The sequence below is a fragment of the Perca flavescens genome, chromosome 11, assembly GCF_004354835.1.
Source record: "Perca flavescens isolate YP-PL-M2 chromosome 11, PFLA_1.0, whole genome shotgun sequence".
NCBI classification, from domain to species: Eukaryota; Metazoa; Chordata; class Actinopteri; order Perciformes; family Percidae; genus Perca; species Perca flavescens.
The window spans coordinates 2,484,892-2,556,980 of record NC_041341.1 but is presented as its reverse complement, the minus strand read 5'-3'; the positions used below and the strand labels follow the sequence as shown (position 1 = coordinate 2,556,980).

The window sequence follows — 72,089 nt, the reverse complement described above, 5'->3', positions numbered from 1 at the left end:
CTTCGGACTGATTATGAATAAACGCCATGATTGATTCTGTAAAATTAAAATATGTCTTTTGTCAGGGCCAGAGGCGTCCCTAGGTTCGGAGCTCTGCGCCTACTGACAGATGCTTTTTTGAGAATTCTTCGTTTTTGGTGGTGTTTTTATGCTTTTTGTTCACAGTCCGGCTACGCCCACATCCTGGAGGCTTCTTTTAATGCTTTATGCCTGTACACCATGAGCCCATTGCCCTGTTGTCTGGATGCTACGGCGTTCCTGACATTAGTCACAACATCGCCAATAAAACCACTTGCTGCTGTTTTCAGATGGGGTTGGGCTATATTAAACCCCTTTTTAAAAGTGGAACAGCCATTCGAAATAAATTTCTGAATATCCCCCTAATCCATGACCGTGTTGTGCTGGAGCCTATGAACCCTGGCAGCTCTCCACCAGCTTGATTCATGTAATAGTGCATATATCTTCCATCGGCTGTGTACGCTTTCCTCATCATTTTAATGATGTTTCACAGGTCTAAAATGTAGTTTGACAATTACTTTTCCGTATGAGAAAGGGATGTGTTGGTTCTGATCGTCTCGTAGTTCTATCTGAATATCAGTAATAGTCGAGCGTGACAACGATGTGTAGTGAGGACTGTCGTAAACTTAGAGTGGGCATGCGCTTGCTCTCATCAGAGATATTTATACAACGGAGCAGGGTACATGACTATCACCGACTAGCTGGTAGTCCACAATGTCACTGTAAATAAATATATTATAACGACCCCCATGAATGTCGGCCGGGTGTGGAGCTGAACATTTTAAATGAGGGCCAATGTGAATTTCGAACACGAAACGAGACGTCCCCTAAACACAATATTCCAGCCGTCTCCTCCCGTGAAAAGAATCTTATTAGTGATAGGGTTGTGGCTCATAGTTATGTGGGCTAGGGCTGTGTTAGCAGGACATTTCATATTATATTCATTAACAATGCTGGCGATTGTATTATAAGAACCAACTGTTAGCCTTAGCTTGTTGAACATTTTCGTTTTCGTGTCGATGAAATCAATCTTGGCATCGTTCTCAGTGAAACTATTCCAGATCCTGGGGTATTGAATTTCAATAAGACCAACTTCATACGGTGTTTGTAATATGATCGGTTTAGGAAGTTTTGTTCTGAATTGCCAAATCTTATTATTTGGATAAACTAATTGTGAGGCATTACTAGGTAGCGTAACAAAACATCCGTTCTTATTCATAGCTCCAACACCTTTCACTAACAAACCACAATGACTAATATTACAAGACTGACCCCTCTCTTTTATCTTACATCAACCATGTCTTTTCAGAGATCCATGAATTGAATTTATCAGGCCATCCTAGCCATTTCACAAGTACAAGCTTTTACGGCCTGTTTTCTTCGAGCCAGCACTTTCTCAATTTTAAACACTTTGTTTTTTTTGTCTACAATTACAGCCTGTAACTCTGCTTCGTAAAGGTACCTGTCACTGGCTCCCCACTATTGTCTTTCAGTATATAAACAGGAGGAGTTCTACCTATACGTTTTGATATTGTAAAAAACTCATCTGTAAAGGTCTGTTGGTAACCTTTACGAAAAATGTCTGAAAAAATCTGAAATTTAAACAGCACTGTTCCATGTGGTTTCAGTTTGTACAGTGTTAAAGACAGTTTTCTCATTGTCTTTACATACGGAGGACGGGGCCATTTTTATTGACCTATGGTATGCCGAGTTGTAAGCTGCAACCATATCTCGTACTACCTCAATATATCGGCGTGAGTTAACAGCCGTTAAATATCTCCACATTCTGGTTTTGAAAGTCCTATTGAAACGTTCAACCACACTTACTTTTATTTCGTTCGATGTGGAAAAATGGTGAATTTTATACTGTGTCATCAATTTTTGAAAAACCTTATTATAAAATTCTTTTCCAGCATCTGTTTGGAGCTTCTGGGGTATGCGTCCTTCTTCCAATATTTCCTTAAAGGCACTTGTCACAATAGGACCCGATTTGTTTTTAAGACATATTACCCAGGCATATTTAGAAAACACATCAATACATGTCAATAAATAGTGCACATTATCGTTTTCCGATGAATATTCAGACATATCGACCAAATCAGCTTGGAATTGCTTGTCGATACCATTAACAATCACTCTGTTTCTTGGGAAGTGTTTCAATGCAGGGGCGTGCAGTGTATACGCATCCTGCCTCAGCAGAAACTTTTTAACCGTGGGGATAGTTGGAGACAAGCCAGTACATTCTTTGACGGAATCACGAAGCCTGTGTACACCTCCTAACCCTCCTGGGTGGGACGGATCATAGTATATTTTGTGCATAACCTTCTCCATGATTCATTTAAAACACAAGTGAACACAGAGTTATGTCATTCTTTTTATTTTTTTACAAAACACACACACAGTCATACATAGGACAGTTATGAAGACAGTGAAACCCGTTCTATCATAGATAGCATATTGGCTAATACGGATACATTGCTTTTACTGATTATGAATATATTTAGTTTTTGCAAATCCTGCAAGACATCAGTATACTGTTTTTCTTGCACATACAAACTCACTGTATCTACAAGCATTGTATACATAGTAAGTAGGTGATAAACTTTCAGCATCTTAAAATTGCGTGTAATGTTGGCTATAACGTCACAAAATGTTTCCACTATACTCTCACGTGTCATTAACATTGATAATAACATCTGCAACAGATCCTCCCAAGGAGGGGTGTTATGTTGTCTTCTTACAATCACCATCAGTTTTTCTAACCTACTCACAACTGTACGATCTACATCAGCACTCTTACATTGGTATTTTTCAACGTCGTTCACATTATTAGCAATGGCTTGATCTAAAATACCAGATAAATGCGATACGTGATATGGTTATACATTACACATAAACAATTCCCCATCTTTTCACAGTTAGTTTTTTCTTGCATATAAATCGCGCCAATAGTCCCCAATCTCTCTAATTTCGGCTATTTTGACAAGGTCGTCCCCTATCATAGAGTCATACATAGCACTGATCTTAGTCGTAACATCTTCAGCCGTTTTCAACTCGTACAAAACTGTTTCGGATACTCCCCTGATTTTACCCTCATCAGCCATGAGATGTTTCAAGGACAGAAAACGTTGCACTACACCAATGAATTTATCAGTAAGGAGTCTTTTTATAAGCTGTTCAAAGTGGACAGTGTAGAAGTGTTCTGGTAGCCCCTCTAAACAGGCATGCAGTTTCTGGCTTGGATGATTGATCTGACAGCCCAAACAAAGCTCTTCCAAATACTTGTAAAGAACAATGTTAAGAAGATGTAGAGACGCTGTTTTAATGCTATCTATAAACAAAGATGACACCACCCCATCCGTCTGATCAGTCGCCTCTGTGTCCGAACAATCAGCAACACCTCCTGTTGTAATGCAGCATATGTTGAGGGGTTGTTTGATATGCACATGTCTGAGGGGAAGTGCCCCAAACAATAGAGATGGTGGCAGGGGAGGTGTAGGTGGGGATGGTAGGAAGTGTTCGCGATAGAGGTGGCGATGATGACGATGATGAAAGGGATTGAGGAGATCCGATGCCTTTAGGGGTGCAAATAGACCAGGGGTGTTAGGAGGCGTACCTGTGGGGGGTCGAATGAAACCACTCCAGATCCTCTGGGAAGAAAACAAATAACACATTACAATCACAGTAGCAAAAAATAAAAATAAAATCATTTTAACTATTTGGGGCAAATAATTAGCACATTAAAAATAGACCCACCATTTTGCTAGTCTTTGTGTCTGATGATTTTAGGTCTATAGAGGCTCCGTGGCAGGGATAGAGACTGCTGGTCAGCGTCCCCAAATATCAATCTTTTTCTTATGTTCTCATAAGAACTCCTTATTTTGTCTCTTCTGATGACATAGTCGATGGTGTCAAACGGTTTCTTCAAAATCTCCCAGTCACACCATTGTATAAAGAACACATTTTTAAACCATTTGTTGTATTCCTCGTTAGATACAGGATACGGTTTTAACTTCCATTCTTCATGACCACGGGCAGCAACGAACTTCTCCCTTTCACTGCAGGCGCTAAGGAAAATAAAATCCTCTGTAGGTCTAGTGAAACGGTCTGCTTCCACACGATAGATACTGGAGCCATTGCGACTATCCCATTGAGACACATACACCAGCTCAGGTAAGCCAGGATTGTTGAGGTCCGGACAGACAACCTCGCGGAAAAGGCCCCGGTCTTTTACAGAGATTGTACAGGCTGTTTTGGCTTGGCTAGATAGTTCTACAGCAACACTAGTGTAAACAGCTAATGTCACGTATCCAGCATTGTAGCGAATTGAATAACTGTATCCATTGACACCGACATATTCCAGATCAGATGTACACGATTCGGTCATGCTTGTAGGAAAGATCTCCGAACGGAATCGCTTCTTTCTGGGAGCCTGACTCAAACTGCCTGTTGTTCCAGTATTAGTCTCACAGCATCCCCATAACTCTTCTCGGGGGGCAAGGCTCAAACCAAATGTAGTGGCTACTGTTCTAGATGTCTCACCTTCTTCAACAAAAGATGATCCAGATTGTTGTCCAAATGTGGGGAAAGCCATGGCTGAAAAACGATTCCTCTTTGCTTTTCCCGAAAAAGAATTAAAAAGTGAAAACTCCAGAGTGCTTTTTGATGTGGAAAACGTGGTAGCAAGCTAGCTACCAGAACAGCTAAAAATGGTGGATAAAAAAGTGAGCAGTCAGCTTTGAAACAAGGGGTTTTAAACACCACAAACCACACCCTGTAGGGCGTTTTTAAAATCAACCAATAGCAAACCCATTCTTAACAGCTAACCATTGGTCTAACAGACGTATTAACACCTTTTTTTTTTTTACAAAAATGTAAATGATGCCTCACCCCCACATAACCCATATTCGGCCACTAGATGGCGCTCGCGGGGCTGCCGACGTTCGCCCGCGGCGTCATCACATCCGCTAGATGCGCGCGCAGCTTCGACGACGAGATGCACTACCATATTCGGCCGCTAGATGGCGATCGCGAGTACCAACGGGCACCCGCGACGTCACACGCACGCTCATATGACCAGATTAGGTGGGTTTGCGCGTGCGTGTGATGACGTCACACATGCACGCGCGAACCCACCACTCTAATACTACTGCTGCCTCTACACTAAGAACCTAGTCACTTAATCCCCCATCATCTCACAACACCCCTTCTAATTCCCTAATTCTAATTTGTAAAAAATTACCTTAATGACTAACACACTCAATACAGTAAGAGGTTAAAAAAACGGAGGATCAGTCACTCAGCAATGTAAATTATGTTTCCCTGCTGAATCGGACAATAGCCTGTATTTTTTCTTCCTTTCAGCAGCAGTTGCATCCAGATTGCCAGTGAAAGTGTGTAACGTAACATAGAGTGTAGGCAGCGTTGGAAACTCTCCGCTAACGTCACAGTCAGATACCGCCCAACAGTCTATGGCTCCTCCCTCACTCCTCCCTCTTTCCTCCCTCACTCCTCCCTCACTCCTCCCTCACTCCTCCCTCACTCCTCCTTGCCCCTTGCCGTAGCTCATCAGATCTACGCTCCCCCTGCTGGAGCCCTCAGGTAACTAGCCTACTACTCTTACAGGTATTGTGGATGACTTTAGGAGTATTAAACATAAAAAACATGAAAATACTACGATTGTTGCAGTAAACATTTGAACCATAAAATATGATATAAACTAAATATGCTCAAATGTTACAATATGAAAATGCTAAATAGGCCATTCAACTTGACTTGCTGGTACAGTAAGCCCATTATTCCATCTGTCAATTAATTTCAATTCAATTCAATTTTATTTATAGTGTCAAATCATAACAGGAATTATCTCAGGACACTTTACAGAAAGAGTAGGTCTAGACCACACTCTAATTTACAAGGACCCAACAATTCCAGTGATTTGGGGAATTTAGTGATGCACTGTTGTGCTCTTTCTCAAAATAACTCCTGATTTGGAGTATTTATGACTGCATTATATGGCAGAAAAAAAGCACTGTTGTGATCTTTAAAGATTTACTATTGTAACCTTTTAATTATTGGGTTTTAACCTGCAGTGGGTTATTGAAAACACTTTTGCGCTCTAAATATAGGAATAGGAAATTTATTTTGAAGGACCAAATAGCGGAAGAAGTTGCTTCCTACCTGCCTGCTTAGCACGTTGCTAGCTTGCCCATGCCACTTGCTGCCTGAGAGATGTAGACACGCTCTGAGTATTTGTACGGACTTGATAAAGGCCCATTGAGGTTGAAACGTACGTCGTCAGAAATAAATACTCCTCAAGATCATCACGTTTGCTCTTTTAGAGTTTATTCATATTTTTGAAGGTGTTTTTACACTTTTTTGGCTCTTCTCGAGGTGTTTGTAAACCAAATGAACCTTACTGGATATTGCTGGAATTGAGAACTTATCACTGATGTGTGCCGGCCCGTGCCCTTGCCTTTGATTCCCCATCGAACTGCTCAGTCGTCGGACGAAGCGGGGGGTTTATTCGTGATAAATTTACCATTCCTAACCCTAATTACACCAATAATTAAAGATTGATTTTAAAAATGTTCTTTCTTGTTGACCCCTTTGATAAATTATGATTTAGCAAACAAGTCAAATTAGGAAATGATGCTATTTCATAATGCATTGCCTATTAAACACAGGTGTGTTCACTTTTACCTCTGGGAGATCATCTGTGGTTAAAACATGATATCAGTCACATCTGTTTGTCTCTGTGTGTGCATAATCTGGCCCCTATTGATCAGGCTAAACCACTGAGCATGCAAAACAGACACTGCTCTCTGTCAGCTCCGCATCAGCACGGTTTACTGATGGACTGACTTCACAACCAGAGCTTGCTGCACTGTGCGCTAAGTGACGGAATAGCTCCTTGCAGTCGATTGCGTGATGGGGTTAAAAAAAAAGTCCATACCCCTTCAATTTGTTACAGGAGTAATGCTGCATGCGCCATACTTGTTAATAGTTCAATCTTGTGTTTCAGCTGTTGACTTATTTCTCCACATGTTTGATGTTTGCCTTTACATTGCACACACAGAAAATGACACAAAAAACAGTGCCCGGATTGCAAGGGCCAATACACCAACTTGTCTGGTCACTTGAGAAGTGTGCATGGTGTCACGGACTAGGAGGAGAGGAGGCTGATGCTAGGCCTGGCATCAGGAAGGTCAGTGTATCCCACACACACACACACACAAACACACACACACACACACACACAGCTGATTACTGGTGCTGACGATGTCCTGGCAATGTGTAACAATATTGTGTGTGACAATATGGTGTGTGTGCAGATATGGAGGCCGACTGAGCTGCCCAGACATGAAGTGCCACGGTTTCACATTCTCGCGGTTGGACTGCCACCTGGTCAACGTGCACAACATGGCAGTAGGCTTTTGCTCTTTTTATAATGAACATATGGTATTTCTTTGCTTTCATTTCGGTGACCTGGTATACATTGACATTTGAGTGAGTGGTCCTTAATTTATATTTGTCAGTCAGCTGTGGATCAGCGTCTCAGCTTATGTTCTGTGTTCACAGAAGGAGGCGAGGACGGCGGTTTTGCTGAGCCAGCGAAAGGTTGCAGTGAATGAAAGGCTTCTAAAAATCAAAAATGAAAAAGAAATACAGCTGATTCAGCAATCGCTGCTGTCCATCGGTGAGGAATTCCATGGTGAGTTTGAACTTCAAAATCTTTGCTGTAATGTTTGCTGTCACACTAATTCATACCTATTAATGAATACTTACCAGAGCGGATCTGCCTCTCATTCCAGTAGTGGCTCTAATAGCTGATTGTCTACTTACAGCTTCACAAGCTCAGTGTAACTTTGTCCGTACTGATTGGGTAACAGAGGTACATCTTTCCGGATCTGTGTCGTGCATCGCGGTGAAAAGATGCATATGTTTATACACAGTGTTGCCACAGTTACTTTGAAAAAGTAACTTCGTTACTTCACAGATTACTTGATTTTAAAAGTAGTTTAGTTACTTTACAGATTACTTGATTTTCAAAGTAATAAAGTTAGATTACAAGTTACTTTATTAGTTACATGCAGCAGCTGCCGACAACACCCCTACAGCCTCAACATAAAAATGGTTTACTGTGAGGCAGCTCAGCGTTGCCAGTAGTAGGGATCTGGTTTATTATGGCACGAAAGAGAGCGAGTCAACCCTGTTTAAGGGCAGCATTTCCGCTACAACATAGGCCTACTACCCGATCAACCTCTTCAACTCTCCCCCACTTACTGGTTTTGCACCGAAGTCCAGCTTTTGTTGTTTGGGTGGTGGGGGACCTGCTTCGCACCACCTGCTGGGACTTGCTCTGTAAGTTGGACTGCAGCGCTGCGACTCCAAATGGTTCTTCAGATTTGACGTTGTACACTCTGTGCGCCACCAGCACAGAGTGTACAACCAACCTTAATGTTGCCGTCTTTAGCTGACACAAACTCTAAATAGTGACTGTATTTCCAGCTAGAAAACGCACATCTCACTCCTCCCTCCATTGTTGTTTACGTTTTTGTGTCGCTGCGTGGTACACGTGAACTGTCCACATGCTGAAAATGTGACTTGTCGCATACGTGACTTCACTCCCCAAGAGCAAGAAGAAAGCAAAAATATATATTTTACTAAGGAAAATGACAAATAGTAACGCACAGTGACTTTAATCCGATTACTGGTTTGGAAGTAGTAACGCGTTAGATTACTCGTTACTGAAAAAAGTGGTCAGATTAGAGTAACTGTATACACACCTCCGTCTCTCAGAAGCTGGGAAAGAGGAGGCAGGTCCTTCTGTCCGTGGAGAAGCTGCCTCTGTAGCTACACCACAAACCACCTCAGCCTCAGGTAGCCGGGTCACCACCGACTGCTGGCTCTCCCTCACCTGCTGGCTGTCCGCCACCATACCCGAGTGAGGGCTGCAGCAGTCGGTTGGCTCAGGTTTACCCCCAGGATGATCTGGAACTGGTGAGCACAGGTGCACAGCAAAACTAACATCTCACAGTATGGGGATCAACGTCTCTTAGCTTTTTATTTCTTCCTTGCAGCTGTTGTCATCTGACATCCAGTGGGATGATGACAGCATTCCAGATTTTTCCTGGCTGATTTGATATTGTGTCCTTTGTTTATATGTATATATGTATATATTTGTTTATATCTTTTTTTCATATTTTATTTGTATAGTTGTGTATGTAGCTAATTTAAAATATTGAATAAATGGTTTGTTTGTATCAAATGTATTGGTTCCTTTTTCCGTTTTCAAGTAGTAAAACACAGTTGTTGTAAACATACCGTAAATTTGCAGGGATTTGATGCTTCTGAACGCCGAGTCCATGGCGTCTTGGTAAGGACGTCTGAATCAGTCTGGTTACATCCTTTCCAAAGCATGCTCATCAAACCGTCTTCCCAATATGCTGCTTCAAGACGTATTCACAACATGTAGGCGGGCCTTCCAAAGTGGGATGTGCCCTCCATTTTCATAGGCTGCCTGTGTCTTCACATAAATGGCCCTGCAACTCAACAACTACAGTCCCGGAGGAGATTGGATGCTGAAGAGAGGAGTAGACGCGGCAAACAACTTGTTCTCATTAAACTTTGGATTGCTGGTGAGTGTCTTTTATTATACACTCGTCATACTAATACAGAGTTGTAAAATTATTGCAAAGAAATACAGACTTTGAATGTGTTTGAATTACTTTTGCTGTTATTTAATGGCATATTATTCAATCTACTTGCCTTTACTATTTTATGTATGTTATGTTCTCCTGCTGTTACAAGTCAATTTCCCCATGGTGGGATGAATAAAGTGTTATCTAATCTAATCTCTACTTGTTATAGTTTCTATCATGAGCTTCACCTATTGACTTATTTCTCCACAGAAAACAAAAGAAAACAATGAAACCTTGCCCATTGTGCAGAGACAGCTACGCCAATAGACCGCAGCATCTCGGGGATTTTCACTGTGTGACTGATGGCACAGAACGCAGGCTCCTGCTGGGAATGGCTTCTGGAAGGTAAGTTAAATGGCACTCACACACAAACACAGGCTGCTGATTATTGTGCTTAAAATGTACGACTGTTTATTTAGATATGCAGTCCCACTAGGCTGCCCAGTGACACCATGCCATGGACAAAAATACATCCGTCTCGACCGGCATTTAAAAGCTCTTCACGATATGACGGTATGCATCTTGCACTTTTGTAAAAACAACTGTTATTGTTTTGCTGTCATTTCAGAGCGGTGGGGTCCAGACCTGGTATCAATGAATTGAGTGGTCAATAATATCTTGTGTAATAATGATTACTGTCCCAACTAATGTTCTGTCTCCACAGAAAGAGGACATCAAATTGATCCTGGAGGAGTCGAGAAGGAAAGAAATAGCTTCACAACTGTCTGCCATAAGGGAAACAAAACAACAAGCAGGTTCAGCCAGCCAGCGCCCCGCCCCAAAGAAGCACAAAAAAGACTTTGGTTTGTTGAGTAGTAATGCATTATTATTCATTACTCAGCCTGCATGGCCCCGACATTTCTGTAACATGCTGCTCTTTCTTCTTCTCTTGTTTACAGAGTACCTGATAGCGATGTTCGAAAAACGTAACCTCAAGAGGGATAAACTCCAATTTAGGAGGACTGTGAAACGCTTCAGGCGTTTTGTACGATACATGTGGGGTGTGGGGAGCACCCCACCATCACACCTCATGTTTCTATCGAAGACAAGGCGGGTCATCAGGTAACTTTTGTTATTTAGATGTGGGCGTTATGGTTCGGTAACTGCCTAAATCAGTGGGTCACTCATTCCTACACTTTTCTTTCTATTTTTTTTTAGGTGGATAGCGAAGCAGAAAATGAAGCGGCTGGCTCAAACGAGGGGGTACCTGGTGGACATCTTGAGATTCTTGGTGTTCCTGAGGAGGGAGGGCTTCTCACAGGTAACGGTGCACAGTCACACTGAAAAAAATAAGCACCGTACGACGGTTCAGTCTACGACGTGTGTTCCAGTTCCTCAGTGTATGACTGCATTTCTTCCACAGGTCTGTCTGTCTGCCGCAAAAATGAGGTCACTGGAAAGGTTGCTGAAACAGGAGCTCTCCACCCTTCCACAGCAGACCGGGACACACCACTTGGCGGATGGACCCCCACCCCACTCGCAGCCACCCCCCACTACTTCAGAGTCGCCAACACCACCCCTTCCTTCTGGGTCACCTGTGCCACCTCCGCAACCCCAGACACACCTGCCAGTCCTGACTGAGGTCAGCCAAGTGGAGCATACACCAGTTCCTGATGACCAGCTCTCCACCATCCCAAAGCAGACCGGGACACACCACTTGGCGGAGGTTCAATCAAATGAGTTTGCCAGCGGACCCTCCACCACACCGGCCTCAGAGGATAGCAGAGACGACAACTCTGACGACAGCGCGTCGGGGACGCCGGAGGGTGATGACCAGTCAGACTACAGAGTGTGTGAGACGTCCGATACCAATGAACAGTCCGAGGAAAGCACGTCTGAGTACCGCAGCAGTTCAGCTGAGGAGGAATCAGATCACAACGCCCGACAAGCGGTAAGGACAGCATAACTTTGCATTTCAAAGTACTTGTCCTACCTTATATCCTACCTATGCCTACATATATTTCTGATCTGTCGTTGTGTTGTGTTTTATCTGAAGCACTTTGAGTTTCCCTGTGCTGAAATGTGCTATATCAATAAAATTGCCCTGCCTTGCCTTATCCAATCCTCCTTTCTTGCAGCTTCAGAGTCGCGTTGCCATGGATTCTACAGAGACTGCTTCACCTCCTGACACACTCATCCCATCAGAGGACAGGCCATTCTTACCACCTGTAGTCATTCAGCGTATTATTGAAGAGATGCCGAGTATGGAAATGGCGATGCTTGGCGTGTTCAACAGAGTTACGAAAACGTTCCAGGAACTCGCCAAGCCATTCTGCCCCTCCATTTATATTAACGATAGTTTGGCAGGGGACCTCAACCTTCAGAAAGACAGTCTGATACATACAAGTGTTGGAAAAATATATAAGACTGCAGGCAGTTCCAGTGGCCTTGCACTACGCCTCAAATCCCTTTCCAACAGAAGCAATTGGCTGAGCGCACGCCTGGTGATGAGGCACGTGGCTCATAGCAGGTATCTCATTGAAGAGGTCTCCCTAGCCTAGTGTTGTTAAGATCTGACAGACCGTAACCAAACTAAACACTCCTGATTGTTTGTGTGCTGTGTTTGATTTTTAATGAATGGATTTTTCTTTTTATGGAGCGTGTTTTTGAAGCTGTGATTTTTACTGTGTACTTCTTTATGTATGCATATATAACTGCTTTATAAATGCATGTGTTTTCCTTTTTCATGTTAATACTATGTATATTTGATATTGATTGAATTTTAGTGTGACTAGTCAAATATGTGTGTTGAATTGAAAATAAATGTTCTATTATGTTTGAATTCAAGATTGCTTCCTTTTGTCTTTTTACTAGATATGGTTTATGTATTATTCTTAACATTGTGCCTATTGCTGAATTTAGCTCATGTGCTGCAGAATACTTTGTGAGCTTAGAATTATAAGGTTCTATCTCCACTTTTGGCCGAAATTGAGTTTTTGACATAATCTGATCCCTTTATTAATGCCTGTGTGGTGTTATTTAAAAAAAATATTTTCTTATTTAGTTAATAAAATAAAAAGGTTCCATCTCACAAAATAGCTGGGATGTGAAGACTGTGATGCTCAATATCTCAGAACTACCCTAAACGGAGAGAGAAACTTATAACTCTAAGCTCACGACTTTTGGTCACTAGGTGGAGCCAAATGACCATCTTACAACAACACTCCTTTTTATGTGCACCACCACACTAAATCTAGACACACGTTAATAGCCCTAACCTGCATATTCAGCTCTTTTTCATTATTTAATGACTGTAATTGAGGTGCTGAGACAAGGATATTTTGTATTCCTGTTGCTTTGTTTATTTGATAACGTTCACTGTGTTCGCTTGTCAATGTTTGCACCAACAGCCATTCCTTGTGACGTAGCTTACGTTGGCAGTATTGTCTGATTAAAAAGCAGGTAGACTTGAATGGAGTTGGAGCGTTGCTCTGACATCACGCACGCGTAGGCAACGACAATCTCGCGAGAGCCAAGCGGCCGCAGGTTTGGGACGCAGGTAGCGCATTATTAATTAATTTATTTACACATACATACAGAACAATACCGACAGATACAGTTCAAAATACAAAGAACGAATGACATGCAACATTACATCAGTGTACAGGGGTGCAGCCGCAGTCACAAGGCCTGAGTGGACAAGCTGGTAGGCAGAGAAATAAATACGTAGAATAATAAAACCTTATTAATAAGTATTTGAAGTCACACACAACTCATATAGATCCAGAGATCTCAAGGCCTTAGTGTTTTTGAGTAGGAATTCGTGTCATTTCTAAACTCAGTCATAAAACCAGAAAAGAATGCTGATCTAACAGCTGATGGGTTCCAACACGGTGACGTTATATATGAACTTTTTTTTTGTTATTGATGTTGAATCGGAGGGATCTTAACCGCTACGTGTCTGATGCATTGTTTACAGGACACGTCTTGGTATTATTATTATTATTATTATTATTATTATTATTATTATTATAATATGTATGTATATATTAGTGCTGTCCGTTAAACGCGTTGTTAATGGCGTCAAGTTTTTTATCGCGAGATTAACGTTCTTTTTGGCCTAGCAAACTTTGTGGCTGGTAACGTTAGAAAAACTACAACACCACGCCGGATCTAGCTAGACCGGAAACAAAACAACAGACACGCCTGCATAGTCTGTGCCATACCAGCCGGCCAAGACTAACTAGCGTTACGTTACAAATGGACGACGGAGTGCGGGTCGCAGAAATGGATGCCAATAAGATTGTGAATGGAAAGTTTACTTTTAAAGAGTTGTGGAGGGGCGGGGACGGTAGTTTCACGCATGACACAGCCTGTACTCCACGGAGAAGGCAGCCCAGCTGGAAGTCCTGCAGAGTGTTTTAAACGCTGTGTCTCATAACCTGTGATCACTGGACACCGGTGAGTAGGACGCTATTGAGGACTTACTGCACACTATATTGACTGTTTGTCATCATGCGGTTTTAGGACTGTGTTGTGTGACTGTTTTTGTCATTTGGGACGTACTGCACCCCCATTTTCCGTCCAGGAGAATTGTTACATTACTTTTTCGGAAAAACAGGGGTTACGAATGTCCTGCTGCGGCAACCTGTATCGGCACCATTTTGTTTGTACTGTATAAGCAAAGTGTTAGTGTTACATCTCAGTCAGGTTAGGGACTTGGAGGAATTGTGACCGATTCAAACGTTTCTTTTTGTTTGCAGTAAATAAATAAAAAATAAACAAATACAAATCGAAGTCCAAAAAGTAACTTGAATTTGATTACCAACCGAGACACACTGGTAAGAATTGCTTTCCGTTGTTAATATGTACTTAAAAAAAAAGGTATAAACAATATATGTATATGTACACAGTATGTATTAAAGTAAAAATAAAGATAGAAATAAAGTTTGTGCTCAGCCCCTGGCTGAGCGCCGCTACATTGGAGTTTACCCCGGTGGACGAGAGGGTCGCCTCCCTACGCCTGCGGGTTGTGAGGGGGAAAACTCTGACTGTTGTTTGTGCATATGCACCAAACAGGAGTTCGGAGTATTCGGCCTTCTTGGAGACCTTGAGTGGAGTCCTGCATGGGGCGCCAGTGGGGGACTCCATGTTCTGCTGGGGGACTTCAAAGAACACGTGGGCAATGATGGAGACACCTGGAGAGGCGTGATTGGGAGGAACAGCCTCCCTGATCTAAACCAGAGTGGTTGTTTGTTGTTGGACTTCTGTGCTAGTCATAGATTGTCTATAACGAACACCATGTTCGAACATAGGGATGCTCATAAGTGTACCTGGTACCAGAGCACCCTAGGCCGAAGGTCAATGATCAATTTCATAATCGTTTCATCTGATCTGAGGCCGTATGTTTTGGACACTCGGGTGAAGAGAGGGGCAGAGCTGTCAACCGATCACCATCTGGTGGTGAGTTGGGTCAGGGGGTGGGGGAAGACTCTGGACAGATCTGGTAAGCCCAAACAGGTAGTGCGGGTAAATTGGGAACGTCTGGAGGAGGCTCCTGTCCGACAGACTTTCAACTCACACCTCCGGCGGAGCTTTTCGTGCATCCCTGTGGAGGCTGGGGGCATTGAACCCGAGTGGACAATGTTCAAAGTTTCCATTGCTGAAGCTGCGGCGAGGAGCTGTGGTCTTAGGGTCTTAGGGGCCTCAAGGGGCGGTAACTCACGAACACCGTGGTGGACACCGGTGGCCAGGGAAGCTGTCCAAGGTGCTTCTGGAAAACTGTTCGCCACCTCAGGAGGGGGAAGCGGGGAACCATCCAAGCTGTGTACAGTAAGGATGGGACACTGTTGACCTCAACTGAGGAGGTAATAGGGCGGTGGAAGGATTACAGGGGTATCACACTTCTCAGCCTCCCTGGTAAAGTCTACTCCCAGGTGCTGGAAAGGAGGGTTCGGCCAATCGAACCTCGGGTTGAGGAGTAACAATGTGGATTCCGTCCTGGTCGTGGAACAACGGACCAGCTCTTCACTCTCGCAAGGATCCTGGAGGAAGCCTGGGAGTATGCCCAACCGGTCTACATGTGTTTTGTGGATTTGGAGAGGGCGTATGACCGGGAGATACTGTGGGAGGTGCTGCGGGAGTATGGGATGAGGGGTTCTCTACTCAGGGCCATCCAATCTCTGTACGACCAAAGCGAGAGCTGTGTCCAGGGCTGCGCTTTGTCACCAATCCTGTTTGTAATATTTATGGACAGGATATCGAGGCATAGTCGGGGTGGGGAGGGGTTGCAGTTCGGTGGGCTGGGGATCTCATCGCTGCTCTTTGCAGATGATGTGGTCCTGATGGCATCATCGGCCTGTGACCTTCAGCACTCACTGGGTCGGTTCGCAGCAGAATGTGAAGCGGTTGGGATGAGGATCAGCACCTCTAAATCCGAGGCCATGGTTCTCAGCAGGAAACCGATGGAATGCCTTCTCCAGGTTGGGAATGAGTCCTTACCCCAAGTGAAGGAGTTCAAGTCCCTTGGGGTTTTGTTCGCGAGTGAGGGAACAATAGAGCGAGATTGGTCGGAGAATCGGGCGAGCGGGTGCGGTATTACATTCAATCTATCGCACTGCTGTGACGAAAAGAGAGCTGAGCCAGAAGGCAAAGCTCTCGATCTACCGGTCAGTTTTCGCCCTACGCTCCGAAAGAACGAGATCCAGGGTACAAGCAGCCGAAATGGGTTTCCTCAGGAGGGTGGCTGGCGTCTCCTTAGAGATAGGGTGAGAAGCTCAGTCATCCGTGAGGAGCTTGAGAGCCGCTGCTCCTTTACGTCGAAAGGAGCCAGTTGAGGTGGTTTGGGCATCTGGTAAGGATGCCCCCTGGGCGCCTCCCTAGGGAGGTGTTCCAGGCACGTCCAGCTGGGAGGAGGCCTCGGGGAAGACCCAGGACTAGGTGGAGGGATTATATCTCCAACCTGGCCTGGAACGCCTCGGGATCCCCCAGTCGGAGCTGGTTAATGTTGCTCGGGAAAGGGAAGTTTGGGGTCCCCTGCTGGAGCTGCTCCCCTCGCGACCCGACACCGGATAAGCGGACGAAGATGGATGGATGGATAAAGTTTGTGTCACTCAGTCAGGAAATGGTGGTAATTGTGCTGATCATTTTCATTTCATTTATTTGTATAGCACAAGTAAACACAACAGAAGTTGACCAAATGCTTTGTGCGTGATGCAGAGGGATGTGAAGAGAGGGGGGCTGTCCATGTTGCTGAAACAGGGTACGCACACAGACACTCACACACACACACACACAGACAGAGAGACACACACACACACACACACAGACACACACACAAACAGAGAGAGAGAGAGACACACCCCCACACTGAGACAAACACACAGAGACACACACAGACAAACACACACACACACACAAACAAACACACACACACACAGAGACAAACACACACACAGAGACACACACACACACTCACACACACACCCAGAGACACACACTCACACACACAGATACACACACACACACACCCAAGCCTCTCACCTTGCGAAGCCAGCTTTGCTAGAAGAGATTGTGAATGCAGCTTTAAAATGCCTCTCTCTCTCTCTCTCTCTCACAGACACACACGCACAAACAGTGACTAATAACGTGTGTTTCTCTCTGTTCCCTGACAGAGGTTGTTATCAAATACTTTTCCAGAAGAAGGTACTGGCCACGCCTGGCTTAAGCAAGAGAGTGGGGGCTGTCCATGGTGCTGAAACAGGGTACAGACAGACAGACACACACACAGAGACATACAGACACACACACAGACACACACACACACACACAGAGACACACAGAGACACACACACACACAGAGACACACACAAACACAAAGAGACACACACAAACACAAAGAGACACACAAACACAAAGAGACACACACACAGAGACACTCACACACACAGAGACACTCACACACACACAGAGACACTCACACACAGAGAGAGACACACACAGTCTCACACATAAGTTCAAAGTGTCAAAAACACACTCCTTGCTTTGGTCTTATAGGGTTAGGGTTATTTTCAAAGTATAGCTGTGTTTGCACAGCGTGGTGGAAGAGAGTGGACAGCGCAGACAGAGCAGACTGAGATATCAGTTTCTATAGGTTTCTGCCCGTACAACAGGTAGGTGGGTATTGGCTTTTTAATCATGGAGGGTTTATTGTAGGCTACTTACAGTAGGCTAACAAGTGTAGCGTTAGTTCATCTGCGCCATCGGCAGAAAATAATCCTTGGTATTGTTTCAAGTCCGTTATGTGTGCTGCTACGCACACACCTCGGTCCTGCTGTGTGTGTGCGCAGCGCGGGCATCACTGTTCAGAATCCCGTCTATCTTCCAAAATGCAACGCTTGAATCCAAATGAATTGGTTATAAATTACCTGAGATGAAAATGTGAAATGTTAGCATTCACACGCTTCGTGCTACTCTGTATGACGTTTGCTGATGCAGCAGACAGAGCCACAGCCTAGCCAGACATAAGTTTTTACTGGCGCCAGGCCACTGCTTATGTCGAGCCCTGCTCATGAAAACACATTTACACATGAGTGTATGATGCTGCAGAGTAGGCTCAGCACATCGCGGAGTCGTGGAGTCACCAGCCTGGCTAACGTTCGCAATCTCAGGTCGTTATGCCAACACTTCCAGTGGATGCTTCTTCGTTGGTGTTCAGCTGTTTCTTTTTCCGGTTGGCGAACTGTGAATCGAAACTAGGAATCGAAATTTAAACTTTTGAACGATTCCGGGAAAATCGCAAAGCTAGTCCCAGTTCCAATCGATGCTCGATACCCAAGCCTAATTGTCTCCATAGCAACCACTCTTTGCACAACGCATTTGTTCTAACTTCCGACTTTTAGACTTTTTTTGAAGCTGGATATATCATTTGTTGCATGTAAATATAACTGGATAACGGTAGTGATAGTGAGATGCTCGCTAGAGTTGCATTTCTAGAGATGAATCGGCGAAAACACGTTTTATTTCTCTGATTTACGGTTTTGTGCCAACGCCGCTGGACGCTCCTTCTCTTCACTCACTCTCTAGCTCTCTCCACCATATAACGCTACCGTGCTTTCGGGCAGTTGTTGAGGCTCCTCCGCTGAGGATTTTAAAATTAGTGCGCTGTCGATATCTTCTTATAGGTAATTAAAATAAAAATTATAGGTCATCCAGGATTTTATATCTTTAATGCACGCTTGAAGTTTAGCTAGCTGACTGGTTTCATCTGGTTTAATTGACAAGTATAATTGGGTGTCATCCGCATAACAGTGAAAGTTAATTGAGTGTTTCCTAATAATATTACCAAGAGGAAGCATATATAAGGAGAATAGAATTGGTCCAAGCACTTAGCCTTGTGGAACGCCATGGCTAACTTTAGCATACTTGGATAATTTATCATTAACAAATTGAGATCGATCAGAGAAATAGGACTTAAACCAGCTTAGAGCAATTCCTTTAATGCCAACTAAGTGTTCAATCTCTGTAACAGGATTGTATGGTCAATAGTGTCAAATGCAGCACTAACTGATTAGCAACTACCTTGTCAAGGATCTTGGATAGAAAGGGAAGGTTAGATATAGGTCTATAGTTTGCTAAAACCTCAGGATCGAGGGTGGGTTTTTTCAGAAGAGGTTTTATCACAGCTACTTTAAATGACTGTGGTACATAACCTGTTAATAAGGACATATTGATCATATCTAGTAATGAAGAGTTAACCACGGGTAACACTTGTTTGAGTAGTCTCGTTGGGATGGGGTCTAAGAGACAGGTAGATGGCTTAGCTGAGGATATCTTTAACATTAATTGTTCAAGGTCTATAGGATAAAAGCAGTCTAAGTATATGTCGAGACTAGTCGTTATTTCTAGCGACTCTGCGTTTAAAGGTGAACCGTTAGAAGTTGAGGGCAAAAGATGATGAATTTTATCTCTAATTGTTATAATTTTATCATTAAAGAAGCTCATGAAGTCATCACTACTCAGAGCTAGAAGAATAGATGGCTCAGTAGAGCTGTGGCTATCTGTCAGCCTGGCTACAATTAAAACTATTGCGGAAATATTTTCCTTTATTTAGTATTAAATGAGATTGCTGCAGTCGGCAATGGTTAAACAAGCTACAATGTAAGTTGATAGGACGTCAATTGTCCAGCTTGTATTTACATTAATAAAACTGCTCATTTTGCCACTGACAGGCTCAGATTAATATTCTAAGTTTCTGACAACATTATGGAAAGGATTTCTAAGGAGGTTGATCTTTCTGTTAAAGAGTAAGATCCTTTTTTTAAACCTAAAAAGTCTGCAAAATTACATTCGCTAAACTCACCAGACTCCATGTAAATAAACAATAATTTGCAGTGTAGGGTGCGCGAGAGACACTCGCAGCTAATGAAACCCCTCATATTAACAAAAAAAAAATCACTAAATTCAAATCAGACACAAGCATTAGCTGTGTAAAACCTTGGTGTAGCTGTAATCTAAGTGCCGTGACGAAATTAAAACTGTAAATATATTATAGTTATGCCAAAAGTGTAGCTAGCTGTAATCTTTAGCTACCCATAGGATTGAAGGGACACTAGCAGGTAACGAAACCCCTCCCATTCACAAAAATGCATTAAATTGAAATCGGACACAAGCTGTAGCTGTGTAAGACCTTGGGGTAGCTATAATATAAGTGGCGTGACGAAATTCAAACTGTAATTAAAGCTGCGAGCAGCGATGGACGGGCCCTCGCGCCTCTGCGCGCGTCTGGGTTAGCGGCGGACGCAGCTCCCTGCGACCGTGCATTCACGCGGCACTCAGACACCGCAAATTGTCAACGATGAAAAGGGAACGCCCCGTCGAGTTCAACGATACCTCAGACAAGACTCTACGTCATGCGTTTCATTAGCTGTGAAAAGAGACGTGGCTAAAGCGTAAGGGGCGGGTCAAACCATCACCAATTAAAAAGGAAGTCTCTGCTGCGTTAAATGATATCTCACACAAGACTCTACCTTAGATGGGTCACCAGTTATGAAAGGGTTGAATTTTACATCCAGTTGCACATGTGTGACCAGTAAATTTTCCCCATTCTTTTACACATTAAATGTCGAAATGTTGGTATCTGCCCTCTCTGAAAATTGACAGAGAGCAGAGTTCTGACACAAACACACGCAGAGGTGTGGACGGTGTAAACTACGTCAACTCTGCAGTGCTGTTGAAGTCAGTGAGTCACAGCGATGCCGATAAAGTGATTTCAAGTGTGGTTACGGTTTCATAACTTCACGCAGACAGCATTTGCCGCAATATGATATTAATTATGAGTCGAAAACGGTTGCGGTGCTGTTGATGTTACACTTCCTGAGACAAGCAGCAGGCACAACAGTTTTGTGCCCTGGGGTCTGTTGCACAAAAGTAGAATGAAGATATGCAGGATAAATGAAAAAGCGCAGCTTGACTTAGTGTGATCTGCTAATCGTTTGCACGTTTGCTGAGCCAGGATCAGACTGTGAAGCTATGTCAAGCCAGGTGTACATAGCTGGGATAAGTGCACGTTCATGGCTTACTTAAATAGACCACGGTATCGATCGCAGATTTACTGATGCAGAAATGGAGAAGACGTGTGCGGCAGGTTTCACCCGCTGAGTAGCAACTAATTATGGAAAGTTATGAGGTGGTGAAGCATATAATATGCAGAAAAAGGAAATACGGCTGTTAGAGAGAAAAAGCCCAACAGACCATAGCGGACCAACTGAATGCGTAGGGATTTAAAAATAAAAAAATAATCTACTCAGGCTACTAGTCACTCCACATTTTTACAAAGTTGTACATTCTGTTTTAATTGCTTTAATATGCTTGTTTTATGTGTTGGTTTTATGGCTGTATCTGTTTTTATGTGCTAAATGTGCTGGTTACTGTAAAGTGTCTTTTAGCCTACCACGTAAAGCACTATATAAATTAAATGTATTCTTTAGCCTACTTTGCCATAAAAGTAAGCAGAGAGAATTAATGTTTCTCGGGAAATTTACCCCAAGGACTAGGCTTAATTTCAAACCCTTATTCATAATGAGAGAATATGTTTTACAACCATATGCATAAATCTCTATGAGCTATGTCTAATTCTAAATATCTTTCTACAATTAATGATCATACAGAACAAACATGACTGGGCAAAAACTAGAAAAATAAGTAAGTGACTTCAATACAAACAGTAAACATATCTGTAAAACAATGTAGCCTGTTATTATTCATGTTATATTATTATACATGTTTTTTTATTCTCACTCCCAAGATCGAAGATGACAAGTGACAGCACCAAAATAAAATGATTATGAAGCTTTGAACACATTCTCACTCCCATCTCGTAAAATACGGACATTTGATCAGGTGCCATTGTCATCGTTATTGACGCTAAAAGTCTCCACCGCTGCACGGTGTGAAAGGATCCCTGATGACTGACTGACAGGCTGAGGTTGTAAGGCAAGGCAACTTTATTTCTACAGCACTTTTCAGTAACAAGGCAAGTCAAAGTGCTGTACATCAAACATTAAAGAGCAATTGAAAACTGTCATGAAAATAAAACCGGCTAAAAAAGTTACAGTGAGTAAGAAATGAAAAATTATTCAATTTAATAGGTTGTAGGGATGGATTTGGGAGGAGAGAGGGAGGGGTTTAATTTCTTTAGAGTGTAACATATTCTAATGAAATAACATAATGTTCTAAGTACATAGGATGAATACGTTTGAAATTATTTTTACAACTGAAATAATTGTTTTGTAATTACAGAGGGAAAATACCCTAATAACTCTAGGGTACTGGAACCGAATTTCAGGTATCGGTACAGATATTGGTTCAGATGCGAAAGGTACCCAACCCTAAGGGTACTAGCCTGAACAATGCATGTTTAATTTTAAGTTGAATTCATTGTAATTGACTAGAGCGGATAGATTTTTTTTAAATATTTTGTTTAATGTCATGACAGCAATGGTGCCTTCTATGTTGAATCTTCAAAATTGAGAATGAATTTGAAACAGCACATTGTAATTTCTGCATCTATTATCAAAGTAGGTTAGTAATACAGTGGAAATTAGTAGAAATGGGAATATTTGGTTAGCATGTTAACTTACGGTGCGTGTCCCTACATTTTCTGGTTGCGCAACTAAAATAAAGAGAACAGGACATGTTCTACGGTTGGACAGTATAAAATATATAAATAAAGAACAGGATATGTTTTACTGGATGTACAGTATAAAATAAATCGAGAACAGGACATGTTTTACTGGTTGGACAGTATATAACAAATAAAGAACAGGACATGTTTTAATGGTTGGACAGTAGGGCTGGGCGATATGAAAATCAAATATCACGATATTTTTGACCAAATACCTTGATATTGATACCGCAACGATATTGTAGCGTCGACTAGTGTTTACTGGTTGGTCAGAATAAAACATAAATGAAGAGAACAGGACATGTTTTACTGGTTGGACAGTATAAAATAAATAAAATTAAGAAAACAGGACATGTTCTACTGGTTGGACAGTATAAAATATATCAATAAAGACAACAAAACATGTTTTACTGGTTGGACAGTATAAAATATATAAATAAAGAGAACAGGACATGTTTTACTGGTTGGACAGTATAAAATATATCAATAAAGACAACAAAACATGTTTTAATGGTTGGACAGTATAAAATATATCAATAAAGACAAAACATGTTTTACTGGTTTGACAGTATAAAATATATGAATAAAAACAAAACATGTTTTACTGGTTGGACAGTATAAAATATATAAATGAAGAGAACGGGACATGTTCTACTGGTTGGACAGTATAAAATATATGAATAAAGACAAAACATGTTTTACTGGTTGGACAGTATAAAATATATGAATAAAGACAAAACATGTTCTACTGGTTGGACAGTATAAAAAAATAAAGAGAACAGGACATGTTCTACTGGTTGGACAGTATAAAATGAATAAAGAGAACAGTACATGTTCTACTGGTTGGACAGTATAAAATAAATAAAATTAAGAAAACAGGACATGTTCTACTGGTTGGACAGTATAAAATATATAAATAAAGACAACAGAACATGTTTTACTGGTTTGACAGTATAAAATACATAAATGAAGAGAACAGGACATGTTCTACTGGTTGGACAGTATAACGTATATAAATAAAGAGAACATGACATGTTTTACTGGTTGTACCAGTGGTGTAGTCTACGTGATACGCAGGTATACGCCGTATACCCACTAGGAAAAGTCAAGTATTTCCGTATACCCACTTACAAAAGGATACGAGGATACGTAACAACATCGTGGTGACAGAACGTTCTCACTTTCATTCATAAATTCACCCCGTCTGTGAAGCGCTGACATTTGGACCTTTGGGGCTTCCATGGCCGTGCCTTGGATGTGACGCAATGTCACTTTTAAAGTTACTAAGCAACAACAAATTGTTTGGCGGTCATTCTTTGCGTGCTCTTTCCTTTATCGCAACTGGTAGAGTTTGAACAACGTTTTAAAGTAACGAGATATGAAACGTAAATAGACCCAAATAAAACCACTTCAGTGTTTTCATAAGTCCGTCCTGAAGCTCCTGCCGCGTCGGGTGACACTGCAGCTGCCACAGATCAAGATGACCCGATCGTTAACGTTACTGTTACAAAAAAAACAGCCCAAAGTCTACCGCAACGTTACTGTTACCTGGTAAGTGACAGTAGCTTATAGGACATTGCGTGTATGTGTGTGTTGTGTGTGTCTGTGTGCCTGTGTCTGAGTAAAGCAGTAACCAGAATACAATCTTCATATTTCCAACTCCTGGCCTTGTGGACTAAAGTCAGGCTAGGGAGTTTAAAAACAGGCATCCTTGGTTAGAGTGGAGGGACAGAGAGTTAGGTAGGCTAAATATCAGCACACACATGCAAAGCTGATCTAAGCTACGGAAATTCATAGGGTCAGTGACAATGCAAATTAGAGTAAATTCTTAAATCTTAAATGTGCATTAGATTAGGGTAGGTAGGTAGGCAGGTAGATTATTTTATGAAATATAGTGACTTTATTCTAGTAATAGCCTACTGTATTATCACTTTATTTTTCTCAAAATATCAGGACTCCTCCAAACCTCAGAGAGCACATATGAGATACTGTATTTTGAACGTGCACAAAGTTTTGAACATGAGCAGAAATCTTGCTCCAACACATCTGAAATATTACAGTCCAGGGGTTTATTAATTATTAAAAATGAATTCATGTATCATTCAGGTGAATAATTTTAAATATGCACATTTAAGGAGGTTACTTTCTCAACAAAAGAAGCAAAAGAGGGTAGAGTAAATTATGCCTTGGCTACATGTGTTGTGACTCAGATATAATTAGAAACATCGATCCAAAGGAAAATAAATAGATGAAAGAAATACAGAATTCCTGAGAGCCTTACTGCAAAATATTTCATCATGTTTTTATATTTGGATTGTAATCTATGTTTCCCTTCAGATAAAGATATTTCCAGCATAATTGATTCAGAAAAAAGGTAAAAAAATAAAATAAAATAAAAAGTGCATACAATTCACCAGAATGCAGGAAATTAAGTATTTAATGATCAAAATTTTCGGGGAGTGGACCCCCAGACCCGCCATCATAAGTCACTATGCACACAAATCTGGAAACAAAACACTGGCCTTTGGGTTGTCAGACCAGTTATGATTAGACCAAATGTTGGTGCTATCTGACTTACACGGAAGCTAGAAACTAAAATGAACATACATTGCTACTCTATCTCTGACACAGCGCTGTGGGGTTAGGGTTAGAGGGGGGGGGGGCAAAACTCAATCTCGCTAGGGCAACCAAGGGGCTAGAACCGGCCCTGATTAAATGGGTCATTTGTGTGATGTCCTGTTGTGTTCAGGTTCGGTTGAGTTTCTCAAAAAGTTAAATATGTCTCAACTTTAAGTGTTGTTTTCCAGGGCTTTAAATAAACGAATCAATAATGAAACGTCTATTGTCCGTGTACGCTTCGTATTCGTAAACATCACAGTGCGTCGCTCTGGGACAGACGAGTATGAGGCTGGGAGGGGAAAAATCACAGTATACTCACTACAAAAATATAGACTACACCACTGGGTTGTACAGTATAAAATATATAAATAAAGAGAACATGACATGTTTTACTGGTTGTACAGTATAAAATATATAAATAAGGAGAACATGACATGTTTTACTGGTTGTACAGTATAAAATATATAAATAAGGAGAACATGACATGTTTTACTGGTTGTACAGTATAAAATATATAAATAAGGAGAACATGACATGTTTTACTGGTTGTACAGTATAAAATATATAAATAAGGAGAACATTAAATGTTTAACTGGTTGGACAGTATACATTTTACAGCCTCCATTTAAAAAGTAACAAACCATGGCTCAAAAAGGATTGGAGGATGCAACATACAGTGCATAGGGAAAGTATTTACAGCGCTTCACTTTTTCCACATTTCGTTATGTTACAGCCTTATTCCAAAATGGGAACAAATTGCAGCAATTACAGCCTCAAGTCTTTTGGAATATGAAGCCACATCTTGGCACACCCATCTTTGGCCAGTTCCGCCCCTTCCTGTTTACAGAACGTCTCAAGCTCCATCAGGGTGGATGGGGAGCGTCGGTGCACAGCCATCTTCAGATCCCTCTAGAGATGTTCAATGGGATTCAAGTCTGGGCTCTAGCTGGGCCACTCTAGGACATTTATAGAGCTGTCCTGAAGCCACTCCTTCGATATCTTGGCGGTGTGCTTAGGGTCGTTGCCCTGTTGAAAGATGAACCGTGGCCCCAGTCTGAGGTCAAGATCGCTGTGGAGCAGGTTTTCTTCCAGGATCTCTCTGTACATTACTGCATTCATCTTTCCCTCAATCCTGACTAGTCTCCCAGTTCCTTCTGCTGAAAAACATCCCCACAGCATGATGCTGCCACCACCCTGCTTCACTGGAGGGATGGTATTGGCCACGTGATGAGTGGCGCCTGGTGTCCTCCAAACATAACGCTTGGCATAAACACCAATCTTTGTCTCATCAGACCAGAGAATTTTGTTTCTCATGGCCTGAGAGTCTTTCAGGTGCCTTATGGCAAACTCCAGACGGGCTGCCCTGTGCCTTTTACTAAGGAGTGGCTTCTGTCTGGCCCCTCTACCATACAGGACTGATTGGTGGAGTGCTGCAGCGATGGTCGTCTTTCTGGAAGGTTCTCCTCTCTACACAGAGGAACCCTGGAGCTCTGTCAGAGTGGCCATCGGGATATTGGTCACCTCCATAACTAAAGCCCTTCTCCACCGATCACTCAGTTTAGAGGGACGGCCAGCTCTAGGAAGAGTCCTGGTGGTTCCAAACTTCTTCCATTTACAGATGATGGAGGCCACTGTGCTCATTGGAACCTTTGGAAGCAGCAGAAATGTTTCTGTACCCTTCCCCAGATCTGTGCATGGAGACAATTCTGTCTCGGAGGTCTCCAGACAATTCCTTCGACTTCATGCTTGTTTTTGTGGTCCAACATGCACTGCGTTAACTGTGGGCCCTTATATAGACAGGTGTGGGCCTTTCTAAATCATGTCCAATCAACTGAATTTACCACAGTTGGACTCAAATTAAGCTGTAGAAACATCTCAAGGATGACCAGTGGAAACAGAATGCACCTGAGCTCAATTTTGAGCTTGATCGCAAAGGCTATGAATACTTATGTACAAGTGATTTCTTTGATCTCAAACTTTTTTTAAGTTGTCATTATGGGGTATTATGTGTAGAGTTTTGAGGGGAAAAAAATTATTTAATCAATTTTGGAATAAGGCTGTAACATAAAATTTTGAAAAAGGGAAGAGCTGTTAATATTTTCTGTATGCACTGTATAAATGGATACCAGACACAAGATTAACAATTCACCACCAAGCTTTATTTAAATCATAGCAAATAATCACAAAAGTAGAAAACAAAGAAACAAAAAGGGACTGGAGACCCCGGCCAAAAAGAACAAAAGATGGGAAGACGCTGGACCAACCTCGCAGTGGGCCGTCGCTCCACGCGTCTCCCCCTAAACTACCTAAAGAAAGGTACACTAATCCTAGAACAAACAAAAGAGACGAATAACCGAACTACCGGTAATCTCCAGCCCAAACTAACACAATAAACTAAAATAACAAAGCTCCAGCACCTAAATGTGCTGGAGGTTGGGAAAAACAAACCTGCTTGTGGAGAAAATAGGTGAGGAGAAAACTCCTCACGAGAGTGCTGCTGGTGTGCTCTCCATGTTCTTCTGTCCCTTCCTTCTCTGCCTTCTTATCACCGCACCCCCCCCCACACACACACACACACTATTCCTGAGCACTGATTATACTCAGGTGTGCAACAGGCAGAGGGAGGAGGGCAGAGAGAGAATGGCCCTCATTTATGAAACGTGCGTACGACCTAAAACAGTCGTCACGACGGGCGTCTTGCCGATTCCTACGCAAAGCTTGGCATTTATCAATTTGGGCGTGGCGTAGGCTGCGATCAAATCTCACGTCTGGTCAGAACTGGGTATGCGCAAGTTTCTGAGTCAGCGTGGCCTTGCTTGATGCAACATATAATCAGTTTAACAGGAGAAGGAGAAGTCATCAGTTGATCACTTATCAGCAATGGCTGATCTGGTTCTTTTAGAAGACCTCTATGAGCCGGTACAATAGAGCACGCGCTCTCCCTCAGCTGTTGTCTCGTTCTGACTCATGAAAAAAAACACGAGACAAATAAAAGACACTGCATAAACTCCGCTGCCGTGTGTTTATTTAAATATAGGTACACCATGTAGGCCTAAGAGATTGCAACAAGCCTGTATATTACTATTAGGATTATAGAAAATGTGTCAAGGATGTATAAATTAAATAGGCTAAACTTCAGCTGGAGTCCGATTTACTACGGCAACACTGTTGACCACATCAGTGATCTCTTTCCATCCCGCATTCTTTCTACAGCCTTTAACACGTTAGTGCAAATGAACCGGAGATATCAGGGTTTCAATCTCCACCTCTGAAAAGTTCCTCTTCTCAGCCGGATTACGTCTCACCAGGTCGTAAATTGTAGGGGCGAGGCCTCAAAACCCAGAATATATTGGGGCGTGGTATTTAAATTACGATCGTTTCCAGCCGCTGCATTTATCAATGTACGACCATTCTTACGCTCGGATTGGTGTAATACGAACGTTTCATAAATCACACGTGAAGCCTGTCGTAAGATGATTTCTGCGCTCATATCTGCGCTGGTTTCTACGTTAGGTTGATAAATGAGGGCCAAAGAGTTTAGAGGGAGAAAACAAGACACATACCAGAGGCCAATGTAACATCCCCACCCTAAAATATTTTTTTCCAGCATGCTCGTGGCTGCTACGCTGTTTTAGCCATAAGTTTTGCTGCATACTATCATCAAGTGTTAGACTGAGACGGTTACTGCACGTCAACGCGTCAACTCAAAGCAGTCACCTGATTTTCGCATAGCTTAAAGTGAAAAATCGTATCACTGTATTTTGATGTCAAAATGTGTATCTACTACGCAAAATGTGTACAGGTTGGCAGTTCTGAATAAGGTTCCGGTACCCAACGTTACTTTTTCTGGTACTTTCCCTCTGTTACAAAAAAAATTATTTCAGGTGTAAAATAATTCCAAACCTATTTATCCTATTTACTTAGAAAATTATTTATTTAGAATATTTTACACTGACAGAAATTAAATAAAAACAAAACCCCTCCATCTCTCCTCCCAAACCCGTCCCTACAACCTATTAAATTGAGTAATTTTTAAACTTCTATTCATGTATTTATATTATTCTACTTTAGCCCATTTTATTTTCATCATGACCGTTGCTCTTTAATGTTTTATGTAAAACCCTTTGAGTTGCCTTTTTGCTGAAAGCTGCTGTAGAAATAAAGTTGCTTTGCCTTACAAACTCAGCCTGTCAGTCAGTCCCCAGGGCACAGCAAAACAGCAAACACTGTCTGCGTGTAGGGCTGGGTATCGTTCAAAATCTTTCGATCCAGTGCCAATTTCAATACCTCAGTTTCGATGCCGGTTCCTAACGATACTTTTTTCGATACCATATGTTTTAAAATCCATTTCAACATCAACAAAAATGCATTAAACACCAAGGTTTTAGCAGTTACAGCTCCGCTCTGTGCCAATATGCAGAGAGGACAGATACACGGTGCCAAACACGGTGCCAAATAAGTATCAATGTTCGGTTCCCAGCCCTATCTGCGTGAAGTTTTAAAAAACTATAACCACATTTGAAACCACTTCATCGGCATCGCTGTGACTCACTCACTCCTGATATGAGACTAGATATCGTCTTAGATTTTGAATATCATAGTTTTGAAATATGGCATAAATGTCGTCTTTTCCTGGTTTTAAAGGCCGCATTACAGTAAAGTACCAGACTGTTGTAACTGTTCTGTTATTGGCCTTTACCCAGTCATTATATCCACATTACTGATGATTATTTATCTAAAATCTCATTGTGTAAATATTTTGTGAAAGCACCAATAGTCAAAACTACAATATCGTGGTATCGGTAGAAGTATTTTGTCAAAAATATCGTGATATTTGATTTTCTCCATATCGCCCTGCCCTGTATGGCAAGTGGTGGTGGTCCATAGAAGAACTACAGGTTGATTGGTAGTCTACATCAGGCTACATGTTGATTGGTAGTCTACATCTGGCAAAATGTTGATTGGTAGTCTACATCTGGCTAGATGTTGATAGGTAGTCTACATCAGGCTATATGTTGATTAGTAGTCTACATCAGGCTACATGTTGATTAGTAGTCTACATCTGGCTACAGGTTGCACTACAAAGTCAATTACTTGAACAGTGCAGTGGTAATTTTAATAAATAGAGATTTGAACCCTTATTGAAATTTGTTTTGTGTAAATTGTTAATTGAGCAATGGGAAAATAATCGCTAATTGAAAAATTAATCGTTAGATTAGCCAACTAATCGAAAAAATTATCGCTAGAGTAATAGTTTAAAAAAATAATCGTTAGGGACAGCCCTGCTAATAACATAACGATAGCCTCTCTGAGCAAGTGCAACGCTGATGCTGTCATGCACACGGCACGCAAGTTCATGAGGGTGAGGGGCTGGAGGCTAGGGATGGGCATTCAATTACATTTCTTAGTCGATCGTCGGGAGAACTAACGATCGACTATCGATTAAACTTACTAACTACTAACTAAAATAATAAATAAAAGAATCATGTTAAATAACAACTTAACCAAAAACATATTACTCAGATCTGACAGGTTTTGTCAAAATGTAACTCAAAACTATCCAAGGCACGGACAAAGCCTAATAAAAAATAACCAGTAGGCTAACTCACAACTTCTGCACCAGTCTACTGATGTGTGTTGAGAAAGATAAGCATGTTGATATGATCTGGGGTCAGAAGTGACCGCTACCTGGTGACCGTCAGTCCAGCTGCCCAAAACAGCCGCGTTGCCGGGATGCACAGGTACCTCCGCGCTAACTGGGCCAGCCCGGGGAACCTTACTGCGTTCTTCTTAGTGAGTTTCTACCAGTCGAGTGAAGGTACGTCGTGAGGAAATGTGATATGTTGGTTCCAATATCCATCTCAATGAACTTGCAGATCCCTTGGGTAATTTTCTCTGCTCGTTGTGCATTGCAGCTCCTCCATGCTAACGCCAAGTTTATGCTAGTTTGAGACCAGGGCTGAAACGATTGATCAAATAATTTGATTACAAAAAATCCTCGAAGCAAAATTTTTTGCCTCGAAGATTTGTTAAATCAATGTAGTTAAAGTTATAAGAATCACTGTGTTTCCGCAAGGAGGATTATTACTAGCGCACAAGAGGTTGGCGCTTCTGGACACAAGACTGACGGCCCAGATTACGAAGGAAGACAAAAATAGCGAGGGTCTAATATAAGAGACAGTTGAGAGAAAACAGAAAGGTTGGGATCATTTTACGCTGCAAACTTGCTAGCAGCAAGTTTGCAGCGTAAAATGATCCCAACCTCACCTCTGTAGAAAACATCCAGTGTAGTCATCCACGGAGCGGATGGACACAAGGTAGCTAACGCTGCTGCTCTCATCCACCGAGCGGTTTACACAACTAGCCTCCAGCATGCTACTCTGCTAATAGACATGTTTTACACAACTAGCCTCCAGCACGCTACTCTGCTAATAGACATGTTTTACACAACTAGCCTCCAGCATGCTACTCTGCTAATAGACATGTTTTACCCATCCCAGCCCCCAGCAAGGCCACTTAATATGCATGTGAATGATGTCATCATGCCGGTGAGGACATGCCCTGCATTTTTTATTCTCTCTCCTCACTGTGTATTAGGGTATTAGGCTTCTGAAAGTGTGTCCCCCAGAGCAGTGTAGTTACATGGACCTGCTGTTAGCTTTGTACCGTCACATTCACCCTCTGGTCAGTGAACAGCTCTTCTGCATATCCAGTGCAAAGAGCCAGAGGCATGAAGGGGAAGGGGGTGAAAAATTAACATTTGGGCCACCAAAAATGTACTATTGTAATGTATTTTCTAAGGGTCTTGGAATTTGGCAATACAATTTTTTTGCTTTTTCTAAAAGAGGAAACCTGTCTTTTGTATACAAAAGACAAATACACTTTTTTAGTAAACAGCAATAAATATTTACTATTGCTGTTTACTAAGTATTTCTTATCCGATTACTCGAATAATCGATGGAATAATCGGTAGAATTCGCTATTACTAAAATAATCAATAGCTGCCGCCCTAGTTGAGAGCAGGGTGCACCGCGGCCGCCACAGACATTAACCAGGGTCGGGTGCTCTTTGTTTAGTGGTCGGCTACATCATTTGAGTCGTGGCCGTGTTGTACTTTAACACGGTATCTCAGAGACTGCAGTGAACTAAGGTTTTTTAACCTCTAAAATGGTCCCACGCCACACTTGGCTGTGTCCTCTTCATGATTACTTTTGAAATCAAAACAGAAACTCGCAGCCAGGTAACTGAGTATGGAGTTAAATATTGCCCCAGCTGGTCAAATGTTTAATTGCTGCCACACTGTGAAATTAATTTCATTGCTTCAAGACTCACACTACACAACCAGCATTAATTTAATCGATAACAAATTAACGTGATCAACAAAATTCATAATCAATTATCGCTCGTCGATTAATCATGCCCATCCCTAGTGGAGGCAGCTCCTCTGTGTGCGCTGTAAAAAAATTTAAAAAATACACCGTTGTATACTATATTTTTACTTATTTAACTGTATAGTAAAGTCCAAAGAGTGTTTAAAAAGTGCAATCCACATGTTTACATTTTATTACAGTAAATAAATAATGTAAATGCTACTTAGTGTGGTAAAGGCACATTTGTTTTTATATTTCTGCAATCTGCACTTTAGTTTGTGTGATGAGTTTCTGACTTTCTTATGAATGTTTCCACCAGGCTTGGTCAGTGCTCAGTATACTACTGTGATTGAAGTAGTTAAATACAAGATGTCATTCATATAAACTCATGCATCACCTAATTTCATCATCACATCCAGGCCTGGCCTCCAGGAAACCATTTGTTTAATCCATCTAATCTATAAAATGATTTATTGTTCGTCTTTGTTGAATAATACAGAAAAAGAGCTTAAAAAATAATCGCATATTAAATTGTAATCGCAATATTTGGGAGAAAAATAAATCAAAGTTTTTCAAAAATTGTTCAGCCCTACCTACAGCCTTCCAATCTAAAAGATACAGCACAAAAGATGCCCCATTTCACACCATGCTTTGCGCTAGCATTATTTTGTAACTGCTTATTTCTCAGCAATTAAACATTAAGTATTATACATTCCTGTGTTTGTCATTATCTCCGCTATCAGAATATGCCAAAAAAAATGTTAAAAAATGTTGCACTGCCACAGAGTATTATGTGCACACTAGGGCTGGGCGATAAAACGATAACGATATGTATCGCGATAGACACATAATCAATATCAATAGAAAATGCGGTCGATAAAACGTTCGATAACTTGTTTTTCTTCATCAGAAGAAACCAGAGGTTGTGAATCAAGTTTGGTTGCATGAACAAAGGCCCTCACTCTCTGGCAACCTAGCAACGTGGGGAGTGACACTGTAACAGCCAATCATGTAACAGTATCATGTTTGGTTGCGCCACATCGCTGTCTCGTGTTCTTCAATAACAGAACCGGCGTGAAGTGGAAAGTGAGTGCCGCAGCGAGCGAGGAAATCGTTGATAAAACAGGAAAAGTAAAACACTACAAGCAGCAGACCACCATGGAGAGGTACTCTGCATCAGCACCTTACTAAACACTACAAGCAGCAGACCACCATGGAGAGGTACTCTGCATCAGCACCTTACTAAACACTACAAGCAGCAGACCACCATGGAGAGGTACTCTGCATCAGCACCTTACTAAACACTACAAGCAGCAGACCACCATGGAGAGGTACTCTGCATCAGCACCTTACTAAACACTACAAGCATCAGACCACCATGGAGAGGTACTCTGCATCAGCGCCTTACTAAACACTACAAGCAGCAGACCACCATGGAGAGGTACTCTGCATCAGCGCCTTACTAAACGCTACAAGCAGCAGACCACCATGGAGAGGTACTCTGCATCAGCGCCTACTAAACGCTACAAGCAGCAGACCACCATGGAGAGGTACTCTGCATCAGCACCTTACTAAACACTACAAGCAGCAGACCACCATGGAGAGGTACTCTGCATCAGCACCTTACTAAACACTACAAGCAGCAGACCACCATGGAGAGGTACTCTGCATCAGCGCCTTACTAAACACTACAAGCAGCAGACCACCATGGAGAGGTACTCTGCATCAGCGCCTTACTAAACGCTACAAGCAGCAGACCACCATGGAGAGGTACTCTGCATCAGCGCCTTACTAAAAGCTACAAAGACATAACGGAGGCAGACGTGCTGAGCACTGTCCAGAAGCCAGGTTACCAACCTAGCACTAAACTGCAGAAAATAGTTCCTTCTCAGGTTTCTTATATTTAACACTTTGCACTATTTTATGACACTTTATTAAGCATTTCTTACTTATTCTTTAATTTTGCATCTTAATGTTAAGAGATAATTGTTAAGTGTTCATTGTGATTTTAGACCTGTTTACATTTTAATTATTTGAGTGTTTTCCATGGTTGTGTTGACATTTCTGATTTTATAACTGAGGGGATTATAATCAGAGCAGGGTTAAGTTCAAAATAAAAATGTTTAAATTTAATATATTTTTCTCCTGGTCCTTATTTTAAATAGGTCATAAAAAATAATAATTATCGATATCGACCGATATGAAAAACTTATATCGTCATACAGTTTTCAACCATATTGCCCAGCCCTAGTGCACACACAGGGGTGTATATACAAAGTGAAAACTAGGTGTTGAAATTAATCAAATAATCAATGCATCAAATCGTGGACATGAACGATGTTGCATCAATAATCACAAGGCTCATAATCGATTATTTCTGTTTATAATGTAATGTAGGCCTAACAACATTTCTGTTTACATATTCTGGTATGTTTTGCCATTCAGGAGGTGCCATGTGCTCAGTGCTGTAGAGTTTTATGTATCCAAGTTATTTAGTATTAGAGCACTGCAGAATGTTTGGTTTCTGAAGCTTGAAAAGCTATGAATTAAATATAATAATACATGGCTTTAATAGAAACATTTGACGCATCGTGATGCATCGAATCCAATCGCTGAAATGATAATCGTAATCGAATCGGGAGATCAGTGAAGATTCACACCTCTAGTGAAAACCATAATATATAGGGATGCCCTGTTGGCACTCTGAACAGCCATTGGTACCCCTACCGACATCAGACTACATTACTTAACCCTAACCCTTTTGTTATATGTATATGTAAAGGGACAGATGCCAACAACCAATAAAAAGCATTTTGATTCGAGAATCAGACCAATAATCACTTATATAATTACAATTTGCAACATCTAAACAAAATCAGTAGTTACCATCAGTCATAAGCTTTAGCACCTTAGATAATGTTAAAAAATTTTTGCTGTAAACTTCGATTAATTACATTTTTTATTTATAGTATCAAATCATAAGAGTTATCTCGAGACACTTTACAGATAGAGTAGGTCTAGACCAAACTATAATTTACAAAACCCAAACAATTCCAGTAATTCCCCCAAGAGCAAACATTAGCAGTGGCTGTTGCGACAGTGGCGAGGAAAAACTCCCTTTTAGGAAGAAACCTCGGCAGACCCAGACTTTTTGCATTTGATCAGTGCAAAGAAGGGGAGCGATTTATTTTACAGTAAATGATTACAACATTTTCATCTAAAATAATAACAAGCAGCCATGAAACACACAGAGTGATAGTTGTGGCACGGCGGCCAAGAACACAAATACTTTTTGTATGTATGTGTACTTTTCTTTAGTAGATCTACCTGAAAAAAAAAATTATAGAACCAAGCTGATAAACAGATAGATGATAGTAATGATGACACAGCGGCCATGAGAGATAATTAAAGATAGGAAGGCACGGAGGCCAAAAACACAACACAGAATAAAATAAGAGAGATCATGTTTTTAGAGGAAAGAGAACTACAGCTTCTGCTGGAATGAGCAACAGTTGTCAGTCTGAAGTAGAAAGAGTGCAATGTAGAGATGTAACATCCAAAATACTGTATGTGTTAATGTAACACAGCAGCCGAGAGAGAGAGAGAGAGAGAGAGAGAGAGAGAGAGAGAGAGAGAGAGAGAGAGAGAGAGAGAGGTTGGGAGAGACAGAGAGGTATAGAAAGAGAGGTAGAGATAGAGGTATAGAGAAATATATAGAGAGATCGAGAGATAGAGCGAGAGCTGGAGATATATAGAGAGAGGTGGGGAGAGAGAGAGAGAAAGGGACAGCGAGAGTGAGAAAGAGAGGGAGTGAGAAAAAGTGAGATTGAGTGGGTGAGATAGATAGATAGATAGATAGATAGATAGATAGATAGATAGATAGATAGATAGATAGATGGCACGGCGGCCAACTCAGAAAACAAAAGACGTTTAAAGAAAATAAAAACTTACTTTTGTAGATCTACCTGAAATTACAAACAAGATGGGACATGCTCAGATATGGTTTCACGTTTGGTTTTAATAACCAGAAATATGAGCAGCATTACTGAGCAGCTGATGTCTTTAATAACCAGAAATATGAGCAGCATTACTGAGCAGCTGATGTCTTTAATAACCAGAAATATGAGCAGCATTACTGAGCAGCTGATGTCATTAATAACCAGAAATATGAGCAGCATTACTGAGCAGCTGATGTCATTAATAACCAGAAATATGAGCAGCATTACTGAGCAGCTGATGTCTTTAATAACCAGAAATATGAGCAGCATTACTGAGCAGCTGATGTCATTAATAACCAGAAATATGAGCAGCATTACTGAGCAGCTGATGTCATTAATAACCAGAAATATGAGCAGCATTACTGAGCAGCTGATGTCTTTAATAACCAGAAATATGAGCAGCATTACTGAGCAGCTGATGTCATTAATAACCAGAAATATGAGCAGCATTACTGAGCAGCTGATGTCATTAATAACCAGAAATATGAGCAGCATTACTGAGCAGCTGATGTCATTAATAACCAGAAATATGAGCAGCATTACTGAGCAGCTGATGTCATTAATAACCAGAAATATGAGCAGCATTACTGAGCAGCTGATGTCATTAATAACCAGAAATATGAGCAGCATTACTGAGCAGCTGAGGTCATTAATAACCAGAAATATGAGCAGCATTACTGAGCAGCTGATGTCATTAATAACCAGAAATATGAGCAGCATTACTGAGCAGCTGATGTCATTAATAACCAGAAATATGAGCAGCATTACTGAGCAGCTGATGTCTTTAATAACCAGAAATATGAGCAGCATTACTGAGCAGCTGATGTCATTAATAACCAGAAATATGAGCAGCATTACTGAGCAGCTGATGTCATTAATAACCAGAAATATGAGCAGCATTACTGAGCAGCTGATGTCATTAATAACCAGAAATATGAGCAGCATTACTGAGCAGCTGATGTCTTTAATAACCAGAAATATGAGCAGCATTACTGAGCAGCTGATGTCATTAATAACCAGAAATATGAGCAGCATTACTGAGCAGCTGATGTCTTTAATAACCAGAAATATGAGCAGCATTACTGAGCAGCTGATGTCATTAATAACCAGAAATATGAGCAGCATTACTGAGCAGCTGATGTCATTAATAACCAGAAATATGAGCAGCATTACTGAGCAGCTGAGGTCTTCTTACCTTATGAAGGGATTAAAGAAGGACATCCTGCTGTCTGGTGAACTTCTATCAGACAGGTTTAGTGTTCATCTTCTTCTGGAACTCCTCCTGTGGGATTCAACAACAAACACATTCAATACACAAATAGAACACAGCTGATACAAGCTGTTATCTCAGTAAAAATGAGGTAATAAACTGATTTACACACACACACACACACACACACACACACACACCTTGCATCATTACATTTAAAAAAAAGCCAACAGCCAATCAGAATAGGCCATACAAATTTAAGAATTACACACCCGTCACCGAAAACACCTTGCATCATTATATTAAAAAAAGCCAAAAGCCAATCAGAATAGGCCATAAAAATTTAAAATTACACACACACACACACACACACACACACACACACCTTTAACGGCTATAAAGGGGGTATGTCACCGAAAACACCTTGCATCATTATATTAAAAAAAGCCAACAGCCAATCAGAATAGACCATACAAATTTAAAAATAAAGTCTAAATTATTCATAACAAAATTAAATATATACCCTAATAAAGTATTAGTAAGTGAAGTTCACATGGAGGAGGACCAGTTTCTCCTTTCTGTAGAGGAACTCTAAATTAATGACTGCTGATTGAAATCACCTGTTCACTCGGCAGTGAAAACAGTGAAAACACACTCCCTCTGAAGTCGACACAAACACAGAAAACTCACCCGAAATGTCTCCATTTCTGTCTCCACGGTAACACTGACATATCTCCGTTAATTTGTCCACAGGTCCAGGTCCAGATTCACTTTGGTTCGAAAAAACGGTAATTTAGGGCGGGACAATGACCCGCTGCAGGATGGCAGCTAAGCTTCGCGGCTCTGAAGTTACCGGAGCACCTCCTCCTCCTCAGTTGCTTGTTTAACGGCGGATGTGGACTAAAGTTACCGGAGCAGGGAGGGGCGGGGCTATATAAAGGTAACCCTACGGAAGCCCAGAGGGGGCGGGGAGATTTACAGGAGAGGCAAAGTTTAATGAAAAGGAATTCAAAACGATTCCTAATCCTAATAATGTTAATAAAACATTTAAATAATGTTTAATAACAATATTTATTATATTAGGTATTTAATGAGTTCATTTAAACAGAACTTACCTTTACCTGTCTCTTTTTAATATTAAGTAAATAAATAAATAAAATTAGTTTCTTTTACCAACAGTCACAAAGGGCTTTACACAAAACAGAAAACAAAAAAATCACCATAACACTATTTAATAATAATAATAATAATAATAATAACTAGAGAATGAAATTTCTGAAGAAATTGCGGTGTGAATGCTGTATGTTGAAAGGCTGATTCTAATGCTTGATTCTCGTAAGAAGGTGAAGCAGTGAGAATGGTTCAAAAAGTGGGAATGGGTTTAATTAGTATGAATGTCCTTGAAAAGTTGAATAACACCAATAATGTTTGAAAGATGTGGAATGTATTGATATAAATAAGTAAATAAATGGCAGATGGTTTGTAGGAAGCCGCTAGATGGCGGCGCAGACGCAGCTTCATGACGCCCTGTGTCTCTCCAGATTCTGCAAATTAGTAGTAATAGGCTTGTTTATCTCAGCTTAGCGTACATATCGTACTCCCGAAAGGAACTTTTGGACATCGGCTCCTGCAACTCTGACGCCGTTATTAGCATACTTCCAGAGATCGCTAAAACAACGGCACATCCGAAGAACAACGCTCCATCTGGAGGGCTCTTCAGACGGACACGGAAACATCGCCGCAGAGGGTCTAACGCTAACGTTACATTGCTGATTTGCACAACAGTCCCACATTTCTCTGCCTTGAATGGACTCCATGCATGTATACAGTGTTAACTAAACTCCATTAGCAGAGAATTTCGTTTGATATCAGTGCATAACACTACTTGCTTTTGAGACACATGCTTTACATATACCGTCCTGTATCACACAGGGACACCGGAGGAAACCCAGCAGCTGATCCACTTTCGGGCTGAAAACGAGCAGTAATCATTTGTAATTCATTCCTGTTCATGTACTGTGGTGGAAGTTTTCCTTTAAGCAGCAGATTAAAGCATAGTTGTATCAATGATAAGAATGAAAATGAATAAAAGACTGTTTGAGAATTAAACCAAAGTTTGGTCTTTGAGCATTTATTTACATTTGCAAATGCAGAGAAAACAGTTTCACAAGTACCACGGCACATCTGAAAGGGTCTTCTAACCTAAAGTCTAAACATCCAAACATCATATAACTTAATAGCTTAATAGCTTCTGTAGCTTCTTTAACTTCTGCTAGCTGTCCCCCGTCAGACCCCGAGCAGCCGGGCGAGTGGGTGACTGTCCGAGGGAAGCGTAGCGTTAGATCTAGACCAGGGACTGCACATGATGACGGTCGCTCTAAACCGGAGCGTCTTCGCCTCTCTAACAGGTTCTCCCTACTCAGTGATACACCTGCTGAGAAGCCAGCTCTGGTTATTGGGAGCTCTATACTGCGATATGAGAAGCCAGCTCTGGTTATTGGGAGCTCTATACTGCGATATGTGAAGCCAGCTTTGGTTATTGGGAGCTCTATACTGCGATATGAGAAGCCAGCTCTGGTTATTGGGAGCTCTATACTGCGATATGTGAAGCCGGCTCTGGTTATTGGGAGCTCTATACTGCGATATGTGAAGCCGGCTCTGGTTATTGGGAGCTCTATACTGCGATATGTGAAGCCAGCTCTGGTTATTGGGAGCTCTATACTGCGATATGTGAAGCCGGCTCTGGTTATTGGGAGCTCTATACTGCGATATGTGAAGCCAGCTCTGGTTATTGGGAGCTCTATACTCTGCGATATGTGAAGCCGGCTCTGGTTATTGGGAGCTCTATACTGCGATATGAGAAGCCAGCTCTGGTTATTGGGAGCTCTATACTGCGATATGAGAAGCCAGCTCTGGTTATTGGGAGCTCTATACTGCGATATGTGAAGCCAGCTTTGGTTATTGGGAGCTGTATACTGCGATATGAGAAGCCAGCTCTGGTTATTGGGAGCTCTATACTGCGATATGTGAAGCCAGCTCTGGTTATTGGGAGCTCTATACTGCGATATGTGAAGCCAGCTCTGGTTATTGGGAGCTCTATACTGCGATATGAGAAGCCAGCTCTGGTTATTGGGAGCTCTATACTGCGATATGTGAAGCCAGCTTTGGTTATTGGGAGCTCTATACTGCGATATGAGAAGCCAGCTCTGGTTATTGGGAGCTCTATACTGCGATATGTGAAGCCAGCTTTGGTTATTGGGAGCTCTATACTGCGATATGAGAAGCCAGCTCTGGTTATTGGGAGCTCTATACTGCGATATGTGAAGCCAGCTCTGGTTATTGGGAGCTCTATACTGCGATATGTGAAGCCAGCTCTGGTTATTGGGAGCTCTATACTGCGATATGTGAAGCCAGCTCTGGTTATTGGGAGCTCTATACTGCGATATGTGAAGCCAGCTCTGGTTATTGGGAGCTCTATACTGCGATATGTGAAGCCAGCTCTGGTTATTGGGGGCTCTATACTGCGATATGTGAAGCCAGCTCTGGTTATTGGGAGCTCTATACTGCGATATGTGAAGCCAGCTTTGGTTATTGGGAGCTCTATACTGCGATATGTGAAGCCGGCTCTGGTTATTGGGAGCTCTATACTGAGATATGTGAAGCCGGCGGCCCCGGCGGCTACAGTACCTACGGTCATATGTGGCCAGAGCAGCGATATAGAAACCCATCTAGAGCTGCTGGCTAAAAAGAAGCGTAAATACAGTAAGATCATACTTCACGTAGGGGGTAATGGTCGTAAATCAGAGATCACTAAATTGAATGTTGAGTCACTTTGTGCATACGCAAAGACAATGTCGGACTCAGTAGTTTTCTCTGGACCCCTGCCAAACCTGACCATTGATGAAATGTACAGCTGTACGTCATCCTTCCACCGCTGGTTGTCGGGGGGGTGCCCAGCTAATGATGTGGGCTATGTGAATAACTGGGGGGCGTTCTGGGGAAAGCCTGGTCGATGGAGAGACGGCATTCATCCCACCTGGGACGGAGCCGCTCTCATATCAAAACATCTGACCGAGTTTATCAGACATAAACCATGACAACCCAAGTTTGATATTAGTAATCAGGGGTGCAGTACTACGCGCCCCCCTGTGCTTCCGTTGGAGCAGTCACCCACTCATAGTCTAATAAGCACGGTGTCTGTCCCCCGACTCAGATCGGTTAAATCAAAGGTAAACAAAAGATGCGCTATACTTAACAACCTAATTGGAATTAAAACGACTGCAACGATAGAACAAAATAGGAAAATTAGATGTGGACTATTAAATATTAGATCTCTGTCTTCTAAAGCAGTATTGGTTAACGAGTTGATATCAGATAATAAAATTGATTTATTTTGTCTTACTGAAACCTGGCTGGGCCATGAAGAATATATTAGTCTAAATGAAGCCACTCCTCCCAGTCATATTAATACTCAAATTCCTAGAGGCTCAGGCCGAGGAGGGGGAGTTGCAGCCATCTTTGATGCAAGCCTGTTAATTACTCCTAAACCTAAATTAAATTATAACTCCTTTGAAAGTCTTGTTCTTAATCTTCAACATCCAAAATGGAAAACATTACAGCCAATTATATTTGTTGTTATTTACAGGGCTCCAGGTCCGTATTCTGAATTTTTATCTGAATTCTCAGAGTTTATATCATGTTTAGTCCTTAAATCAGACCAAGTACTTATTGTAGGTGATTTTAATATCCATGTGGACATTGACAACGATAGCCTTAGTACTGCTTTCAACTCATTACTGGATTCAATCGGTTTCAGTCAGAGTGTGCACAAGGCGACGCACTGTTTTAACCACAACCTCGACCTTGTGCTGGTATATGGTATTGAAATTGAGGATTTAATAATATTTCCATGAGAATTCGGGTATTATCAGATCATTCTTTAATCCCTTTCAATTCTTACTACCTGACTATATTAAATTAGATAAAAGCTTCTACACCAGATGCCTATCTGACAGTGCTATAGCTAAATTTAAAGAAGATATTCCAACAGCATTCGACTCTATGTCATGCCTTAAAGAGGTGATATTATGCTTTTTGGCTTTTTCCCTTTCCTTAACTGTGTTGTATATGTTTTTTGGGCATGTAATAGGTTTAAAAAGTGAAAAAGCCCAAAGTCCACCCCAAAGGTAGTTTCCATCTCCAGCAGAAAACACTGTTCACAAACTGCTCCCAACAGCTCTATTGTAGTGAAGCCTTTTCTTCCGTGACGAGCTGACGTCAGCTCGTAACAGAAGTTATAAAGCTCGCCTAGCTGCTAAGCTCCCCTCCCCCCCACCACCACCACTAATTCAAGTTTGTTAGACCCAGAGCGGCTGGAGAGTTGAGAGTCTCGGTCATGTCCAGGAGACGCTGTATTCGTCAGTGCACGGGGAAATTTCCTCTTTTTCGTCTTCCAAAACACAATGAATTTAAGAGTCGGTGGTTAAAATTTGTTTTTGCACTATTCCCCAGGACTACAACCCCAACCTTATGTTGTGTTCTGTCCATTTTACGGAGGACTGCTTCCTGAACCTGCAACAGTTCAATTCAGGATTTTCAAACCGTTTAATTCTGAAAGACAGTGCAGTTCCGACTCTGTCTGGCCATCCTGGAGATTCAGAACCACAACCTGTAAGTACGCTAGCTATATTTTATAAACCTTTACCAAGTGTTCAAGTGGGCTGTTGAAGTGGGCAGGTTGTAGCTAAACTACAGCTAGCTAAAGCTGTAGCTAATGTTATATCCGGTGTGAAATTGTTTAGCTCATTTTTAACAGATTATTTTTTTAAATATGGCGATGGGTTGTGTATTTAAAGATGTGAAATATTGCTGTTGTGTGGATGTGCATTTATGAGTAACTTTTACCAGCTGCTGTTACGGTGGCAGTGAAATGTAGCCTCGTTACAAAGTTAGCAGAAGCTAACTTTTTAGCTAGCTAGTGCTAACGTTTTGTGTTCAAACCGTTTTGTTCAAAGCTTTTGAACACAATTACGTAACACTGCATTAAAATCGGCTATCGCTTTTCAGTCAAAATATGTAGAACAGTGTACAAGTGTGCACGTGAAGGTATGTTTAGAACGTTAATGCTACTTTACAGGTTGATTGGTAAGGGCGCCGAAACCACTGTATGTCTCAGCTAATTTGGTAGTGTTGGCTAACGTTCTTTAAAGTGGTAAACGACACGTGCGTTTAAGTTGCTTTTGTTACGTGGAGACCGTTGTCCATAACCAACAGTATATTTGCTCCCTACTTACACAACCGGGGCTTTGACTAGCAAAAGGATGTCATGTGGTGTGTTAATTTGTTTATATGCTACTTGTGCTGTCTCCTGATTTCACAAGGGATAAGAACGTTAGCGTTACAGATACTGACTCTTTTCATCTGATAACTGTCTTATTACAGAGTACATCACAGCAGCACCTCGAAACCCCACACCTTTCCACTACATTCCATGACATAGGGTGCCAGACCGAACCACCACAAAATATGTCAGTGGGCATACAGTCCAGTGCTCCAAAAATGAGAACAGTCGGCACACAGCTATCCATGGGTACGCTGAGGGCTTCCATGAGAAGCAAAGGTAAATAACAAAAACATCACATGTTTTTGTATTTTTAGTTCACATGCAGTACCTGTAAATGCCTTACTCTGCTGAAAACCCAATATATAATAAACATGAGGATTTCATTTCATTATTGTAAAGAAAAATATTATTTACGTTTTTCCTTTTTTTCTTAGGCACCCAGGCAATGGTGCCCTGTGTTAGTGTTTACACTGAGACCATTTCAAGCTCCCCAGAATTCACCCCGATGTCTTCAACACCAATAAGACCCCAAGATTACAGACCTCGCAAGAGACCTCGTCTTGAGTTGGAGGAGGAGGAGGAGGAAGAGGGAAACACCTCAACAGAGTTGCAGGCTGAGCCACAAGACTCAACATATATCCCTGGTGACTCTGTTCTAACGGACGAATCTGCCATGTCGTAAGTTCGATATTTGTATTACATTTCAGTATGACTTATCAGCAGAAACGTTAAACTTGGTAGGAAAGCTAAAGCAAGAATGTATTCTTTCTGTTTTTTTTAAGGTCTGAGCCAGTGTCTACTTATAAGGATGATAAGTACATTGTTTTTGAAAGTTGCTTAAGGGAGCTTTTTCAAAGCTGTCCTGTATGCAAGAGGCAGTGTGACGTTCAGCTCCGAAAAATGGGAACGTATGTGTCATTCACACAGCTCTGCCCACACTGCAACTATTCAAGACAGTGGCAGAGTCAGCCTGTTGTAGGAAGTACCCCCGTCGGCAACCTACACCTGTCAGCGGCAACATATTTTACCGGTTCATCCTTCATCCAACTGGAAAAGGTATTGCTATAACTATTTAATATGAAATGGCAATCACTGTACTGTTGTCACAAACGTACCAATTTTACATGTTTTCACAGATATGCAAGGCCATGAATCTTCAGATTTTCCAGTATGACACCTTCAGGAGGCATGCTAGGAGTTTTCTGGAGCCAGCCATAATCCACAAATGGAAGACGGATCAGCAACATCTTTTTCAAAAGTTACAACATGGAGGAAAGATTGGAGTCAGTGGAGATATGCGAGCTGACTCCCCAGGTAAGACAAAAGTCCCAAAAGTCTGTTCTTAAAAGCATGGTACTTAAACAAAGCCTTGACATGGTCTTTGTTATATAATCTTCAGGGCACTCAGCAAAGTATGGGAGCTACACACTCATGCACCTAGACAGTAACCGCATTATTGACCTTCAGCTTGTTCAGGTGGGTCCCATATTTATTTATTTTTTTGCCTTGCAACATGATGATAGATGATTCTGTATAGCTTTCAATGTCTCACATTTATATCTATGCATTTTTGTCCCACCACCAGAGCAATGAAGTAGGTGGTAGTTACCACATGGAGAAGGAGGGCCTTAAACGCTGCCTCGATCTACTGGATTCAAACGGTTTGGTGGTGGACTACATTGTCACCGACCGTCATCCACAGATCCAGAAGTATCTGAGGGAGCGCAGCATCACCCACTTCTATGATGTGTGGCACTTTGAGAAAGGTACGTCTTCATCTTTGTTTATGTCAGTGTGGCTCATTAACATACATTGTGTTTAGTTATTCATCAAAGAATGTCCGGAATATCAATTTATTGCATATGTACTTTCTGCAAGGTTTGTCAAAGAAACTTGACAAAGTTGCGCAAAACAAGGACTGCGGGGTGTTGAAGAAGTGGCTGCGTAGCATCAAAAGCCATGTCTACTGGAGTGCAACATCGTCAACATCAGGGCCAGAGAAGGTAGCCAAGTGGATGTCGATTGTCAACCACATCCAGAACGTGCACTTGCATGAAAACCCTCTTTTCCCACAGTGCCAACATCCTGATCGAGTGTCAAGGGATCCAAGTAAATGGTTTCAACCAGGTATGTAAACAAAATGTGATTAAAAGAATTAAATTTAAAATGCAAAACCTTTTTTGCTTATAATATTAATAACAAAAACAATTTCACCCCAAATGCCCTTTATAATGAAATATTATTGCTGTATTTACTGTGTTAATGGGCTGCAATTTTAATAAAATGTTTTCTAATTTTATTTAAGGGTCAATGGCGCTCTACAAAGTGGAAAAAAAAATCCTGCTCAATAAGAGAGTTGTCAAAGATGTGGAGAAGTTGAGCCACCACTACCAAACATCATCCCTGGAGGCTTTCCACAGTTTGATCCTTCGCTTCACACCCAAGAATGTGGTTTTCCCTTTCATGGGCATGCTTTGCAGGTGATACAACGAATACATTCAGTAACATTATACACCACAGCTACTGCCCAATGGCTTATATACTGTATACAAAATATCAAAATTGTTGTGTCACTTCAGTTTGCAATTGTATTTTTGTAGGTTGTACCTTGCAGCCATGCACTACAATGAAAATGCAGACCGCGAGCAAGCCACAACATCTGCAGGACAACCAGTATTCAAGGTTGTGTTTCCCAAGTCCAGGAAGGGGGAGGTGACTGCGAGGCCAGTAAAAACAGACCCTACATACAGTAAGTTTTAAACTACTTTTATTTATATAACAAATAATGTAACATCAATAGAGACACATTGAATATTTACAAGTAGTGTTAACTTTAGAAAAACATCTTTTGTAATTACAAATAGTGAAACTTGTGTGTGTGTATATATATATATATATATATATATATATATATATATATATATATATATATATATATTTGTGTGTATATATATATATATATATATATATATATATATATTTGTGTGTATATATATATATATATTTATATGTGTGTATATATATGTATATATGTATGTATATATATATATATATATATATGTATGTATATATATATATGTGTATATATATATATATATATATATATATATATATATATATATATATATATATATATATATGTATATATATATATATATATATATATATATATATATATATATATATATGTGTATATATATATGTATATATATGTATATATATATATATATATATATATATATATATATATGTATATATGTATATGTGTGTGTGTGTGTGTGTGTGTGTGTGTGTGTGTATACAATTGTATTGTAAACGTAACAAATAAATAGTTAAGGCTAAAAAATAAATATGTAGAAATAAGGTGGCGTCTGAGAAGAACGCTCTTCTTAAGCACTTCAGTGATTATTTATATGCATTAATTCACAGAATATGTGGAAGAACTTATGAGGCTGGTTTTCGAGGAGGTGTTTGACGACCCAACGCCATTTGTTGAGGTGCTGAAACTGATCCCCATCCCCAAGGACCTGGCATCGGAACATGAGAGACCCTCAAAGGAGGAAGTGGTTGCCCGCCATCTGTCCCGCTTTGTTCAAGGGACAGTCGGAACCGCACATACTATGCACCCGGATCAAGAAACTGCAGGCGTATCCGGTACAACGCCTGACGGGATTACCACCCTAACAGTCCTTCTCAAGTAGCCCCAGCACCAGTTGACAAAGCCAAGATAGGCAAGGTGCCTGTAGCGCCTGTATAGACAGGATTGGACAATAGTGAACATCACTCTTATTTATAGTGTATATTTGTATTTTTTTCCTATTATGTATATTAAGATTGTTCTATTTATATAAGCGTTTCAACATTTGATAAAAATAAAGACATTGTAATTGTGATTAGGTCTTTGGTTTATTGGTAAAATAAAAATAATTTTATGGGAGAGTTAATTACATGTTTTAAAAACGTACTCTTTTTCTGTTCGACACCTCAAAGGTCCATAGTCTGCTCTGTATATAGTGTAGATGTTCCGCAGAGTGTAGTGGTTCAAACAGGTTGGCTCCAAGTCTGGATGGTAAACCATGCAGGTAGGTGGGACAGGAACCTGTTGCATTTGTGTAACAACCTAATAATAAAAATAAGTAACTCATTTAGAATAAATATTACCTGAGGAGGCAACATTACTGCAAAATGGAGATACTGATTGGTGAAGCTACATTTATTTGTTAACCTTGTATGTATAAAACAAATGGTGTTGTCAAAGATCATAGAAATGATTGGCTCCTATAATATAATTGATTACAAATAATTACATCCAGGAGGTGATGTGACATGATGATACATTTTTACACAACGGTAAAAGTAAACCTTACAACACATTTTGTAGTATTTTACAAGAGGAAGGTTAGTCAAAATCATATCCACTTTGCATGGCTGTTGTATACGTTCTAATATATTATAATTACCATTTGTATTTCTTGGCAACAGATGTTTTCAACTTCAGTGGACATGGTCGAGCAATTTCCACAAGTACACCTAAATATAAAATAAAAAAACGTTAGATCCCCTCCAGACAGTCAAAGGACATAAAGTTGTAATAGAGACAGTGCAGAATTCAAACTGAAATGCTTAATTAACTTACCACTCTGAAACATCTTGCTCCAGTCTAAGTTGTGAAGCTGGTTCGGGTTCTGTTTCGGGATCAGACTCTGGTTCGAACATGTATGGCTGAGCTGAAGCCATGGTTACCGGTAAATAGATGCTAGATCGTATAGTTTGTTTTGGATCACACTATCATGCTATCAGGGCCCGCCCTACTCTGCATCTAAGTGGCTAGTTGTCCTTACCTAGGTACTGCGCATGTGTGATTCAAATCAAAGATGGGATAGCGGTAAGATGCTTCACTCTGTAGCTAAAACAGAGAGCTCAACAGTCTCTGTTGAAATAGAGTAAAACAGCAGATGCAGCAATGTGCAGTACAACAAAAATATGATGCTTTTTGAAAATGAAACCATGTAAACCTATTCTGGTACAACCTCTAAATACAATTATGAACCTGAAAATGAGCATAATACTGTATCACCTCTTTAACATAACAGAGGACCTCTATGTTAACCTCAGTCCCTCTCAAATTGATACATTTGTAGACGGTGCTACGACTTGCCTACGGACGACCTTAGACTCTGTTGCTCCCCTGAAAAAGAAGATGATGAAGCAAAGTAAATTAGCACCTTGGTATAACTCCCAAACTCGCAAATTAAAACAAATCTCGCGAAACCTCGAATGTAAGTGGCGTTCCACAAAAGTGGAAGAATCCCGTTTGGATTGGCAAGAAAGTCTCAAAACCTATAGGAAGGCCCTAAGAAAGGCCAGATCAGACTATTACTCATCACTAATAGAAGAAAACAAGAACAACCCAAGGTTTCTTTTCAGCACTGTAGCCAGGCTGACAGATAGCCACAGCTCAACTGAGCCATCTATTCCTCTAGCTCTGAGTAGTGATGACTTCATGAGCTTCTTTAATGATAAAATTACAACAATTAGAGATAAAATCCGTCACCTTTTGCCCTCAACTTCTAACGGTTCACCTTTAAACGCAGAGTCGCTAGAAATAACGACTAGTCTCAACATATACTTAGACTGCTTTTATCCTATAGACCTTCAACAATTAATGTTAAAGATATCTTCAGCTAAGCCTTCTACCGGTTTCTTAGACCCCATCCCAACGAGGCTACTTAAAGAAGCGTTACCCGTGGTAAACACTTCACTACTAGATATGATCAATATGTCCTTATTTACCGGTTATGTACCGCATTCATTTAAAGTAGCTGTGATAAAACCTCTTCTGAAAAAACCCACCCTCGATCCTGAGGTCTTAGCAAACTATAGACCTATATCTAACCTTCCCTTTCTATCCAAGATCCTTGAGAAGGTGGTTGCTAATCAGTTATGTGATTTTCTACATAGCAATAGTTTATTTGATGATTTTCAATCAGGATTTAGAAAGCATCATAGCACAGAGACGGCACTGGTGAAAATTACTAACGACGTTCTAACTGCTGCAGACAAAGGACTTCTTCTTGTTTTACTAGATCTTAGTGCTGCATTTGACACTATTGACCATACCATCCTGTTACAGAGACTGGAACACTTAGTTGGCATTAAAGGAATTGCTCTAAGCTGGTTTAAGTCCTATTTCTCTGATCGATCTCAATTTGTTAATGTTAATGATAAATCCTCCAAGTACGCGAGGGTTATGCATGGCATTCCACAAGGCTCAGTGCTTGGACCAATTCTATTCCCCTTATATATGCTTCCTCTAGGCAATATTATTAGGAAACACTCAATTAACTTTCACTGTTATGCGGATGACACCCAATTATACTTGTCAATCAAACCAGACGAAACCAGTCAGCTAAACTAAATTTCAAGCGTGCATTAAAGATATAAAATCCTGGATGACCTATAATTTTCTGATGTTTAACTCTAACAAAACTGAAGTTATTGTACTGGGACCTAAACACCTCAGAACCTCATTATTTAAAGACATAGCTACTCTGGATGGTATTGCCCTGGCCTCCAGCACTACTGTCAGAAATTTAGGAGTTATTTTTGATCAGGATATATCCTTTAATGCCAATCTAAAACAAACCTCAAGAACAGCCTTTTTTCATCTTCGTAACATTGCCAAAATTAGGAATATCCTGTCTCAAAACGACACTTAAAAACTAGTCCATGCAGGTTTTACGTCCAGGCTGGACTATTGTAATTCCCTACTGTCTGGTTGCTCAAATAAGTCCCTTAAGACTCTCCAGCTGATCCAGAATGCTGCAGCGCGTGTTCTCACAAGAACTAAGAAAAGAGATCATATTTCTCCTGTACTAGCCTCTCTGCACTGGCTCCCTGTTGAATCCAGGATTGAGTTTAAAATCCTTCTCTTGACCTACAAAGCTCTAAATTGTCTAGCACCATCATATCTAGAAGAGCTCCTAATACCCTATTGTCCCACTAGAGCACTGCGCTCCCAGAATGCAGAGTTACTGGTGGTACCTAGAGTCTCTAAAAATAGAATGGGAGCCAGAGCCTTCAGTTATCAGGCTCCTCTCCTATGGAACCAGCTCCTGATCTGGGTTCGAGGGGCAGAAACTGTAATCGCTTTCAAGAATGAACTTAAAACTCTTCTATTTGATAAAGCTTATAGTTAGGGAGTGAGGAGTTGCAGTGTTCACCTAACTGGCCCAACTGCTTCTCTTCATAATTGTTAGATTAATAATACATAACAAAGTAGAGGGAGGCAGGCCAGCCAAGCCCGATCCGGCAGGGGGAGAGTTCTAAGCCCGAAAAAGCTACCTCTCCTTATGACCTGTCTCTCTTAGTTACGCTGTTATAGTTACGCTGTCATAGTTCTAGACTGCCGGGGGACTTCCTTCCTTCCTTTGACACACTGAGCTGCTCTCTCCTCTCCCTTTCTATTACTATTACTATTACTATTTGTGTGTATCCCATCCCAGAAATGGTTGTTACTAATCCTAGCTTCTGGGGAGTTTACTCCCCGGAGTCCTTATGTTTTTTCCCCCAGCGTATTTCCTTGGAGAACGTTGGCACCAAGATCCTGGTTCCAGCTGTCGCTGTGGTCCTGCTGCACTCCCTGCCAAGCTCAGCGGTGCCCTGCAATGTCATGCAGCTTCCTGCTGAACCCTGCAGCTCCCCGCTACATCCAGTCCCTGTTCCATTATTAATGTGACTATTATTGCATCTAGACTGTGGTCTAGAGGGAAAGGTTACTGGCCAACAGGCATCAGACTGGGGTCTAGAGGGAAAGGTTACTGGCCAACAGGCATCAACTGTGGTCTAGGTTACTGGCCAACAGGCATCAGACTGGGGTCTAGAGGGAAAGGTTACTGGCCAACAGGCATCAGACTGGGGTCTGGAGGGAAAGGTTACTGGCCAACAGGCATCAGACTGGGGTCTAGAGGGAAAGGTTACTGGCCAACAGGCATCAGACTGTCTGGAATTTCAGAATAGCTGTAGTTTGTTTGTTTGTGGTCTTGTATGTCTTTTTTAGTTTTATACATTTGAGTGCCTTTGTATGTGTGTGTGACAAGTTATGGTTCTAATAGTTGATAATGCTTCTGTAATATAAAATATTTTATATAATGTTTTTGCCTGTTATGTTTATATTTGTTAACAAAGACAGTGTTTCTGAACATCAATGGCATTCAAAACAGTGATAACTGAAACAGATATACAACACACCATGCAGTGTCTATAGAAATATGTATTGCAAACAGACCTAAGTATGTATGATGATGTAACCAAGTGGCGTCTCATTTCATAGGGGTATGTTTTCACCCCTACCCCTTACCACTTGGTTTCGAGGGACAAGGGCTAGGGTAAGACAAAGGGGTAGGGGTAAGGGTAAGGGGTAAGATGAGAAATGAGATTCAGCTAAAGTGTGGCCTGAGGGAGCCGACTCTGCACTTCAGCAGCGTTTTGAAAATACTGACTGGAGAGTGCTCGCATCTCAAGCCACCCATGACTCCCACACAGACATTGACTCATATGCCTCCTCTGTTCTTGACAGTATAAACTCTCACATCAATAGTGGATAGTCAGGTATCTGTGGTGCGTTCATGTCTGTGATAACAGCAGAAGTACTATCTGTTGAGTACTATCTGGTGAAGTCAGTGGAACAGATGAAGATCTTGTTATCACTAGCTACCAGTTAAAAACAGCCTCGGTAGCGATCGCCATGGTAACATGATGCAGATCCGTGTTTCCATCTGAGCCAAACAGAGAATTCAGTTAAAACAGATCAGTGATGCTGTTCTGCCCTCGTTGTTCTCTGTGAAGTTAGCTGGAAGTGAATTATTTATGGTGTTTTTATGTGGCTTTACTGCATCAGACTTCATTTAAAAATAGCTTTTGCAACATGTTAACTTAGGAGGCTTTTTACTACTACTAGCCTTTGCAACATGTTAACTTAGGAGGCTTTAACTACTACTAGCCTTTGCAACATGTTAACTTAGGAGGCTTTAACTACTACTAGCCTTTGCAACATGTTCACTTAGGAGGCTTTTACTACTACTACTAGCCTTTGCAACATGTCCACTTAGGAGGCTTTTACTACTACTAGCCTTTGCACCATGTTAACGTTGGAGGCTTTTACTACTACTAGCCTTTGCACCATGTTAACGTTGGAGGCTTTTACTACTACTAGCCTTTGCAACATGTTAACTTAGGAGGCTTTTACTACTACTAGCCTTTGCAACATGTCCACTTAGGAGGCTTTTACTACTACTACTACTAGCCTTTGCAACATGTTAACTTAGGAGGCTTTTGGCCTGGTGTGCTCTGATTAATTTGGCATGCAGTTATTGCACCAGTCATAATTTAGTTTTAAAGAAAACTACTCCTGGCTGTTTTGGAAGAAGGAAATATTGAGAAACAGGTGAACTACTGTAGCTGTAAAAGTGAGTTTGCTTTGAGTGCTGTCTAATGGATAGACTTTATTAAGGCAGTAGTACTACCCCCGCCTGACAAATCCCACTTATAAACAATGGTGGAATGCAACGTAGTACAAATACTTCATTACTGTACTTAAGTACAATCAATAGTGCATACGTTTGACTTTTTACTTTGTTACATTTTGCAGCAATTATCTATACTTTCTACTCCACTACATAAATAAAAGTAAATAAGTCTTTAAATGTCCAACATATGACTTTTGTATCTTACATTATAAACACAATTTGAGTTCTAATTTATAGTCAGGTTCACTATATATTTTTGTGGGAATTTTTTGGGGATTTTTTAAACTATACATTTTTGGAAAGGTTATTGTATAAGGAGTCAGAAAATTTGCATTTGCCCAGATGTCTATGTGGCGGCCACTTAGAATTTTTTAAAATGGCCGCCGTAAAACTTTAATTTGTTATATCTCGGCTTCTGAATAAGCTGGAAAGTTGATTTTAACTGCTAAACCCACATTTTCAGGGTTAGGGAATCCAATGGTGCTAGTTTCAAAGCTACAAGACCGAACCACATTAACCCATAGATGCATAAGTGCGTCAAAAATGACCCGGTGTGGTTGTTTTCTTGCAATATCATTGTAATGAAAAGTATTTTGCATTTAATATTCCATGTTCCTCAAAAATCATGTTTTTTTATAATCCCATTGGAATACATCCACAATATGGGTAAAAAAAAAAAAACTACACATCACAAGCAGTTTGTCAGATAACTCGGAGTTCCTTTTATTGGACGAGTTTAAAATGAGCTAATGTAAAACGTGGATGTTCTGGAACTATCGACATGCACATTTAGACCACAGTATGATTAAGCAACCTTTTTAATTAGACAGCTTCTAGACATTATCATAATCATCGCTTTCACACATCACAGCTTGGGAATAGTCATCGTTCTGGCACTGGCTGCTGCACTGACACGTGTCAGTACAGGCTAAGTCCCCATACTCTTGTTTGGACATGGACTTTCAAGATGTGCTGCTTCAGAGATCCAAGTGTTGGAAGGAGCTTGTCACTTTCTGCCCTATGTTTAGGCTTTCAGCTAAAATTGCAATCAGCAGTGTTTGATAGGCACCAGACTGGAATCTATTCTGTTTTGAATGTGTGGTTAACAGTTTTGACAGCAGTGTGTTAGCATTTGAACAAAGTGCTGTAAATCTACAGTGTTGTGCACGTTGTGGTTAAAGTCATGGGATAAGTGTGTAGAGTTTAGAAAACTGTGTTCAAGCAATGAAAAACAAACTAGAGTTTGGTCCACATGAACTGCTGCTGTGCAGACGGGTTAGCGTTTTGCACAGTTGTGCCCACTGTTTAGCAATCGGAAAAAAACTGTAATTCGGTTCAATTGAATCCTTCCAAACTTTTACCACCTAAATCCATCCCCTGATCTGGCTTAGGTGGTCAGGTCGACGATGCAACAGAATCTAGCCTTTCCCCACCCTATTTTGGTTTACAACTTACCTTAGAATTAGTTTGTATTTCAAACTTATTCTTTTCGAATTGGCATTTAGCTTCAACTTATTTTCTAAAATTATTTTTCAGACCTCAACTAATTTATTGATCCAACCCTTACTATTTACCAGTCGGGGCCTGAAACTCACACTTCTCAACTTTTGACAAACAGCCGGTTGTCGAGGAGCCGTGGTGGACGTGTGAGTCAAGATCTGGGGAGAAAATAAGGATATGTCCAGATACACAAAAAAACAAATCCATTGAGCATCTCCCTCAACCCATCCTTCACCAGGGCCTGGAAAACAGCAGGGGCTTTAGCAAGGCCAAAAGGCATAACCAGATATTTGTAATGCCCACTGGGGGTGGTAAATGCAGTCTTCCACTCATCTCCTTTAGTGTTTAGTATGTCTGAGATCCAACTTGGTAAATATCTTGGCACCTTGGAGCAGGTCAAATGCAGAGGATATTAAAGGGGAGTGGGTACCAGTTCTTGATGGTGATGTCAACCTACATCCGACTTCATCCCTTATCCTACGTTAGCTGGTGTCCGTATCCACAAAGTTGTCGGTAACGCAAGTTCTGACCACAAGAGGGCTCTCATCACCTAAACATTGCCCTGAATAACATGTGCGGTTTACGGTGTGTCACAGAGTAGTATGTTTACACAGAGGGGTATTTATACATCTCAAATCCTTAACTTAAATGTGTAGGATTTTAATATTGGCACTCTGAACTGCCATTGGTACCCCTACTGACATCAGACTTCATCCCTTATCCCCTAACTTAAGAGGAGTTTTAAATTTTAAACACCGTATGCTTGGACAAAGCCTACAAGTATGTGTATTTGTGGGGTGCTTTTGTGGAATAGTCTGAAGAATTGATAAACAAAGTGTTAACATTTTGCAATTTAAAAAAAAAATGCACAAAACAATCATTTATGAAAAGTACAAAAGTGATGAAAGTTACATTAATGTTACTGCTGCTGCTTGTTTTTATTTCTTTCTTATCCTAATATTTAGATAAAGTAGGACATGAATTGGAGTAGTATTTTTGTATTAGCCTACTTAAAATGCTGGGTTTGATTTATCTTGTTTGACTGTGACAGGGTATGACCTGGTATGTATGTATGTATATAGTGGTGTGACAAGAATGGACCAGAATCAAATTGCAGTGAATACCCACTAATGTGGGTGCTTTATTTTTCTTTGTACAACAAAATAAAGAGTGCAGCGGTGTAGCTCCCTTGTGGTGTGGCTAGCGTGCAGGGTTGGGGTAGGTTTTGGGGAATTCTGCTGGGTAGGCAAGGTGCAGTAGAAGAGCTCACCGGTGAAGTTGGGCAAGGAGGGGACAGGAGACCTTGCGTTCCAGTGGAGATTGAAGAGTCATTCAGCTCCAGTCATCCTTGGCTTGGTTAACGGGCTTTCTGGGTGCAGGAAACAGCGCAGTGGTTAGCTTGGGTGGCAAACACAGACTAACCTGCCTTGGTTGGTGTGGCTCCTTTTGTCCTGGCCTAACGAGGGCAAATGAGAGGCAGCTGGAGGTGGTGATTAGTGGTTGCCAGCCGTGCCTTGTTGTAGGCTTGATTCTTGGACCCTGTTTACACGTACATGGTTATTTTTACAAACTGAGACATTTCCCTTCGTTTGTACCCTTCGTTTACACGCAAACAGAGAATTCTCCTCTGAAACCGAGTCTTTCTAAAAACTCCGGCCAGAGGGGAGATTTTTGAAATCTTTGTTTACACGTAAACTGAGACAAACGGAGGTTTAGGCATGCGAGAGAGAGAAAGAGGAAGTGATTCGTTGCTGTTGTTGCTATTTTCTGGATTCTGATTGGCTAACGTGGGCTTGAGCTTCTTGTTACACTGCCACCTACAGGTGGTGCTCTTGGCTGCATTGACGGCCTATATATACATGGGTACGTGTAAACTAACACTTTTCTGAAACCTGACAGCTGTGCACGATGTTATTTTTGAAAACGGAGAGGTTGAAATGTCCGTTTATGAAAATAGCTGGCCACGTGGAAACGTAGCATTGGCTATGTGATTGTTTTGCCAAACACAATGGGAGACCTTTGAAGGCATGTACCTGGCATGGTAACAATTCAGGGGCCATTTGGCCACAATACATTTTATTGTTTATTTGTTTATACATTTTGTGTGTGTATAATATGTATTTTAGTCAAAATAAAGATTTAATTCATTCATTTATATATACTTCCAGTTTTCTGTCACTAGGAAGCGACATGGACTAAATAGTCTCTGTTTGTGTGTCCAGTGTCATGTTAAACTGCATGAAAAACTGTTTTCACTTATTTCCACTGATTGTTGGTCACGTCTACACTGGGCTTGATTGACAGCTCCCTCACTCTTCTGTAAGTTTTGGGGTCGGCACATCTCACACCTTTATTGTTTTAATTGGTAGTTAGTTTAGCTCTTTTGCTTTTCACCATGAGCACAGTTTACAGTTTAAGTCAGAGCCAGAGCAACGTAGAGCTAAAATAGGCCTAAAATGGAGTTACCTGGAGATAATATAACACTATATAAGACTAACATAGAGCTAAGCAGACTTTAACAAAAGTTAATGTTGAGGTGATGTAGTCCTAGTATAAAGCTAACAGTGCTAAAAGATACACTGAGGAGCGTCCTTTAAACATTTATGTAAAATAAATAAGTGAAAACGGCAAAAAATGTTTATCTGTGGGCAGCTCTGAACCTAGAACTAAATTGTTTTATGCATTGCAAAGTGCATGAAATAAGGCCTATAGGGCTCAGTCGAGATATAAAAACAATTTATGTTACGTGTGTCCACCAGAGAGCAGTGACAAGTTATTTTTACATTGTTCAATTTCCTGCAAAGTGTGCATCTTGATCACAATCTTTTACCACATTAAAGCTTGTTTGTTGAACAGCTGCCTGAAACACAGATACTGAACCAGACAGTAAACATGCAACAAAAGCTCTGTAGAGCTGCAGAGTTGGTGGCTATTATCTGCCAGTGACTTTATTTATCCAGTAATTAATAAAAACAGTGTGCTCCCTCTCTGCAGATGTTTGGACAGAAGTGGCAAACTGCTCACGTCTGGTCTCATGAGAGTGAGGTTAGATTTTTTTTTCTTCAGGAAATGGAGTGGTTGCAGCAGTTGTAGTGTCTGAGACGGCTGGTTTGAAATAACCACGTGATGAATCATACTTCCTCTAACAGTCGGGCCTCAACTCTGTGCCTCTTCTTTTTTGATCAGTGACACACAGATATGGCGGATACAAGGTAAGAACGCATTAAATCATCTGTCAGGTTTGTCATGATTTTTGACTTTTGGTTTTGTCATCTTTGTGTTGTTGTCCACATGCATGTTTCTCCTACTTTTATCACTACTGGCTAAAAACCTTGGTTAGTTGGATTTACTCACCCGTAGGCCTAAAGTCTTGATTGATTTATGAGGGATGAAATACAAACAGCGTGAACTTTTCTTGATAGCTGATTGTTTGCACTTGTGTGTTTTTCAGACAAATGTCATAACGCAAAGCTTAACCCACGTCCTCCAGATAGATAACAACTTAAAAGTTCACATTGTTCACACAATGTGAGGAGGTGATGATAATGTCTGAAGTTCCAGCTTCCGTATGGAGGGTTTCAGTATTTCCTGTTACTGCAGCTGTAGTTGTCATTGCGTTAGCTCAGCAGGGTTTAAGAGATGTGATGACAGCAGCTGCACTGTTGTAAACTGTCTTATCTCACAGTAAGTTAGTAAAAATGTATTAACCCACAGAACTGAAGCACAGCTCCATTACATTTACTTATTATTTCCAATATATTTCTTGTATTGTCTGTATGTGTGCTGTCCTTGTAACTTGCTGCTGTAACACTTTGGGATCAATAAAGTCTATCTATCTATCTATCTATCTATCTATCTATCTATCTATCTATCTATCTATCTATCTGTGGCATAAACTCACACTGCAGGTTCAGGAGATAGAGGTAAGCTTTTGGAACTGAATTAGGTTACATACCATTTGGTGTCTGGTAGATATTATAAAACAGAAGCAACATTCTCCATTAGATGATGAAACTGATAAAAAAGCATCAGTGGATGCATTGGGAGAAGAGGAGAGTTGCTGTCATTAATTAAGACTTTTTTCAAACTTTAAAATCTGTTAACAGGATAAGACCCAAAGCAGCCAAAGCAAACAGGATTTGTCCCATGATATTGTTACAAGTATAGGCAGACAGGCAGGGTCAGGTAACGGTTCCGGTGGTTCAGTAGCAACGGCACGGAACAACATGGCAACTTTGATGAATTGGTAATAAATATGTATGTGAGCTGAGATGCAGACAGAAAACTGCAGAGCAGAGGAAAGTGGAGATGGGTGATGCAGTTAGGTGATGTGGAAAGGAGGGGAAGTCCGAGGGCATCTGTCACTCTGAATTAATACTAAACCGACATTTACCAACAGACACCACACACACTTTAACAAACTCATGATACTCATTCCATGCCTGGAAAGGGCCTTGAGTCAAACTGCAGGACCTGTCCTCAAACAAATCTGTAAAATGTATTCCCACACAGAGAAAATGGGGCCTTTGGGGCCCTGATGGTCTGGGGCCCTACCGACCCTCAACATAAACCACACTTTATTATTTGGGAGCTCACGTCTTTTGTGACTTGTAGTCTCTTATTAGCTGAGGTTTTCCTTGTTGTTGACTGACAGCAGAAGAAATGTTGCGTAACAACAGTGAAGCAATCACAGCTGCAAACAGGAACCCAAACAGGAAAATGTCCTCAGGCTTCTCTGGATCTGACTTCAACTGAATGTTCACCCACAGAACAAAATTAAAACTAATAAAAGAACAAACATTTTGTCAGTAAGTGATCTTTTGAGTGATTTTTTTCATCAGTTAATTTGGTTCCTGCAGGTTGTTTTCTGAGCAACAGAAATACACATTTGAAGTCAGTTTAGTGGGATAGGGATAAATGTTTTCATATTAATGTTTAGAGCACACTTTTCAAAACCAATTGTGCAAAAACTTCTGAAGTATGAAAATTTAACTTTACTTTACATCTCTCCACCAACACATATGTATATAACATTTCTCCACCGACGTATATGAGAGCTGAGTAGGCGGTAGCTGTGGATATTTAAATCTACAGACTTTCTAAACATGCACCTCTGTCTGACTGGCTGTGTGTCTGTGTGTCTGTGTCTCTGTGTGTCTGTCTGTCTGTCTCTGTCTCTGTGTGTCTGTCTGTCTGTCTCTGTCTGTGTGTCTGTCTGTCTGTCTCTTTCTGTTTCTCTGTCTTTCTGTGTTTCTGTGCGTCTGTCTGTCTGTCTCTGTCTATGTGTGTATGTCTGTCTGTCTGCCTGTCTCTGTAAGTCTGTCTCTTTCTGTTTCTCTGTCTGTCGGTGTTTCTGTGCATCTGTCTGTCTGTCTGTCTGTCTCTGTCTATGTGTGTCTGTCTGTCTCTGTCTGTCTGTCTGTCTGTCTGTCTGACTGTGTGTCTGTCTGCCTGTCTCTGTAAGTCAGTGTCTGTCTGTCTGTCTGTCTGACTGTGTGTCTGTCTGCCTGTCTCTGTAAGTCAGTGTCTGTCTGTCTGTCTGTCTGACTGTGTGTCTGTCTGCCTGTCTCTGTAAGTCTGTCTGTCTGTGTTTCTGTTTCTCTGTCTCTGTCTGTCTGTCTGTGTGTCTGCTGGTCTATCTGTCTGTGGTTGTGGAGCTACAGCATATAAAGGGAAAGTGTAATTAGTCACCAATGACCAGCTGTGTCATGAACTCACCTGACACTGTGCTTATGATCTCTCCCTGCAGCTGGGTCCAAACCATGGCCACCTCCTCAGCTCCACATTGACTTGTTTGCATTTGTTCGTCCACAGAATCACGAACCTCCAGAGTTCTGGGAAGCAGCCGCCGTTGATCTTGCCTCCGCAGCGCAGCGCAGCGCTGCAGGGAGCCGTGCAGATGCGAATTAAGAGTTCCCAGAGCAGCGGAGAGCGCCTCAGTCAGTCCAAGTCCATGGTGCTGCAGGAGTCCGACCTCCCTCCGAAGCCTGTAAGTGCACCTAATACTCTTCATCCTAGTGGTGCAGTTCAGTCTGAAACCGGTTCTTTCTGTCCGTAGATATCTCGGCACCGCAGGAATCAGTCTCAGCACAATGTCCTCGCCGCAGGTGGAGCTGCCTTTTCTGAACCACTGGTGAGTCCCAAAGACTTTATGCAAATCCAGTTCACACATTATTCTACTTGTTCCCCATAAAAATCAACTTTTTTCAAACGATTTTCAGGAAGAAAAAAAGAAAATCGATTTAAAAAAAGAAATTGGATAAAGTTTTGTTTTTGTTTTTATGGAACTGCTAACAGTTTGTGTATCACAATCTCTTAGGCAGCTGCACATCCCCTCCCACATTTAATATAAACTCCCGCCTCCAAAAACAACTGTCTTCTACTCTTTATCAAAAGAATTGTGGTTTTTTTTTGTTTGTTTTTTAAACTTTCATATCACACAAAAACATCCGGACACCAACATCATTAGAAAATCACAAAAATATTGTGCAGCTAAGTCAAAGTGGTTGTCATCAAAGTTGAGGAAACCGAATAGTTAAAACCACCTAATGCAATGTTTATTGTGTGTGTGTGTGTGTGTGTGTGTGTCCAGATGGAACTGAAAGGAGAACACCTTAATGTGGCTAAAATCTCTGAGAGTGGGAAGAAGCAAAGGAAGAACTGGACTGTGATGTGGAGCGTACTGACCTCAGAAAAGCTGCTGATCTATAAGGACAGACAACAAGAAACTAGTCTGGTATTAAAATACTGTATCTAATTTATTTCTAAAGCATCTACTTCATCTTGTGGTTATCTCTACTTCATGTCTTTTTGGTCTGGTGAAATGGAGCAGAGAACTCATTCTGCTGTTTAGTGTCACACTGAGCATCGAGGGAATAAAACAAAGAGTTGTCTGAGAAAGTCAGTCAGCAGATAGTAGCCAAATCTCACAATGACAATCTCAAGACTACAAATCTCCAGAGACATTAAAGACAAAATTAGAGCTTTGTGGTACATTTTATAAACTCTGTTTACAGGCAAAACATGAAGCTTTGAAAATTCAAAAGTGCTATTCAAAAATAGCACTGAAGCAACAGTGAAACATGGAGAAGATTGAGTGATGTTTTGGGGATGGTTGGCTGCCTCCTCTGGGTGCCTGGAGTCTGTGGGTTGCATCATGACATCATCGGGAGATTACTAATGTGTCACAAAGCTTCTACGCCAGCAGGACATGTTCAAAATAAACATTAAAAAGCAATGTTAACAGTAAATGGCCAACACTGAGTCCAGATGTAACTCCCATTTAACCGTGTGTAGAGATCTGAAAAGAGCAGCTGGTTATCAGCTGGAGCACTTTGAGAAAGATGAAACACAAACTGAGTCCAGAGGTAGAGGAACCTCACTGAAGCCTATTGGAAGCACTTGACAGCAGTTATTGTATCATTTTGTCTGTTTGTGTTTTTAGCTGTGTTTTTTGTTTTGTTTTCACTTCCACAACCTATTATTGATTGTTCAGGATAAATAAAAAATCCAATCCAATTGTATATTTGACCTCTGACCCATGTGTTTAGAAACCAGGCAGTAAGCCAGATGTAGTTCAGCTGTGTGGAGCGGTTATCGAGTGGACGACGGAGAAGTCCAGCAGGAAAAACGTCTTCCAGGTAACTAAGGCCGGTGACACGCTGCAGGCGTGGCGTCTTTACCCACCAGAAAGGTGTCTGACGCGGCGCTGCTGCTGCTAGCCTGGTCTGGACACATGGATGGTTCCCATTGATAAAATGAAATACCATGTTAAACATAAATCTATACTGATTTGATTACAGCAAAGACAACGTCAGCAGTATTGACGGCAAAATAGACTACAGAATATTTCCTTCTGTATTAACAGGTGCAATATTAAAAAAAATCGATTAAAAAACATTACATTCATATAAGCCTATCTGCATTTATATCAAACCCTAGAGGCTTTCAAACATCAACATGTCATTTATTAATATGTATTTGTGTCTAAATGACATGTAAACATATTTTCCTATTCTATTTTGCCTGGAAACGCTTCCAACACGCCCCACCTGAGACGCGCGTCTCACGCCGGCAGTGTATAAGCTCTGAGCTGTTACCATGGGAGCCCAAATATAACCGGACACGCCACGCGGCTGAGACGCGCGTCTCACGCCGGCAGTGTGTAAGCTCTGAGCTGTTACCATGGGAGCCCAAATATAACCGGACACGCCACGCAGCTCACGCCGGCAGTGTGTAAGCTCTGAGCTGTTACCATGGGAGCCCAAATATAACCGGACACGCCACGCAGCTCACGCCGGCAGTGTATAAGCTCTGAGCTGTTACCATGGGAGCCCAAATATAACCGGACACGCCGCGCAGCTCACGCCGGCAGTGTATAAGCTCTGAGCTGTTACCATGGGAGCCCAAATATAACCGGACACGCCACGCGGCTGAGACACGCGTCTCACGCCGGCAGTGTATAAGCTCTGAGCTGTTACCATGGGAGCAACACGGACCTGTCGCTCGCATGGCGTGTCCGGTGTGTAAACCTGGGGACCTCACATGAACCTGGGCTCAGAGTGAAGGCTCATGGGATGCATTTATGTTATTGCACTGAAGCTGCTTTTTGTCTAAAACTTGGATGAGTCACATATTAAAGTGCTGAACTCACAGAATTTTTTTTTATTTTGGGCAAATTCAATTTAGAGATGTAAGTGACCAGAGAATGATTTTCTGACTGGAAGACACCAGGAGAAAGCAAATTATGACATTAAAGACTTACATTTTATTTCTGTTTATATTTTCATTAAAATTAAATATATATTTTATCCCATTACAAACCCTATTTCCCCTTGATGCCTGATTTAACTTATGATTTTCATCCGTTCCAGATCACAACGAATACAGGAAGTGAGTACCTCCTTCAGGCTGACAGTTACTCCATCGCCAGTAAATGGTACGACGCCATCAGAAAGACCGTTGACTCTTCAGTAAGAACTTGTTACCATTTAAACTGGCTATTCCTTTGAACATCAATCAATGTATTGTCTGTTTATGGAATAATCATTTACAAAATGTCCATACCAGTTTCTGAGAGTCCAAACTTAAAATGTTTAGTTTTGTCTGGAAACGTCTAAACCTCAAATATCTTCATTATGCTGTGATATAAAACTATATCTGAGACAATGGTGATTACTACCCCGATCTTCTTCAGATTATTAGTAAAATAAGAGTAACTCTTTGTCTTTTTAGACTAAACTTCCTCTACGGAGGTCCAACAGCACGGAGTACCTGCCCAGACACAGCTCCCTCCCTGGATACGGGTCCTCCTCACCCAGCACCAACAGACAGACAGTAGAGCAACCCGTAGATACCAACAACACAGGACGCCCATCAGTCAAAAATTCCTCACCCAAACCCATTATTACCATATATTAGTTATCTGACAGCTGTAGACAAACACAGAAGATTATTACCAGACTACAGACTCTGCAGAGCTTATAGAAGCTGTGTTGGTTCAAGGCTCTCCTAGGGTTGTTTTGGGTCACAGCAGGCAGCTATTCTCAGAAGAAAAACTCTGCCCTACCTGGTCAGCAGCAGACAGACAGACAGACAGACAGACAGACAGACAGTTGAGGCCAAAAAGTTCTATTTTGGTCTCATCATTTCCAGAGTGGGGATGGTGTTCTTTGAGTGTTCTTGAGTTGAGGCCAAAAAGTTCTATTTGGTCTTCTGACCACATCACCTTCTTCCAGTCTTCTGTCCAGGTGGTGAATGGCGACAGGGGGACCTTGCGTGAGCTGCAGGATTTCAATCCATGACAACCAACCATTTCTTTTGTAACTGTGGTCCCAGCTGCCTTCACCATCAGCTCCCTTGGAGACAGTAGATACCAACAACAGAAGATCTTAAGGAGGGATTTAATATTGGGTTTTTTTCTCTCAAATGTTATATAATTATATATATATATATATATATATATATATATTTGATGTAGATAATTGGTTCGGATTGGGGCTAAAGATATATATATATATATATATATATATAAATTCATATGATGTGATTTTCTGTTTTCTTTGGGATGTATGTTATGTATATATATATATATATATATATATATCAGCATATATATGTATATATATATATATATATATATATATATATATATATATATATATATATATATATGTATATATATGTATATATGTATATGTAATTATATAATTTGTCAGATGAACACAAACACTACTCTTAATGAATGATCACGTTGCTCCATAACTACTGGATGAGAACCGAGTCATTTCAGTTTGAATGTTTTTCGGCAGATATGTTCAGCAGCTCCAAGCTGAAGCACAGCACCTCGGACAGCGCCGATAAGAACGGCGTGAAGAACCGGCTGAAGAAGTTCATCACCAGACGGCCGTCCATGAAGACTCTGCAGGAGAAAGGCCTCATTAAAGGTTTCTGTTTGCTCTTGACACATCTAACATACTTGTTCCCTTAAATAGCTCTCATGTTGTTTCAGTTCTCCTCTTTCATGAAGTCTGACAGTATCATACTTATTATATTGTTTCTATCATGTTGCTGCAGCTCTTCTTTGAAGATCACTGATGTTTCCAGTCAGTTAAATCTTCAGTTTGATTATTTAATATGTCATATTCCATGTCTGCTGCATCATTTCACACTTTAATTTCATTAAAAATCCTCTTGGTAGATTTCCACTAGAATTTTTAAATAAATTTTTGGACAAATAGTTTAAGTGGCAGGTCACAAGGCTTTAAGTCATTAATGATTAGTCATCAAAACTTTTGTAACATTATTCATTACACCTGTTGTAACATTAACGATTTCGCCTTCAACCTTTTTGCAATATTATTTTTTTCATCATTTCTGTCTTAGATCGAGTTTTCGGCTGCCATCTGTTGACTCTCTGTGAGCGTGAAGGAACCACAGTGCCGAGGTTCGTTCAGATCTGTTTGGATGCTGTTGACAAGCGAGGTATGTTCACTAACAGAGGGCTGGGGGGGCATCTGCCACTGGTTTGGCAATAAGGAATTATAAGCTCTTTAAGATATAATGGTGCCTGACTATTTAAAGCTTTGGAGGTCAGGAGAAGCCAGTAAAGAGAAACTTTTCTTAGTTCTTGTTAGTACACAGGCTTCTGCATTTGAAGGGACTTATTGAAGCATTAGTAATGTTATTATAATGTTACCTTTTAATCTACTGATTGAAGTCAGTAAGTGTGTAGTTTCATATATTCTCCATCGACTGTGTGTTTGTGGTTTCAGGTCTAGACGTTGACGGGATCTACAGAGTCAGTGGAAATCTGGCCACAATCCAGAAACTTCGCTTCATCGTTGATCAGGGTCAGTTCAACAGAAACCTGTTCCAGTCCTGTCGTCTACAAATACGTTTACATTCTGCTCATTTACTACAGGAAATATGTTTGAATAGAAATATAACTTTATCAACATTTAACCAAAAGCCAAAAACTAAAAATGCCTTAGTACTAAACAGTATTCAGATTTATACTTTCTGCTTCATTTTCCTGCATTAAATGATATTACTGCCTCATATATACAACAACATATACAAAAGGAATGAAATAATTTTAAGCATGAACCTAAATGAATGAAAATAAGCAGTTTGACAGAATCATTTCAGTTTGTAAGGAACAATGATTATAATTCTGTGGTAAACATATGTGATGCTCTGATGAACTTCCTATGTGATGTTTTAACTCGTGTAATACCGATGCTTTCATTGTGGGTGCTAAGTAAGAATTAACGGTCAAAAGAGTACTACAGTAATTACTATAGTTTTCAGATTTTAATGTGAAAACAGAGCCTACAAATGTAAAATAATGTAATCTAAGCACTGCTCATTAGCTACATTTAGACAAAGAAACATGTTGCTTTCATCAGTGTACACAGATATAAAGGTTTTTAATAGATGTTATCATTATTAAATAATCCTGTGCCTGGTTCTGGTCTCCCCCTCAGAGGAGGACCTGGACCTGGACCACAGTCAGTGGGAAGATGTCCATGTCGTCACGGGAGCCCTCAAAATGTTTTTCCGTGAACTGCCAGAGCCGCTGTTTCCCTTCAGGTTCTTCCAGTCCTTTGTGGAGGCCGTCAGTGAGTCAAACCGGAGCAAAATAAAACGCCTCTATCCATCCCATCCTATCTGGGATTATGTTTACATTTAGTGGATATGTTTATTACAGATCTTCCTGAAATTTCCAAACAAAAACATATCAAGTATCAGACTTTTGCTTTTAGACTTTTGCTACAGATTAGTTATTTTTTTAGTTACTGTAATAATAACTTTTTCTCTGTTTTTTTCTGCACAGAGATTAAAGAATCCAAACACAAAATTCAGGCTGTGAAAAAACTGATCCAGGAACTGCCCAAACCGAACCATGACACCATGAAGCTACTCTTTAGCCACCTGCACAGGTACGCCTGCACACACCTTAAACTCTCCTGCACAGGTACGCCTGCACACACCTTAAACTCTCCTGCACAGGTACGCCTGCACACACCTTAAAAACTCTCCTGCACAGGTACGCCTGCACACACCTTAAACTCTCCTGCACAGGTACGCCTGCACACACCTTAAACTCTCCTGCACAGGTACGCCTGCACACACCTTAAACTCTCCTGCACAGGTACGCCTGCACACACCTTAAACTCTAAACTCTCCTGCACAGGTACGCCTGCACACACCTTAAACTCTCCTGCACAGGTACGCCTGCACACACCTTAAACTCTCCTGCACAGGTACGCCTGCACACACCTTAAACACACCTGAGGCCTGCCGCCTGGACTACGAAGCCGGATTTGGCGTTAACGAGTTAATTTACGGTTCAACCCAGGATTTTCTGTACCACGACGGTCGATTAGTTGTTACTGGGTTCAATCGCCATGGTAACTCATGCTGAACACCTAACCTGGTCGGGAGCAGGTTAGGTTGGAGATCAGAGGTCAACTGGTGTAAAAGGCCCCCCTACTGCTCAGTGTGCAGAGAGAGAGAGAGAGAGAGAGAGAGAGAGAGAGAGAGAGATGCGCTCATAAAAGTTAAAACATTTAGAGGCCGACAACCCCATTAACATTCCCTGATGGGTATTTTTTGAAATATATATATTTTAATGGGAGGGAATTGCATATCATATTTGTTGGCTTCTTGAGCCGTGTGTTGCCAATGCACACATCGGTTGAATTATGTTTTTATATATTTTATTTTCTCTCACGATTGCTTACCACTGGCAGGGTTGCAACTGAAATAATAGACTAAAGCAACAACAGTTTATGGAAAGGACAAGTGTAATTATGCTCAGATCTTGTGCCCGACTTATGAGGAAGTGATATTGATAAGAGTTGTGATTTACGCATCTACAGCGTCGGCTATTTATACATTTTTTTGCCAGCTTTCCTTCCTGTTTTAGGAAGCAGTGACTGTATTGCGTTTTCCCTGTAAAACCGTGTCTGTGTTCTTCAGATTTATGTAGAATTATGATTTGCTCTTGTTATTTAAAATATGCGGCTCTGGTAGATGTTTGCGATTGGTCGTGCTGTGCAAACACCGCCTCTTTTATGTGAACGCACGCCGCTGGATTGAGAAACCCTGAGTTGTCTGTCTGCCTGTCTGTAAACTCTATATATATATATATATATATATATATATATATGATAACTGAAAGAAATCCAGGGCATGTTGATCTGGATTCGTACTACAGGACTCTGCACAGGTACGCCTGCACACACCTCAAACACAACACAGTTATAAGAACTTATAGTCACTGGAAAACCTGCAGTATGGTCCTTTCAGTCACTTAAAGTATCAGCTGTTCATCATAGTGTTGCTGTTTTGATTCTCTGTGCCTCCTGTCCACACATTGGCCCTCGTTTATCAACCTAATGTAGAAACCAGCGCAGATATGAGCGCAGAAATCATCTTACAACAGGCTTCACGTGGGATTTATGAAACGTTGGTATCACACCAATCAGAGCGTAAGAATGGTCGTACATTGATAAATGCAGCGGCTGGAAACGATCGTAATTTAAATATCACGCCCGATATATTCTGGGTTTTGAGGCCTCGCCCCTACAATTTAAGACCTGGTGAGACGTAATCCGGCTGAGAAGCAGCACTTCTCAGAGGTGGAGATTGAAGCCCTGATATATCTCCGGTTCATTTGCACAAACGTGTTAAAGGCTGTAGAAAGAATGCGGGATGGAAAGAGATCACTGATGTGGTCAACAGTGTTGCCGTAGTAAATCGGACTCCAGCTGAAGTTTAGCCTATTTAATTTATACATCCTTGATGCATTTTCTATAATCCTAATAGTAATATACAGGCTTGTTGCAATCTCTTAGGCCTACATGGTGTACCTATAATTAAATAAACACACGGTAGCGGAGTTTATGCAGTGTTATTTTAATGTTTTTTTTCATGAGTCAGAACGAGACAACAGCTGAGGGAGAGCGCCACCACCTCGACCCTGCTCCTCAAATATTAATCACGTAGACATATTTAATTTTCTCTCTATGATCCTGGAGGTCCAGATAGAGCCTGACCCTGTTTTAATAGTTCTGGGTATATCTGAGGAGTTAGGGAAGCTAAGAGTAGCACAACAGCGTCTTCTGGCTTATGGTGTTATAATCGCTAAAAGACTTATCTTACTTTTTTGGAAAAAGAAAGAGTTGCCCTCCTTCAAGCACTGACAGAACTGAGCGACACTCTACACATGGAGAGAATTAGATTCATTCTGAAGGACAAGCTTATATATATATATATATATATATATATACACACACACACACAGTACAGGCCAAAAGTTTGGACACACCTTCTCATTCAATGCGTTCCTTTTTATTTTCATGACTATTTACATTGTAGATTCTCACTGAAGGCATCAAAACTATGAATGAACACATATGGAATTATGTACTTAACAAAAAAGTGTGAAATAACTGAAAACATGTCTTATATTTTAGATTCCTCAAAGTAGCCACCCTTTGCTCTGATTACTGCTTTGCACACTCTTGGCATTCTCTTGATGAGCTTCCAGAGGTAGTCCCCTGAAATGGTTTTCCAACAGTCTTGAAGGAGTTCCCAGAGATGTTAGCACTTGTTGGCCCTTTTGTCTTCACTCTGAGGTCCAGCTCACCCCAAACCATCTCGATTGGGTTCAGGTCCAGTGACTGTGGAGGCCAGGTCATCTGGCGCAGCACTCCATCACTCTCCTTCTTGGTCAAATAGCCCTTACACAGCCTGGAGGTGTGTTTGGGGTCATTGTTCTGTTGAAAAATAAATGATGGTCCAACTAAACCCAAACCGGATGGGATGGCATGTTGCTGCAGGATGCTGTGGTAGCCATGCTGGTTCAGTATGTCTTCAATTTGGAATAAATCTCCAACAGGGTCACCAGCAAAGCCCCCCCACACCATCACACCTCCTCCTCCGTGCTTCACGGTGGGAACCAGGCATGAAAGCCCCCACACCATCACACCTCCTCCTCCATCCTTCACGGTGGGAACCAGGCATGAAAGCCCCCCCACACCATCACACCTCCTCCTCCATCCTTCACGGTGGGAACCAGGCATGAAAGCCCCCACACCATCACACCTCCTCCTCCATGCTTCACGGTGGGAACCAGGCATGAAAGCCCCCCACACCATCACACTTCCTCCTCCATGCTTCACGGTGGGAACCAGGCATGAAAGCCCCCCACACCATCACACCTCCTCCTCCGTGCTTCACGGGAACCAGGCATGAAAGCCCCCCACACCATCACACCTCCTCCTCCGTGCTTCACGGTGGGAACCAGGCATGAAAGCCCCCCCACACCATCACACCTCCTCCTCCATGCTTCACGGTGGGAACCAGGCATGAAAGCCCCCACACCATCACACCTCCTCCTCCGTGCTTCACGGTGGGAACCAGGCATGAAAGCCCCCCACACCATCACACCTCCTCCTCCATGCTTCACGGTGGGAACCAGGCATGAAAGCCCCCACACCATCACACCTCCTCCTCCATGCTTCACGGTGGGAACCAGGCATGAAAGCCCCCCACACCATCACACCTCCTCCTCCGTGCTTCACGGTGGGAACCAGGCATGAAAGCCCCCCCACACCATCACACCTCCTCCTCCATGCTTCACGGTGGGAACCAGGCATGGAGAATCCATCCGTTCACCTTTTCTGCGTCGCACAAAGACACAGCGGTTGGAACCAAAGATCTCAAATGTGGACTCATCAGACCACAGCACAGATCTCCACTGGTCTAATGTCCATTCCTTGTGTTTCTTGGCCCAAACAAATCTCTTCTGCTTGTTGCCTCTCCTTAGCAGTGGTTTCCTAGCAGCTACTTGACCATGAAGGCCTGATTCAGTCTCCTCTTAACAGTTGTTCTAGAGATGTGTCTGCTGCTAGAACTCTGTGTGGCATTCATCTGGTCTCTAATCTGAGCTGCTGTTAACTTGTGATTTCTGAGGCTGGTGACTCGGATGAACTTATCCTCAGCAGCAGAGGTGACTCTTGGTCTTCCTTTCCTGGGGCGGTCCTCATGTGAGTCAGTTTCGTTGTAGCGCTTGATGGTTTTTGCGACTGCACTTGGGGACACATTCAAAGTTTTCCGGACTGACTGACCTTCATTTGTTAAAGTAATGATGGCCACTCATTTCTC

At 41.3% G+C, this 72,089-nt stretch overlaps 2 protein-coding genes and 1 long non-coding RNA gene across 3 annotated transcripts in view; 2 read left to right on the top strand and 1 right to left on the bottom strand.

Moving 5' to 3' along the window:
- Positions 1-43,545: 43,545 nt before the first annotated feature.
- LOC114564263 (uncharacterized) lies at positions 43,546-48,086 on the top strand. The gene is made up of 11 exons (XM_028591512.1): positions 43,546-43,712; positions 44,484-44,661; positions 44,820-45,063; positions 45,168-45,441; positions 45,522-45,699; positions 45,785-45,861; positions 45,971-46,151; positions 46,264-46,512; positions 46,691-46,865; positions 46,986-47,134; positions 47,815-48,086. The coding sequence occupies exons 1-11, from the start codon at positions 43,572-43,574 to the stop codon at positions 48,084-48,086; spliced, it is 2,118 nt and encodes a 705-aa protein (XP_028447313.1). The 5' UTR covers positions 43,546-43,571.
- Positions 48,087-48,417: 331 nt separating this feature from the next.
- On the bottom strand, positions 48,418-49,119 carry LOC114563584 (uncharacterized). The gene is made up of 3 exons (XR_003693667.1): positions 49,022-49,119; positions 48,846-48,915; positions 48,418-48,505 (listed from the first exon to the last, which is right to left on the bottom strand). It is a non-coding gene; the product is annotated as an uncharacterized LOC114563584 (long non-coding RNA).
- Positions 49,120-57,661: 8,542 nt separating this feature from the next.
- arhgap15 (Rho GTPase activating protein 15) overlaps positions 57,662-72,089 on the top strand; it is a 15,749-nt gene continuing 1,321 nt past the window's right edge. Inside the window, exons 1-13 of the mRNA XM_028592113.1 lie at positions 57,662-57,731; positions 58,479-58,624; positions 61,227-61,401; positions 61,471-61,545; positions 62,005-62,148; positions 62,963-63,052; positions 64,286-64,384; positions 64,647-64,760; positions 65,704-65,857; positions 66,297-66,395; positions 66,686-66,763; positions 67,400-67,534; positions 67,750-67,855. Of these exons, the coding sequence (XP_028447914.1) occupies positions 58,611-58,624; positions 61,227-61,401; positions 61,471-61,545; positions 62,005-62,148; positions 62,963-63,052; positions 64,286-64,384; positions 64,647-64,760; positions 65,704-65,857; positions 66,297-66,395; positions 66,686-66,763; positions 67,400-67,534; positions 67,750-67,855 (1,283 nt within the window). The 5' untranslated portion in view covers positions 57,662-57,731; positions 58,479-58,610. The remainder of the gene's footprint in view (positions 57,732-58,478; positions 58,625-61,226; positions 61,402-61,470; positions 61,546-62,004; positions 62,149-62,962; positions 63,053-64,285; positions 64,385-64,646; positions 64,761-65,703; positions 65,858-66,296; positions 66,396-66,685; positions 66,764-67,399; positions 67,535-67,749; positions 67,856-72,089) is intronic.

Excerpts from the sequence above, each read along its gene's own strand:
- LOC114564263 (XM_028591512.1), top strand. The coding sequence starts at position 43,572 with ATGTTGTGTTCTGTCCATTTTACGGAGGACTGCTTCCTGAACCTGCAA. Across the intron at positions 46,513-46,690 it reads AAGTAAATGGTTTCAACCAG|GGTCAATGGCGCTCTACAAA; the intron begins GTATGTAAACAA and ends ATTTTATTTAAG. Across the intron at positions 46,866-46,985 it reads TTCATGGGCATGCTTTGCAG|GTTGTACCTTGCAGCCATGC; the intron begins GTGATACAACGA and ends GTATTTTTGTAG.